General features: G+C 57.9%; 1 protein-coding gene across 3 annotated transcripts; it reads right to left on the bottom strand.

The window, feature by feature from the left end:
- Positions 1-11,829: 11,829 nt before the first annotated feature.
- Positions 11,830-59,087, bottom strand: CELF3 (CUGBP Elav-like family member 3). Of its 3 annotated transcripts, none has more exons than XM_074939097.1 (14): positions 58,896-59,087; positions 58,473-58,795; positions 46,508-46,590; positions 27,649-27,697; positions 26,690-26,815; positions 25,815-25,894; positions 23,810-23,953; positions 23,191-23,341; positions 22,863-23,012; positions 22,694-22,759; positions 22,223-22,324; positions 21,238-21,381; positions 20,531-20,666; positions 11,830-12,040 (listed from the first exon to the last, which is right to left on the bottom strand). In XM_074939097.1, the coding sequence occupies exons 2-13, from the start codon at positions 58,615-58,617 to the stop codon at positions 20,539-20,541; spliced, it is 1,368 nt and encodes a 455-aa protein (XP_074795198.1). In that variant the 5' UTR covers positions 58,618-58,795; positions 58,896-59,087; the 3' UTR covers positions 11,830-12,040; positions 20,531-20,538. The 3 variants fall into 3 exon arrangements, with proteins under 3 accessions (XP_074795198.1, XP_074795195.1, XP_074795196.1); XM_074939094.1 differs by having other exon boundaries at positions 26,690-26,818; positions 58,896-59,085; XM_074939095.1 differs by lacking the exon at positions 11,830-12,040 and adding an exon at positions 18,390-18,468 and having other exon boundaries at positions 26,690-26,818; positions 58,896-59,085.
- Positions 59,088-61,550: the final 2,463 nt, after the last annotated feature.

Below are 61,550 nucleotides of genomic sequence, written 5' to 3'. Positions count from 1 at the left end.
TTTCCCCCCCACCCTGAGGGAGACCTCTCCCGCTGCCCAATCAGAACACTGAACAGCTGTTGTTGTTGGACCCTGCCGTTACCTTTCCAGGCGGCTCTATCAACCTCTGATGGCAGGAAGGCATTTTCGTCCTGCACAGACGGCCAGATCGCCACGGCGCTAGGGATCGTGTGCCCCTCTGCCAGTTCAGTAGTGGGCGGATGGGCTGTCTTGCTGGAGTGTGAATTCTCCAGCACAGGAGCCCTTCAGAGCTCTTGGAGAAGTCCCCTTCGGTGCATGAGGCAGGCAACTTCTTCTGGTGGTTAGAGCAGGGCACTGGGAGTCAGGAGACCCGTGTTCTATTTCTGATTCTGCCACTGACTTTCTGAGTGACCTCAGGCTAGTCACTTCCCCGCTCCGTGCCTCAGTTTCCCCACCAGTAGAATGAGGTGTTCGTACCCCTCTGTGTGAAGCACTTTATGACCCTTGACTGGGAGGCACTATCCAAGTGCGCAGCATTAGCCTCTCCCAATAAATGACCCAAAGGACTGAATAAGCTACTGGCAATGTCTCCCTTGTGTATGTAGAGATGAGATTGTCTCAGAGCCCCAGTCTCATCAGCAATACCTTTCCTTCTGTTCTCATCAGAACAGATGGAACGATCTCAGCAGCAGTGTTAAGAGCCCCTCCCCGGTCTCTGTTCATTGGGCTCGGCTACTCACATGGCTCAAGTCAGAGGAGTTCAACGGGTTTGTATGTCACAGGAATAAGCGCTGCTTTTGGGAGCCTCTGGAGGATTCCATGTTCCAGCAGAGATCTGTGTTAGGGGGGAGGCTTGGACCCAGAGAGCTGTGCATGCACAGCCGGCTTTGCTTTGCTGACACTTCTCTGCACGCCGCCAAGTACCTGGCTAAGGCTGAGGAGAGAACCCGAAAAGGCTGTTTGAGGGATGCTAAGCTAGGCTATTCCTCTGGACCAGCAGGAGTGGACGGTGGAGGTCAGACTTGCTCTGCGGTGTTATGTGAGGAATGCAGATTCTGTGCAACTTGTATTCTCCTAGTATTAGCTCCCTTGGCATCCAGTGTGGCTGTGAGCATGTCTAGATATTTTCCTGCTGGGAAGGAAATAAAGGAGCCCCAGAGATCTGGAGCCACATTTGGGCCTGAAGGACCAATTATTGGGGTTATTGGGTGAAATGTGCTAGCTGTGTTGTTGGACAGGAGCTGGTTTCCATGGGCAGGAGGGGGCAGTTTTCACTACACGGGTTCCCCAAAAGGGGAGCCCCCCCAATGCTTAACTCTTTCATTCCCCAAACACCTCCCCTGCCTGTAATTTATTCAGGATCCAAGTCTCCCTTCCCTCAGTGTTGGGGTGCACCTTGAGAAGGTTTAACTTGCCTCTGCTTATTCCCTAAAATCCAGGGGTTGGGAGAGGGGAGATCCTCATATTTCTTATGACCCTTTTCACACAGGCAGTAACTCTGTAATCAGCCATTGTGTTGCCAGGTTTCTCTCAGTCCACTGGATTTAGGGAAGGATTTGTGCCAATACTCTTGATTTTCCATAGCTAAAGAAGCTGGAAATCTCTTTGCAGCAGTAAGTTCTGCCGCAGGACCCATGTAAAAAACAAAAATGGAGCGAGAGCCATAAACATGAAATTTCACTGCTGACTGAAGTAGGTCGACTTAAGAACTAGTAACCTCCTCCAGTTGACTTCTGTGCTGTGACATTTAACCATTGTTAGGTATGTTGCTCATTCTATCTGTTTAGAGAACTAGAAAGCAAGCACCTTTGTTCACGTCAGAGTGCTGGATTTGGGGGCCTGAGGGGGAAGAACTGAAATTTCCATTCCCATAGGACTGGTCCTGAAATGTTGGGTTTTTTTGTATGTGTGTTTAAATTTTGAAAGAAACGGGTAATCTCTGTCAATTTTTCTTCCTTTTTTTTTTTTTTAAATCCTTGGCTGATATAATTTGTCCTACTTTTGGTGCCATCAGAAATAAACAATGAGGCTGTCTGTCTATCTTAACGCAGGTCACTTTTTAAAAAGACCTCCAGTGCATAAATGCAGCACCAGCCCTTCCATTTCCAGGCTCTTTACTTTTCAGATTTTTTAAAAAAATCAATTGATAGGCTTTGGCAGCTCTGATGTCAGATCTATAAGCCCGAGCACAAGTTAAATAGGTCAGGTTGCACTTGGTATAATAACTGCTTTCCTCAAATGCTCTCTGAATTAAATAGGTAGAAGATGCAGCTGATAAGGAAGCCTTAATTAGACAAGAAATAAACTTCTCAGCCCCCCTTCCTCCTCTGATCCTGATGGTTTGCAGTAATGGCCAGAGCAAGGTAATTGCTTCTTTGCTGTCTTGCAGATTTTTCTTTTTTGCTCTGTTTTCTGCACATTTATACAGACCAGATGAGGGAGAGAATATATTTTATTGGACCAGCTTCTGTTGGTTTCGAGCTTGCACAGAGCTCTACTTCAGGGCTGGGAAGCTAACTCAAAGCCAGATGTATGGGCTCTTAACCTGATTTGAGTGGCTTAGATGGCCAAGTGCTCTCTGGGAAAATTATATTTTTATCTGTGCAAAAGCTTTTCACCCCCTGCAAACCAAAGTTCGTGAGTGATGCATTTGTAAAAACCAAGTGGTTTACAGATTATAATACACGCACGCACGCCTCTGGTTTGGAGGTGAAATGTATTATTAAAGCTGATGGCAGCCTAGCTCATGGAAACAGTTCTATTTTTCTAAACAAATTTGTATAAAGCCTCCACAGCCCTCGCACTTACCGAGCGAGCCTGGATATTTGGGGGAGCAGCAGGTGGTACGTTTCGCACCCAAGCAGGGTATCCAAGATGTAGTTTCAGAGTAACAGCCGTGTTAGTCTGTATTCGCAAAAAGAAAAGGAGGATTTGTGGCACCTTAGAGACTAACCAATTTATTTGAGCATAAGCTTTCGTGAGCTACAGCTTCATCTGATGAAGTGAGCTGTAGCTCACGAAAGCTTATGCTCAAATAAATTGGTTAGTCTCTAAGGTGCCACAAGTACTCCTTTTCTTTTTTCAAGATGTAGTTGTCCTTCAGCGTGAGGCTCTTCTGCTTCCAGCTAGCCCATCAGATTGCACTAAACCAGTTCAGCAGCCAGGTCGTTTGGACACAATACAGCAGCTTCCCATTAGCAGGAAGGCCCCTTGCTTGCTCCTGACACATCCTTCTCCCTTCTGGTCTGCAGCACCAGGCCGTCTCCTCTTGTTCATCCCTTGTGCGCCCCCCCGCTGACAGGTAGAGAGGCGGAAACTCTCTGGAACCTTACTGCTCCCAGCCTTTGGAGAGTCCCCACACCCCAGCCGAGTCTGCATGCGAGAGACGCTATCCTATCCCCTTTCTAGAGGAAACTGTATTGAAATGCAGGTTTATAGAAGATGTTACCACAGCTTCAGAATTCAGCTTAGCAAGCACCCAGCTGCCGTGTCCGCTTTATCCCTTGACCGTCTCCAGCCACCATCCGTCTCTTCCTGGTTTAGATTCCAGCTGCTCCAGCTTAGAAGTTCCCTGACCTGTTACCTTGCACCTCTTAGCCAGTCGTAACAAAGCAACTGCCCTATAGCCAAGGCTACAGACCATTGTGTATGTATAAATAGGCTGTTACATTGAGCTTTCGGGGGGAGGGAATCCGCATCTCAGTGCCCCCAATAGATCCCTTCCTCGGCATTTTATACCTTTCCCTGGCCATCCCTCTTCCACCCCAACCCTGGGTTGAAGCGTGTTATACAAAGGTTCGTCCGTGGAAGGAAAGCAACAGATATAACAGCAATAATACATCAGTCAGAGCTTTTGATGTAAGGTGGGGGGGAGTTCCCCCTCCTGGGGGGATGGGAGGGGGATTGAACGGATGCCTGCTACTAAATTTACAGAAATTTTGTATCGTTCCCCCCCCCCCGCTTTTTTTTTTTTTTTTTTGAGCCAGTAAAATAACCCAGGTTTCAATCCCGGGCACGCTCGTTTTAATTTATTTGAGAGAACTCTAATTGTATTTTCACGGCAGTATCTTGTATTTTTTATTTTTGTGATTCAGAAATGTGAAGAAGAAAACAAAACAAAAAACCGATTGCTAACAGTGTTTCATTCCTTGTTCTATAGAGCTAATCACTCTAAAATTGTTTGGTAAAGTCACTTAGTGTAATTAATTGTAACATATTCTTTTAAATAAATTGATTTATTGATGAAACTACTAGTTAAACCTCTCCTGCCCCCTTTGTCTGTCTTGTGGGGGAGGGGCTATGAGGGGGGAGGGGCTGGGCAGGCCTGGGGAAGTGGCTGGGCTGGGGGGATCCTTGCCCATCTGTGGCACTTGCTCTGATCTGGTCCAAGGTGCCTGTGGGGCAGCGAGCAGAGAAACAGCCTCAAGGGCCTGTACAACTGCCCCATCTGCCATGGGCCTAGATCCTGCTGGCTGGGGGACTGGAGGCCCCACTGCGCCCCCCCCCCCCCAGTCAAGCCCCATCTCCCTATGGTCCGTGCCGTTCTCACACCTGCCCCTGGCGAGGACAGGGCCCCCATTTTGCCCCCTGGCCCTGCCCCATTTCCCCAGTGAAGACAAGGCCCCGCCTTCCAGTCTCAACCCCTCCCCCTTCCCAAGCTCCGCCCCATCTTCCCAGTGAAGACAGACCCGCCCTTCAGTCTCAAACCCCGCCTCCCTTGAGCTCCACCCCGTGGGAGGTTCTTGGGATGCTCTTGTGGCGTGCCTGGCTCCTGTGCATGAAGAAGCCGGGGGAGATGGTGAGCAGACCCCGCTCCCCCTCCCCCAGCTGCCAGTGGCCACCTGGGCTTCGCTGGCCTGGAGGAACCACTCCCCACCGGCCGCCAGAGCACAAGGCCCATCGTGGCGTGACACCTAGAGGAGCCTGAGGGCAATGGAGGGGGATGGCGCCTCCCCCAACGGGACAGCAATCTAGGGTGCTGGGGGACGCCACTTGACTGCTGCCACCTCTGCACCGTGGCCAGGCCTCCTTCGGAGTAGGGAGCAAGGTGTGTCTGGCCTTCCTGGGAGTGGGGGTGTTGCCAGCAGCCAACCCTTATGGCCGGGGCGTGGCAGAGGAGCTGGGACAGGAGTGGCACTCAGCTTTGGACACGGCTTGTTAGACCAATGACGACGCCTGCAGGATTTCAATAAAACCTGAACAGTGCAGGACTGTACCTGGGGTGAATGTCCCCTCCTCCTCCCCCACAAGAAGCGCCTGCTACCCTGGGAGGCCCAACCAGCTCTGGCTCCCACTCGCACAGCTCTGCTGATGCCCCTCAGTGCCAGCCAGCAGCCCCCAGATCCCTCTTGCGTAAGTGCTAAAGAAACAGTCTCTTCTCCTCTGCCCACAGCAGGTGCCGTGGGACGCAGCCAGGGCTCTGTAGAGGGAAGCCCAAGCTCTCAAATCTCCATAGGGTGGTTTTGCAGGGTTAGGGCTACCCAGGCGTGTGTATGTGCAAGGGCGGTGGCTAGCCTCACACAGAGGTGACCAGGAGACGGAGGGAGCGGAGCAGGTCCCGAGGAAGAGGCCGGTTCTGCTGAGGTCCGAGCCCTCTGCCCTGTGTGTCCGTTACAGGCTACGTCCATGAGTTCCTGCCGCCTCCGAGACCATCACAGCAATCAAACCGGGCCCAGCACCTGGAGCAGATGGTATTCCTGCCAAGGTCTATAAGTAGGCTGGCCACCACACTGCAGGGCACCTCTGCATTCTCTGGGAGCAAGAGTGAGGTTTTACATGCCATCATTGTCAACCTATAAACGTGAGGGTGATTGGGCAAACCATGGCCTTTCCTTCCTCTCTGTCGCTGGGAAAACCCTTGCACAGTCATGTTGACTAGCCTTAACACCGATCCTTCCTGAGTCTGTGGATTCTGGGCTGGATGAGGCACTACGGACGTGACCCTCACGGGCCCGCCAGCTGCAGGAAAAGTGGCGGAAGCAAAACCGTGATCTTTGTATGTTTTTTCAACTTAGCTGATGCTCTAGTCTGAGTAGGTTGTGAGGGGCTCTGGGAATGTTTGTTATCTTTGGATGCCCTGCGAAGTTTATTTCTGTCATTTGGTCCTTCCATGGTGGGATGACATTGGACCCCTTCCCGGTCACCAGTGGCACCAAACATGGTTGTACGCTGGCTTGTACATGCTTTTTGCATCCTTTTTTTGGGCTATGCTTAAGGATACGTTTCATGAGATGATTGACAGAGGAGTCCAGAGCCAGTTCCGCACTGCGGGGGCGTTTTTCACCCTGCAACGCTGCCGTGCTCGCCTGAAAGTGGCAGATTCACCCATCAAGGAGTTTTCTTTGCTCACGGCTGTGCACTGTTTGTGCGCTCAGTTGACGTCTGGTTTATAGGTGAACACTTTACGCAGGCAGTCCATCGCTTTGGTTTTACAATCAGCCTAAAGAAACCTGAAGTATCCACCTGTGCTGGGGGCTACGTGCGTCTCGCTGATTATTAAAATCAACAACGTTCTCACAGACCTGCCTTGGCCGCATCTGGGGCGCTGTCGCACCAAAATAGACACTGAGCACACTGTCTGCTGGGCCGTCGTGCTCACGCAAGGCTGCTCGTTGGCGGTGCGAGATGGACAGCGTAGGGTCACCACCCGAGGACACTGGATCAGTCCCACGTGTGCCATCTCTGCAGGGTCGAATGGTGGGACAAGATTCCTAATAGCACAGTCCTCAGGCGCTGGTGGATGGCTGGCATTCAAAACACGCTCGGAAAAGCTCAGCTGTCTCATCCTGAGCATCTCGTTCATCCGGCCGCTTCGAGGCACCTCCAGGCCGTATTTTGTGAGCGGCGGAAACGGGGCACCTGTTCTCGTGGCGGCTGGTACAAGCGTGTCAGGCTCACGCCAGCAACAGCCCCCACAGCGGCAGCAGGTTTGCCATGTCTCCGTTAACGTCACCGCAAGGCGCATTAACACCAGGCGTGCCCGGCGCAAAGCAAGGATCCGACGGCCTGCAGTGGTCGTGGATGGTCCGGGCTGTGCCCCATGTAACCGTGTGCGCCGGTCGTGGACCTGATCCCCTGTCGTGTTTGCTGGCCCCTCCTCCATCACCAAGCGACCTGAGACCCCACCAGCATCCACGCTTGCGGGCAAGACTTGGGAGAGTGGCGCAAACTTTGCCCTGCGCTGCCATCTAGTGGAGTCCCTTGGTACCTTGCTCAGTCACCCTTGGCACCGAGGTGACGTTTGGAAGGCGCATCCTCGTGTATTGCGGGTGGGCAACATCTGGGGGCGTACGTGCTGTGCGAAGGCATCTCGTTTAACGCCTGCGCGTCATATGGCGACTCCGTCTTGGGCACAGCCAGGGGCCCCCACAGCCTGCTCAGGAAGTGCCCAGGTTGTTGTCGGAAATGTCAGTGTGCTCCTAGGGGGCGCTGTGCTGCTGGAGATGCCCTGCCCCTGGGGGGGGGGGGGGCGCTATACTGCTGGGGGGGTGCCGTGGTGCTCTGGGGCACTGTGCTGCAGGAGATGCCCTGCCACTAGGGCGGCATTGTCTTTCTGATGAGACATAACCCTGATCTAGATCTCAGGGCGCTTTGCACAGAAGTCAGGAGTGAAGCCAGCTGTCCTGGGCCAAATCTCAGCTCTGCCAATTAATTTCGGGCTCATCAGATGCTCCCTCCGAAGACTGCCGCCTTCGCTTCCTGGCCTCAGTGGTTGCATGCCAACCATCAACACACACTTTGTCCCTCCCGCCCCACCCCGCCACGGCCCGAGCACGCGCAGCATTTGAAAGGGCCCGTGGTTCCTTTGTGAGCAAACAGCTGCCAGGGGAGTGGGCTCCCCGGGTGTTTTCAGAGCCGTCACCCCTCCGCGCCCCCAGCTGCTGCTCTCTCTGCGGTTGCTGGTGTGGGGCGGGAGGGGCCCTTCATCAATCCTGACTCAAAGGCAGCAGTAGCCTGGCACTGCCTGCATCATGCACTTCCAAAGCCTGCCTGCCCCCCAGGCAACCCCATGCACCTGTCTCTGGGTGGGAGCAGCTAGTAGTGACGCCATGCACTCTGCAGGGCTGGAGCTGAAGTGTGGGAGCAAGGGGTCTCCAGGTGGTGCTGTGACGCACAGCCTTGCGAGTTCTTTGTGAGCAAGTGTTTAGTCTCAGGAGAAATGCTGCATCACCATTAGTTTTGTTAGGATAGCGCTTTTTGGGGAGCTGTTGCAAGCAGCAGGGGGTGGTGTCGCTTTCTGCCTGAGACTCTGTGCCTAGAGCCAGTGTGAGGATGTGAGGCAGCAGGGAGGGGGGAGTGTTGACCTGGGAATGTGCCCTGGGGATGGGAGACCTGAGAGCCTGTCACCTGAGCGGGGAGGGGGAGGTGACACCTCTGCCCAGGAATGTGCTCAGAGGCAGGAGAAGGGAGCCTGCTGGGGGGGTTTAGTTTCAGTTTGGGGCTGGGGGGTGGAACGCAGGGAACCCCAAGGCTGGGGTCTAAGCTCCCTGCTCCCCCAGAAGGACTTGACTGAGGGGTCCTGGTTGTACCCACAACCCCTGTTTTGGACTGTGTTCCTGTTGTCCAATAAACCTTCTGTTTTACTGGCTGGCTGAGGGTCTCAGTGAATCCCAGGAAGAGGGGTGCAGGGCCTGGACTCCCCCACACTCTGTGACAGCCAGTTCTTGGGCAGCATTGCTCCTTGGGGGTGGGATACTGGTACTTCAGTTGAGGTTCCCGAAGCCTGTATGCTCTTTTATTGTTCTGGTGACTTTCTAGACATGGGGGAGTTGGGATATGCAGCTGGGAGCCTTGAGCTGATCAGTGCTGTGGGCAGATGGTCTTGTATTATTGGAAGGTGGGTTTGGTTTAACAGAGTGGGTGTTTCAATGAAGTGGGCGTGGTCTGGTGGGCAGCGCAGTTTCCTGTGCCACCTTTGTCTATTTAGATTGTGAGCTCTTTGAGGCAGGGATTGTCTCTTTCTTACTCTGTGTCTGTGCAGCACCTGGCACAACGGGGCCCTCATCTCAATTATTTTGTGTCTGCTGCCCTGGCAGGACGGGGCCCTGATACTCTGTGTCTGGGAAGTGCCGGGCACGGTGGGGCCACAATCTTGGTTACTCACTGTCTGGGCAGTGCCCAGTGCGACAGAGCCCCGATCTCGGTTATTCTGTCTGGGCAGCGCCCTGCATGATGGGGCCCAGATCTCGGTTACTCTGTGTGTGGGCAGCGCCCCGCATGACGGGGCCCCCATCTCGGTTACTCTGTGTCGGGGCAGTGCCCGGCACAATGGAGTGCCAAGCTCAAGTTGCCCTATGTCCGTTACTCTGGAATCTTGGTGGGAGCTCTCGGCTGCATCTGGTTTTTGTTTTGTTTTTTAAAGCTACTAATAATATTAAAAACCCAGCCACGAAGCCCTTTCTTTGATTTTACTTTTATTTAGACAGAAAAAAAATTAAATTATTTAAAGTAAATGGCAATAAATAACAAATAAGTTAAGCGTCGATATCGTCTGAAACATAGACTTCAACTTTTCTTTTCTTTTTCCCCACTAAAAGTTGTATTTTTCCCCCTCTAAATAAAAGTACCAGGTAATAAACCCCCTCCCTCTCACCCCCCCTCCAAATAAAAAGAAAAAAAATAAAGAAAAACCATTAAAATTCTCTAAAATTGGAGAGGAGAAAATGGCAGCAACTTGAATCCTTTTGGATCACAGCTAATCTCAACGAAATTATTTACAATTACTGGATTAGCAGGAGACTGTAAACATAGTTTTTCTTCTTCTTCTTCTCTTTCCTGTGGTATAGGTTGATTTCAGAGCGCAGTAGAGATGAGAGGTTGGTCAGCATGTAGAGTATCATGATATTTTACAATTGCCAGATGGGGAGGGCCTCAAAACAAAATGGCTGGAGAGGAGAACTAAGGCCAGGAGAAGCATAATTTCTGACCGGGAGCTGTGAGAGAAGGGGAGCAGCCACCCTGCAATCTCTTGCTGCAGTAACTTTACAGCTGGGCCTGCTTTGGGGAGCAGCCTGACCCAGTGGCTTGGAGGCTGGACTAGGAGTCAGAACACTTGGGTTCTGGTCTTGTCTCTGCCCCTGACTGTGAGCAAGTCATGGCCCCACTCTGTGCCTCAGTTTCCCCTCCCACTCTTTAATAAAGTCTTCCAGGAAGGGACTGTTGCTCACTGTGTCTGGGCAGTGCCTAGCACAATGGGGCCCTGATCTCAGTTACTCTGTCTCTGGGCAGTGCCTGGCACGACGGGGCCCTGATCTTGGTTACTCTGTCTCTGGGCAGCGCCCGGCACAATGGGCCCTGATCTCAGTCGGAGGCGCCAGAGGCTGTGACAGCAGAAGTATCAATTTTGAGCGTGCCGTTGCTCCTAAGCATAAACCATCGCAGGCTCAGGACTGCCTCCCAGGGCAGCCAGCTCGGTTTCAAGTGCAGGGCTGGATTTTTCAGAGGGCTGCTGTGTGGAACAAGGGAAACGGGAAATGAGCCCAGGACAGAGGGGGAGGAGATGCCGCGGCAGGTCAGGGGGCAGCCAGCAACCGTTTGGGGGCTCTTGGGGCTGCATCCTTAGTCAGAACTCTTGCTCCAGATGGCGCACAGAGAGTTTCTTAGCCTTCTGCCACCCAAAGGACATTGTGGCTCTCAATGGGGTGCGGCGGGAGGTGGAATTGGCTTCTCTGGCTCTTCCTGCCCGGGCCAGGATTTGAAAACAGCAAATTTTTAACTATAAAGGAGGAGAAAATCCACATGGCGGAACAACTGGATGGAAACGAAGCAGTGGCTATGGCCTGGAAATCCACGAAGGGGGCTATGTCTGGGCCGTGGTCTTAGGGAGCTGATTGTGTGGGGGGCGGGGGGCTTAGAGTGTCTGAAACTTCCTTCCTTGATTGGCAGGGGCAGGGGAGTGGAGGTGGGACATCAGCCCTATGGAGGCTCGGGGTGGGTGTCCCGGTTTCGCTATGTGCTAGCTCCCAGGTGCCTGCTCGGTGTAGGAGCTGCTGCCCATCCCTTCCTTCCCCTAGCTATGCCAGCCCCAGCGCCTGTGGCTTGCCCCTTGATGCCACGTTGAGGGATAGAGGTGGGGAATACACGGTCCTTTCCTTCCCCCCGCCTCCGGGCCTCAGCCAGTCCAGTGCCACATGCCTCAGCCATGGCGCCCGTCCCATGTCTCCTCCGCGGTGCCAGGTGGTAACAAGCCGCAGAGGCAATAAGAGAGCCCGGGTGGGCTTGGGGTGAGGCTCCGGGATGCAGGGGAAGACCAGCTTTAATCACCCCTCCCCCCACCAGCATTCCCACCACCGGCTGGGCACGGTCCCCCCAGGCTCCTGGGTTGACCAGAATGGTGGTGGAGGATCCCATCTGCTTGAAGTGGGAGGAACCGGGGCCCCTGGCTGTAATGGAGGAAAATGACATACCGGTGCCCCTCATGGGCAGCCCCCCACCCCTGGACTCAGAGGCACCCAGCTCTGGCCTGCGGTGCCCTCTGTTGGCTCTGCTCCCCCCTCCCCCCCCCGCCCAGCCTGTGACTGCAGCTTCCCCTCGGGTACTCAGAGCCGGTTTTGGTCCTGTTTGGTGAGAAGAAAGCTCAAAGGATGGACCCCCGCCCCTCCTTCTAGCTGGGCACAGGGACAGGGCCCTTCTCTTTCCCTCCCACCTCCAGGGCAGGATCAAGCCCTCCAGCTGATTCCCTAGGGCTGCGCCCTGTCAGTCCCCCCACCACCACCACCACCTGGGCTATGGTGGTAGGAATTCATGGCTACCGCTGGGGCGGATCAGTGCTGGGGGGGGAGGGGGCTCCTTTCCCCCCTCCCTCCACTGTTGACAGGGCAGGGCCGAGATCACAGGTGAAATGCCGCCCCCCCCCCCCCCCCGACAAGCTGCAGGCTGCTGGTGGGGCTAGGCGCAGCCCAGGGCCGATGGGTGGAGTCAGGCGCATTCGGTTCTGCCGATCGAGTTCATCCTCCCAGCTGGCGGATCAGGCGCTCGGGATCGGTGATGCTGGCTAGGGATGAGCTGCAATGGGTGGGGGCGGGGGGGATGGGCCTGGTGGGGGCAATCCAGGGGCTCCCTCCTCCATTGAGCTCCAGACCTGGGGGTGTGGGGGGGGGTGGGAAGGAGGGAGGGGTGAGAAGAGAGAGAGGGAGAGTTAAAGGCACCCCAAGCCATGCTCCTCCAGCCCAGACCGTGGGGGTCAGGTCGCAGGCTGGGACATGCACAGAAGGGCACCAGCCGGTTCGATTCCTCCCACGCTCCAGAGGTGGCGCAATTTAGACATGGGGTGGGGTTGCCTGTCACCCCACTGCAAAGGGTGGGCTGGGACTTTGGGGGTGGGGGTGGAATGAAGGGAGGAAAGGGTGGTGGGTCGGAGGGGGATGATGGCTGGGTTACCAGGTGCTGTCGGTTGGGTGCGAGTGGCACCCTGAAGCGGTGGAGGGGAACCAAAGGTTGGGGTAGCAGGGGGCTGTGAGTTGGCACCGAGGGGCATCAGCAGAGCTGTGGGGGGAGGAGAGCCGAGGCCTGGGAGAGCAGGGGGCTGGGGGTCGGGAGTGAGGGGCATCAGCAGGGCTGTGTGCAGGGGCCGTGGTTGCAACTATTTGAATATTCCAGTTGAAATCCAGGGATTGTCCTCTCCTCCCGGCCCCAAGGCCGCTGACAGGGGACCGTCCCCCCGAGGGGCGGGCGGAGTGCGGCACCAGCCAGCTAGGGCCCGTCACCAAGTTGCTTGCCGGGTGCAGCGCAAAGGGGTTCAGCTCTGCCTGGGCTCCCATGGGCCTCACCAGCCGCTCGCTCCGTGGGACCAGGGGCCTGGGCAGAGCCAGGGAATGCTGGGCCCTGCCCTGCTGCTACGCGGCCAATCGTGCAGCACCTCGCACAATGGGGCCCCGAGTCCTTGGGCCCCCCGCAACCCAAATAACCCCTCCCCTCCATCCCCCTGACACTGCACTGAGCTGCTTCCGCCGCCCGCCCAGGTTAGCCCCCAGAGGGGACACCCCTGCAGGAGCAACCGGTGTCACCGGGGTCATTCCCTCTGGGGGCACTGGCTGGCTGGTGGATCCTCCCAACAGAGCTAAGACATCTGACCCCGACCCCGCACCCCATAAAGCCCAGTGCCCAAAGGGGGTGTGTGTGTGTGGCACGTCCCTTCGCTGACAGCAGATTCCCCAGCACAGTCACAGCACAAGATGTGGCCTCTGAGCTCAGCCGGGGGGCTGTGTCAGTCGGGGGCTCTGGGGCCTGCACCCGCTGCGGCCGTGGGGAGGCCTTGCCCAGCCCACAGCGACTCCATGGGCTGGAGCTAAACCCAGCCCCGCCCGCCCGCACTCACCATGGCCTGCCAAGGGCCACACAACAACGTCCACCCCAATTGTAACCCCCTTGGCTGGTTGAATTCCCAGACACGGGCCCCCCCTCCCCCCAGCACTGCACCTGCAGTGGATGCTCCCTGGGCACCTCTGGTTGCCAAGTAACAGCCAATCAGGACTCTCCTTTAGCCAGGCTGCCAAAGGGGGTGCGGGGTGGGGAGGGGTGCTGGACTCATGCCAGGGATGGGAGGGCAAAGGGGGGGATGTTTGTGTGTGTACGGGGGTGATGTTGGGGTCAGCTATAGTAGAGAAACTCTGGGAAGGGGGGGGAAATTAGCACCGGGTGGGGGGGAGGGTGCGGGCCGGAGCTGCCAATGCCAAGCTGGTGGGGGCCACCACCTCCTGCCTGCCCCTTGTCCATGCAGCCGGCACTAGCAGCTGTGTGTGTGGGGGGGTGTGTGTGTCAGGTGTGTGTGTGAAGTTGGCCTGAGCCTGCAGTGTATGGGGGGGAGGATCGTGTCCAGTCACAGCTGTGTTGGGAGTGGGGTAGGCACCCCTGGGTTGGTGAAACCCAATTCTGGCACTGATCTTACACGTGCCCCTAGGGCTTACAGACCCTCCCAGTCCTAGGAGGTGCTGGTAAAAGGGGGGGGTGCAGCCCACCCTGGGCAATGGGGGCTGAGTGGGGCATCTCTCCCCAGGTCTGTTTGAGGGTACAGCCTCCTCCCCCCACCCAAGCTATTCTCTCAGGGAGATCCAAGCCTGCAGTGCTGCAGGGCATCTGCTGGACTCGTGGCCACCCTGTTCTCGGGGGTGTGTGTGTCTTGGGGGGTTGGTTCCAGAAAGGCCAAGGCCTGGCCCAGCAAGACACCTATGGGTGTGACCCTGTTGCCCTCCCAGGAGGCTGGGCACAAATGTGCTGCCAGGCTCTGACCAGACCCTCCCCTGCCCCATGCCCATCTCTGGCAGACGGGGGGACGCTGGAGCCCTGAGGGATGGTTCATTAGAAGGATGGTGAGGAGCCACTATACAGACCCCTTCCTGACCCAGGGCTCGAACCCAGGCGTCTTGATGCCCAGCCCCTCCCCCAATCACTACAAAGCCTCCTGTATGCGGCTCACTGCATGACACGGCTCATGTTTCCCTTTTCACTCTGATGTTACTTGGACCTGAGAATTTCCCCCCGCCCCACCTCCTCCTCTAAACTTTGTGCAGTGGTTCTGTGCAGTTGTTAACCAGCCCGTGTCCCACTCCAGAGGCAGCTGCATTTTTCTCGTGTGCAGGGAGGGGTGCGCGCTATATAAACAGCTGCCATGCCCTGCCCCAGCATGGCTGCATTGTAGCAATGATGGCCTGATCCCCTCCATAAACAGCGGCCATGCCCTGCCCAAGGGGTGGCTGCATTCTAACAGTGGGTGCATGAGCTCCATATAAACAGCTGCTGTGCCCAACCACAGAGGACATGCCCCACTCTCCTCTGCCTATTCCCTGCACAGCAACTAGAGGCCTGGGAGACAGGAAAAGGGGGTTGGGGAGGGTTTCCTACTGTGGCCTGGGTAGCCCCTGCGCCGTGCTGCTGCGTTGGGAATCCTGGTGGCAAAGAGAGAGGTGGAAGGGACCCCCCCCCACCCTGGGCCTGCAAAGAGGTACTTTAACCCCCCCAACACACACACACAACGCGCAGAAAGGAGCCCGACCCCAGGTCAGCTAAAGCCAAGAAACAAACCAAATGAGCAGCAAACGTGACACAAGCAATGACCCAGTGACCAACAAAAAAATGTTCTAAGAGATGGGGTGAGGGGTGGGGGGGGGGGGACAATCAGACCAGAAAAATAACAGAGGAGGGACTGAACTAGTGACTAGGAAAAGAGGACTTCTACACTGGTTTGGGTTTTGCAGCTGGTGAGGGGAAGAGGGTTTTTTTTTTTGGACCGGGGGATTTCACCCGAACAAAAACTACTGTCCACTGAGACCACCATCAAGAAAAAAGACCTCACAGCACAGCCAACCACCGCTACGGCACAGGGACATCATGCACCCGCTAGCTCCGCTCACATGACGTGTGTCCAAACACCACGAGCCACAGGGGACAAGGAGTCTCGCGAGCGAGATCAAGATACATCACTTCGGTCGGTCCAGCGGATGCCACTTACAAGGGGGCGGAGCTACGGCTCTTGTGACAGCGAGGGATGGCTAGCGACAGAAGCATCTCAAGATATGATTGGTAACCCTGCCGGGGTGGGGGGGTTAAAGCAGCAAAGAAAGAAAACGGGATTTGGGATTTGTTTTTGTTTTAAATAAGAAAAGGGAAAAGGTCAAGTCAGCTCTGTATGTAAATCACCTTGTTTCTTACACAGTAAAAGAGACAAAATATGGTTTTTTTGGACAATTTCCCCCCCACCCCCACCCCAAACCCCTGCACCAGGGATGTCACCGCTGGGAACTGATGTGTTTTGATCTGTTGTGTGTCTGGGAATGTGCAAAGCCCCCGCACTGATTGGGGGAGGCCAGTGCTGGGACCCCATCAAAGGCCTGGCTTGCCAGAGGGCTCAGCGCTTTGATGGGGTCTCTCATTTGGCTATGCAGTCTCACTGGCTGCTTTGCCAGACGTTGGCCCTGGGGGGGGGGGGGTCTATTCCTGGTTCCACTGAGCTGTCGGCTGACCCAGGACAAGCCACTTCTCTGGGCCATTTCCCCTTTGCCTAGACAGAGCTCTTTGGGGTGGGGCGGGGGGCTGCCCCTCCCTCTGGCTGTGCAGTGCCTGGCATGCACTGGTCTACAGCCTCAGCCTGGTGCTGCAATACAGAAAATAGCGTTATCATGGAGCTGGGTGTTTGGGGTCTGTCCCAGTGTGGGGGGGTGGTGGTGAGGGGGGATGTTCCCTGGGAAGGGAGCTCAGAGAGGGGCTGACGCCTTCTAACCCTAAGTGGGGGGGGCGTTGCCTAGCCCCACAGTCACTTGATGGTCCAGGCTCACTGGCCTCCCAATTGCCTCTCCCCTGCTAATCCTCTTGCCTCCTTTTAACCTGACCCTCAGCTGGCACCAGGCCTGATGGACAGCGTGCGAGTGATGGGGGCCAGGTACTGTGGGGGCGGGGGCAGGTGGGTAGCAGACGCTTGGGGGAGGGAGCCTGTGAGCCTCAGCTCCATGCCCCAGCCCCATTCATGCCCGAGCCTCCTTTTGTCCCAACAAAGGAGGAAAAACAAGATGAAGAAAAAAAGAGAACGAGAAAATAAACGGATGGGAAAGAAAGACACGGCTGATGGGAAACGGGCACCCTCATGCCACATGCAGTGGGCGTGCCTCATGCCAGCTGGCTGGCTTGTTACCGCACCGGGGCGGGGGGGGGCGCATGGCTCTTGGGGAGGGTGCAGAGCTCCGGTGACAGCTCGTCCATGCCCCGGGCACTGTGCCCTGTGACCAGGTTTCTCCAGCAGCTCTGGCGGGTGGAGAGAGAGACACAGAATAGGGGCGTCAGGAACCCTGCTGAGAACGGCCCTGGGTGAAATGGATAGGATGCTGGGGGGATGGGGCGTGGGCCCTGCGGGATCTCGGGCTGGGGTGAGGGACTGGGACCAGGGTGGGGGAGGCCTCCATGCTAGGCCTGCTGTCCGGTAGCAGGGTGCTGGGACCAAGCTATTGTCCAGTGGCACGGAGCCCCAGAGCCGGGACCTGTGTGCACATTGGTGGCCTGATCTCACCCCACGGTAGCAGGATTAGGTCCCCCCTTCACGCCCCAGGGGCGGCTTTCTGCCCCATGCTGGCATATGGCCAGAGCAGCCGGGCTCCAAATCTGGCTCCCGGGCCCGGAGCCTGCCGGCAAGAGCAGGCAAATGAGGCCTTTGCAGGGGCTGAGCTGAATCTGGTGCTAACCGACGAGGGGTGACTGAGAGATGGAGTCAGCAGGGGCTGTTTTGTACCCCTGCCCCCGCAGCTCTGCCAGTGCCCCTCATTCCTGATCCGCAGCCCCCTGCTATCCTAGCCCTGGGCTCCCCCTCGTGGCTTTCCTCTCCTCACCAAAGTGTGCCAGACAAATGCCTGTAATCCAACCCGCCCCGTTCTCTCCAGCAAGCAGCTCTGTCCCAGTGCCCACGTTTCCCCCTGCACACCCTGAGGCTGGCGTTTCCACACACGAGGGCCCAGGCCAAGGCCCAGGCATGATGCCAGAGGACGCTGCGGGTTCTCTCACCCTCAGGCCATTCAGCCAGGGGGGGGCCGAGCCTGGCTTGTGTTTGTAAATTTCAGCCTCAAAGGTCCCCCCTGCTACCCTCAAGACTCATCACCCCGCAAAGCAAACCCCATTGGCTTGGTGAGCCGGGCACTTCCAGCTCCCCATTTCCTGTGTGAGTCCCTTCGGGGGCAGGCACCCAGCCACTAGGGTCCCCTGGTCCCGGTCTGTTCAGCCTAGATTTCCCCTGCCTCCGCTGACTGTGGCCCAGCGGTGCAGAGAGCGTGCAGCAACTGTGGCATTCTCTAGGCACCGAGAAACAAAGGATGGGCTTGCAGAGAATGGCCTGAGCTGGGACCCAGAAGACCTGGGCTCAAATCCCTCCTCTGCCACAGATTTCCTGTGTGACCTGGACACTTGTGACTTTTGTTGTTCTATGCCTCAGTTGCTCATCTGTACAATGGGGTCAATAATCCTGCCTCTCCCCTAACTCTTCATTTGTTTAGAGCATAAGCAACTTGGGGCAGGACCTGCCTCTCACTGTCTGTGCAGCACCTGGCATGATGGGGCCCTGCTCTCAGTCGGGGTCTCTGCAGAGCCTGGCACAACGGGGCCCCAATCTTGGCTGGGATCTAAAAGCTAATGCAATGCGGATTACCGTAAATCCTTAAAGAAATGGAGCCTGTCACTGCAACGCAGTTTAGCCCCTCCCCTGGTGGTGTCCCTCTGTCTCTTTTATGTGCAAAAAAGAAACTACGTTCAATGACAAAGACTCCACGAAACAAATGACCAAGCAAAAACAAAACCAAAAAAACCAAACCAAAAATCAAACCAATGCAGAACGAGAAAAGACCCCGTGAGCCACGCACGGAGAACAGTTATCAGAACAAAAGCAGGATACGTTCACGTGCCACGACACACACAGACACGCACAGAACCCCCCCCCCGCCCCACGCTACGCCGCGCTGGGGGTCTTCACCTGGCTGAGACAGGGCTCTGCGCAGCACAGCCGGAAAGAACTGCTAGCAGGAGGTTATGTTCTTCTTTCTTAAAATACAGGGTGAAATTCTGTTATACAGATCTCTAAGATAGTGGGGGTGAGGTGCGTGGGTGGGGTCAGGCTACATGCGTGTTAGCTATGGAGATATAGTGCATTATTTGTGCGGGAGAGTGGAGGGGCAGTATTATCACTGTTATTTTAATGCTTGAGCTGGTGGGAATTTGGCGTGGTGTGGCTTTTCTTTCCACCCTGTATAAAAGCCTTCAGGGTCATTTACTGCCCTGGTGATTCAGACTGTGGGCTCTTTGGAGCGGGCCAGTGGCTCATTCTGTGTCTGTGCAGCGCCTGGCGCACTGGGGCCTTGATCTCAGCTGCTAAATAATAATCCTGTGTGCGTGTGCACAGACTCTGGGTGCCTTTCTGCCCTCTGCGAGGGGGGTGGGGGGCAGAGCTGGCGCGGCTCCGATAGGCTTGGTTATTTGAACGGCTCGATGACCAGGCCAGGGAGCGGCTGGTTGCGGGTCTCCTGCTTTCTCGCTGGAACGGGAAACGGCGCAGCAATTTTGCAAGCCAAATGTACATTTTGTCCAAATTTCACGTGTTGCCACATGGCCCACGTGCCCTGATTCCACGCAGCGCTGGTTAGACAACTTGTGTGTGTGTGTGTGTCTGACTGTCCATGTGTGGGGCGTAGGGGGTGTGTGTGTGTGTGTATAAGCATGTGTGTGTACATGTATGTGCTCATGTGTGTAGAGCTGTATGTCTGCATGTGCGTGGGCCCAAGGGCATGTATAGATGTGTGTGCAGTGTATGTGCGCGTGTGTATTTCTGTGTCCGTGTGTAATATGTGCGTGCCCTTGAACATGTGCACGTGTCTCCATGTGTGTGTGTATGCACATGTACCTGTGTGCCCATGTATGTGTGTGCATCTGTGTACCCATGTGCCTGTTCTGTTCATTCCCTCTGGGGCACCTGGCATTGGCCATGGTTGGGAGACAGGCTATGGGGCTCGATGGACCCTTGGTCTGACCCAGTGCAGCCGTTCTTATGTGTGTGCATGCATGTATATATGTGTGTGCCCATGAGCGTGTGCCCATATGCATATGTGTGCGTGCCCGTGGATATGTGTGTGTACGTATGTATCTGTGGGGACCTGTGTGTGTATTTGTGTGCCCACATGCATATGTGTGTGTTTCCACATATGTATATGTGTGTCCCCATGTGCATGTGTAAATGTGTGTGCTCGTGTGTGTGCATGTCTATGTGTGCCTGTGTGCATGTGGATGTGTGCGCCCGTGTGTGTGTGGATGTGTGTGTGCCCATGTGTGTCTCTGTATGTGCCTGTGTGTGTCTGCGTGTGCCCATGTGTGTATCTGCATGTGCCCGTGCATGTATCTGTGTGTGCCAATGTGCATGTGTATATCTGTGTGTGCTCGTGCATGTGTGTATCTGTGTGTGCCCAAGCATGTGTCGATGCGTGTGCCTGTGTGAATTTGTGTGCACCCGTTTGGGTGTGTATCTGTGTGCGCCCATGTGCATCTGTTTGCGCCCGTGCATGTTTGTAACTGTGTGTGTGTGTGTGTGTGTGTATCTGTGTGTGCCCGTGTGTGTATCTATGTGCACCCGTGTGTGTTTGTACCTGTGTGTGCCCATGTGCATGTGTATCTGTGTGTGCCCGTGTGTGTTTGTATCTGTGTGTGTGTGTGTGTGTGTGTGTGCCTCTATGCGTGTGTGTGTGTATGTTTGTGCCTGTGTAGCAGGGGAATCACAAAAATGCCATTGAGATTTTACCCTTTTTAAAAATCAAACTCTGAAATTCCTGCTACGATTTTCCGGGGCCCTCGGCTCAGTCCTGCCTTGGGCTGGGGGCTGTTGCCCTCTTGTGGCCAAAAGGCCCCAGGGCTGTACACCCTGAGAGTGGAGACTCCCAGCCTGGGGCCCTGGGGGAGGTGTTACCCCAAGGGGCTCTGTCCGGCGGGAGGTAACACAGCCAGGGCCTCACCCCCGCACTCCCGTTATGCTGCAGTTCAGCAGCCCAGACTGCTGTGCCCCCCCCGCCCCCGGGCTGTGTTTTGGGGGGTCCCTGTGCACGGGGGGCAGGGCACCCACCTGAGGCCTTAGTACGGCCGGTTGGCGTCTTTTGGTCGCTTGAGCTGCACTTTCAGGCGCTTCATGCCGATCTGGAAGCCGTTCATGGCCTGGATGGCAGCCTGGGCGCTGGCGGGATTGTCAAAACTTACGAACCCTAGGGAGGGGGTGGGCGCCGGGGGGGGGTAGAGAGGCAGGGGGAGGGGAGGGGGGCAGAGAGAGGCAGAGAATGCTGAGTGGCCCTGGGAGACCCAACTAGCCCTTTGTCCACAGCTAGGGCAGTGCCCCCTTGGCCACTAAGCCACTGGCTCGGGGTGGGCAGCTCTGCACCCGGACTCTCAGCTTGGCACCAGGGCTGCGGTATGCCCAGCTGCCCCGTCCTGGGGGGCCGGGGAGCCCGGGATCTGCTCCCCGAAGCTCAGGTCTGGGGGCATCGATCAGTGGCAGGTAGAGGGTGCCTGACGCAGGGTTTGCTCCCTCATGTCAGCCGCTGTGGGTGACAGGAGATGGGGCTAGGAGAGCCCTGGTCTGGGCAGATCCGCTAGGGAAGCCACTCAGCATCAGGCTCAGCGTCAGCCCCTGTCTACACTAGGGGTTGCAACAATCCTTTGCCTGGGAGGTCGGCCCCTTGCCCCGGTGCCCATTGGCTGCTCCTGCTGCTCAGCGGGCCGGCCACTGGCCCACAATGCAGCAGGAAGGGGCTGGGAGACCCCATTGGCTGGCCTTACCGAAGCATTTGCTCTGATTGGTTGCCCGATCCACGAAAACTTTGGCAGAGATGACGTTCCCAAAGGGCAGGAACATCTGCAGGATCTCGGAGTCAGTGAACTCCTGGGGCAGGTGGTAGATGAAGATGTTACAGCCCTCGGGGCCTGCGGGGAGGAGGCGGGTGAGAGCGGGCAGCTGCTCAGGACACTCCATGCCCTGGGTTCCCTTAGATGCCCCCATGCTGGGCCCCCGTTCTAGATCCCACGCACACCGGACCCCAGTTCTAGATCCCTCATGCTGGGCCCCCTGTTCTAGATCCCACACGCTGGACCCCCTAGAGCCTTCTGCTCTGGACCTCCCATCCTGGACTCCTCTATACCCTTCACTCTGGATACCGCAGTCTGGACCCCCCCCCATTCCAGACTGTTCCAGATCCCTCGCTCTGGACTCCCTGTTCTAGACAACTCTATATCCTCTAACTGGACCCCCCACACCCTTGACTCCTCTAGAGCCCACTGCTCAGGACCCCTTTAGACCCAACAGTCTGGACCCCCATTCTGAACCCCTCATTCTGGCCTCCCCAGTGTGGACCCCTCTCGGTCCCCCTGCTCTGGACCCTGTGTTCTACACCACTCTAGATCCTCTCATTCTGGCCATCGTTCTGGATCCCTGTTGATCCCCCATGCTCTGGACTCCCTCTGTGAAGTGTTGGGGTCCTCAGGGAAGATGTGGAGGTCCTGAGGTGCACAGTGAGGCAGGTCCTTGGTGACCCCAGGCCACATCTGCCCTCTCCCTATTGAGCGGCATTGGGGCAGGGCTCCTGGCAATAAGGGATGTCAGGGGCCCAGGGGCAGAGCTGGGGGTGGTTTCAGGGGGACAGGGCCTGGGGAGTGGCACCTAGTGGGTGCTGGGGGGGACATGGTTGGAGGGAGCGGTGCCTAGGGGATGTTGGGGGGCAGTGACAGGGGGAAATTGGAGGGGGCAGTGGCTCCGGGCCCCACTTACCTTCCCGTTGCTGCTGCTGCTGGGGGGGCGGCTGCTGCGTGAGGATGGCTGGCTGCTGGGGGAAGGCCGGGCTCACCAGCCCGTAGGCAGCAGGGTAGGTGGCTGGGGCAGAGGCAAAGGAGGGCGTGAGCGACCCCTCGGCCTGGGCCTACGCGCCCCCAAGGGAAGGATCTGGGCCCAGACCTGAGGCCCCCTCCCCCCATCGCTGGCCCTTCCCCCACTGCTCCCCACTCCCCCTGTCCCCCCAGGTCCCTCCACCCGTAGGGAGCCCCCTCCTTACAGCCTCAGTCCCCCTGGCTGCCCCCCACCCCCACAGCCCTGGGGGGTGAGGCCGTTACTGCCACGCCCTGGTGCTGCTCAGACATGGCGCCAGCGCCCGGGACGTCCCGCCATGCTGCTGCCTCCACCCCCCCCAGCCCCCTCCCCGGCTCGGGGCCCCTTCCAGCCCCCCCCCCAGCCCCAGCGCCACACCTGTGTAGTGCTGCATCCCGGCGTAGGCCTGCTGCAGGGGGTCCACGGGGGCGGCTGGGCTCTGAGCTGCGAGGGGAGACGAGAGGGGGAGGGGGTTACCCAGGGAGCCCCCTGGCTGAGCCGGGGTGGGGGTGGAGGGGAGCAGGCGGGGCAGGGGCGGGGCGCAAACCTGGGTACGGGTGGACCCCGTTGGTGTAGAGGGCCTCGGAGGCCGGCTGCCCCGTGGTCTGCGTGGGGACCGGGCTGTAGCCGTTGACACTGAGCGTGGCCGGGATGGCGGACACGGGGGTGGCGGCGATGGCGGGCGGCGTGCTGGTACCTGCGGGCGAGAGACGCGGTGGACGAGCGGGACGGGTTCGGGGCTCTCCCCCCACCCGTGAGGAGATCCCGGCTTGCCCACCTCCTCCCCCCTCTGCAGCCTGCCGCCCCGGGGGGGAGGGCTTTGCCCACCCCGCAGGCTCCCCGGCGTGGCCCCTCCTGGCCCGCGCCCGCCCTACCTGAGGAGGGGGTGAGGGGCGTGAGGGGCGTGGCGATGAGGCCGTTGGGGTTGATGGTGGCCATCTGCTGCATCTGGACGGCCGCCATGGTGGCCATGGGGTTGAGGTAGGCGGAGTGAGCAGCGACCAGGGCTGCCTGCTGCTGCATTAGCTGCGGGGGGAGAGAAAGAGACGGGGGGAGGGGGGGAGAGTCAGGGGGTATCCGCTGGGCTGCTGGGGGGATGGGGGTAGGCCTGTCTGCAAGGGCACAAGGACCCGGGGGGGGAGGGGGGAGGAAATGATGTGCCCTGCTGTCCTGGCCCCCACAGCTCTGCCGCTGCCCCTCAATCCCAACCCGCAGCCCCAGCTAGCCCAGCCCTGGGCTCCCCCCATCCCCCAGCTCTGCCGGTGCCCCTCAATCCCGACCCACAGCCCCCTGCTGTCCCCGCCCTGGGCTCCCCCCATCCCCCAGCTCTGCCGGTGCCCCTCAATCCCGACCCGCAGCCCCCTGCTATCCCCGCCCTGGGCTTCCTCCCTCCTCCGTCTCTGCCGGTGCCCCTCAATCCCGACCCGCAGCCTGGGCTCGCCCCCCATGCCCCTGCTGAGAGCCCAGCGTCCACATTGGTAAGGAGCCCCTTACTGCTTGGGTGTAGGCGCTGTAGGCCCCGAACTGCAGGGCAATGGGGCTGAACATGCCCAGCTGGCTGGCCACCTGCTGCATCCGGCGCAGGCCCCGCTCCTTCTCCGTGTCGGCGAATTTCACCACCAGGCTGGAGGAGGCGCCCTGGGAGTAGAACCCCCCGCAGGGGGGCTAGTGAGACAAGCAGAGCACGGTGACCCCCCCGCCCCACCCCGTCTGGCCCCTGCCCCCGCACTGCCTCAGCCAGCTGGGGTGACACCAGGCCCCAGCCCCTCCTGCAGCCTCCGTGCCTGGCAGCCTCCTGGGGAGCGTGTGTCCCCTCCTGTGTCAAGTACCTGCTCCAACCCCCTCTGCCCATGCCCGGGATGATTTCAACCTTCCTCAGGACGTAGGGCCTAGTGGATAGAGCACCGGCCTAAGCTTCCAGGCAGCAGGGTCTCTTCCCGTCTCTGCTGCTTGACGAGCTTGGGCAAGTCGCGGCCCTGCTCCATGCCTCGGTTTCCCCACCTGTCGAATGGGGCGAATGATCCCAACCTCGTTTGCAAAAAGGGCTTTGGGATCTACGCATGAGCAGGACTTGGGATCAGAGCGACTTGATCTGCCCGTCCTGCCAACGTTTTCGAGACTCTGAACAATGTTCCCCGCCCCGACTCGGGGTGAAAAGTTGAAAAGCTGGAACGTTTTCCTGAAGCGCCTAAGAAATGTTCCTTTCGGGGCAGCCTGGACATTTGGTTTCTTCGATCGATGGGTTTCCAGCTCACTCTGACACGTTCACGCCGCAAACTCCAAAGTTGCCTCGACCCGGAAAATGGGCGTTTTTTCGCCACAGGAACGTGGAAGAGGGACGTTCGGATGCTTCCCAACCGTCGTTTACCCACGTCGAGAAATTGTTCCCAGTCCAGATGTTCCCACGGCAATGGAATTGCCCTGTCGGCGTTTTTCAACTAAAAAAACGTTTTCTCGGAACATTCCCGACTGACTCTCGAGGCTGCAGTGGCGAGCTCGGTCCATCAGGGGGCAGAAGAGCCTCAGGCAGCATCCTTGCCCCCTGCCCTGGCGCTGAGCTGGGTCCCTTCCATGTGGCAAGTCTGGGGGGGGCTGAGATTTGGAGCTGCCCACATGAGAGGGTGCGAGAGGCAGAGGGGGCTGGAGATCCTTGGACAGGCAGACAGGGTCGTGCTGCCCCACCGGACCCATGCCTGGGTGCTCGCTGACTGCCCGATTGAGGCTGCAGGGCGGATCAGAGGCCTGGAGGCACGAAGGCCCTGTGGGGTCCACGCAGCCCGTGCCCCTCGGAGTCCCCAAAGGATGGGGGTGTTGGAGCAGGAAAGGCCTGGGGGGTGTCTAATATTCCCAGCCTGGGCGGACAGACTTGCGCTAGCCAGGCTTCAGCTCAGCTGGCACGCTGGGGCGGCGATTCAGGCTCTGGAGCTCCCCCCGGCCCCCCGGCTCTGAGCTTGGGCGCCGGGAGCCTGCGTCTCTGCCAGAGCCGCGACCTCCACCTGGCTGGCAGTGCGCTGGCTCGGGCCACGCTGGCGTGAGTCCGTCCACCCAGGCAGGCTGGCTCCCAGGTGCAGGGTAGATGGGCCCTGTGCGTTCCCAGGATGCTGCCCAGGAGCCCGGCCCTGTCCCCTCGGACAGACAGACAGACCCGGCATTGTTCTCCGACACATGGTGGGGGAAGGGCTCAGAGGAGCCTGGATCCAACCCTGCAGTGTCTCAGTGGGCAGGGGGACCACGAGTGCCCAGGGAGGCCCAGGTGGGTCGATGAGTGCCCAGGGGAGGGGAGGGTCCAGCCGGGTCAGTGAGTGCCCAGGGGGTCCAGCCGGGTGAGTGAGTGCCTGGGGGGCTGGGGGGCAGCCAGGTTGGTGAGTGCCCAGCATCTGCCCTGGGAGATGAGGGGTCTGGGAGCCGGGTCTAATGCCGAGCTCCCACTGAGGGCCATGCCAGGAATCGCCCCCTCTCAGCCTGCCCCCCACCCCCCCCGATTGCCAGTGTGCCTTACGGGCAATGTCCGGCTGCCGTGCAGCGTATTGATGGCGGCCTGAGCCTCGGCGTGGGCCTGGAACTTCACGAAGGCGCAGCCTGCGGGGAGAGAGAGTCAGTGCCGTCGGGGGTGGGGGGGGGAGGCAGGGCCTGAGTGTACACAGATACCCCGAGTGCACCCCCCAAACGCACACAGACACCCCAAGTGCACCCCTCTGAGTGCACACAGACACCCCGAATGCACCCCCCCGAACGCACACAGACACCCCGAGTGCACCCCTCCGAGTGCACACAGACACCCCGAATGCACCCCCCTGAACGCACGCAGACACCCTGAGTGCCCCCCCCGACTGCACACGGATACCCCGAATGCACCCCCAGGAACGCACACAGACACCCCAAGTGCAACCCCTGAGCGCACACAGACACCCCGAGTGCACACACGCTCACAGCCCTGCCCCCCTCCCCCCCCGAGCCAGGCACCCCTGTACAAATGTGCTCTCCCCTGTCTCCACCCATGAAGCACACAGCCACGCCCGCCCTCCCCCCAGCGCTGGCAGGGCCCCTCTTAGCCCTGCATGTTTGGCCCTGTCCAGCCCCCTTTGCCCCTGGAGCAGGGCCCAGCTGTGCAGCAGGCAGGGGTGACAGGCGAGCAGCCAGGGAGCGTCACCCGGGACAGCTGCAGGGCCTGGGGTGGGAGGGGGGGATAACATGGGAGAAACGAGCAGGAGCACTCAGGGCACCTGGTGGCCAAACTGCCTCTTCCCTGCAGCACAGCACCCCCTACTGTGCCCCCCACCCTGCTCCTGCAGCACAGCGCCCCCTACTGTGCCCCCACCCCGCTCCCTGTTATGGGGGCAGGGCCAGCTGCAGGGGCCCGGCAGTGGCACCTACCTTTGCTGGTGCCGTCTGGCCCCCGCAGCACTGTGCACTCATCAATGTTCCCAAAGGGCTCGAACATTTTCCTGACGTCCTCGTCGGTCTGCTGCTTGCCCAGCATCCCCACAAACAGCTTCCGGTCTTCTGGCAGGGAAGAGGCAGTGCTCAGTGGGGAGGGGGCCCATTCGCCCCCCACCCTGCCCTGCCCAGGAGCACAGGGAGCCTGGGGCGGGGGTGTTGGTCACAGAGCACGGTGCTGAGGGCCAGATGCCTCCTCTCACCCCATCCACTCGGCCCAGGCTGGGATCACGGACTGCAGGAGCCAACCACTAGGTTGATGATGGGCAGGCCCCGGGGGTCCTGGATGGGGGCGGGTATGTCTATAGTGGGCACTGGAGAACATCTCAGCTATGCTTGGCTGGATCTTTCTACCCCTTGGGCCGAGGCTGCCGATCCATCCACCTGTCCTTAGCTCTTTCCCTCCAGACCCTGCTCTGTCTGTCTGTCCCTATCCTTAGATGCTAGAATGCTAATCTGTCTGTCTTTCTGTCTCCCTAGATCCTGGCTGATCTATCTATGTATGTATCCATCCCCTCCATATCTATCTATCTATCTATCTATCTATCTATCTATCTCCATACACCCCCTCTATCTATCTATCTAGCCAGCCCCCTGGTATCTGCAGGGAGCACTGTTTGCCCTGCCCAGTATTAATCTGATGTCACAAGAGACCAGGGTGGGGAAAGCCCCAGTCAGGAATCCCAGGAATGTGAAGGGGGGACTATTGGAAGACACCCCCCCCCATCTGATCCTAGCTTTGCTCCCCAGAGACTGGGAGGCCCGGGGTCAATGCTGGAAGTGTGTGTGGGGGTCCTGTCGGGGCAGGGAATTACCCCTTTGTTCTGGTGGGGGTTTAACCAGGGGTAGCTGGGGTTCCAGGGCAGCCCTGCCCCCTCCCCACGCCCGGTGGGTACCTCCTCTGCTTTCGCTGTCTGCTGGCTTCACCTGGATCGGCCGGTTCATCTACAAGGGGGAGAGAAAGAAGAAACATTGAGGACGCGTGCAGGCAGCCCCTGGCGCTCAGAGAGCAGGGCACCCCCGCCGGAGATGGAACCATCCAGCAGCCAGACCCCACCCACCCCCCAACAACGAGGCATGATCCCTTCGTAGGGAGAGAGAGAGCCTTATCCCATCATACAGAGGGGAAACTGAGGCACAGGGTGTGTCTGTGACTTGCCCATAGTCACCAGGCAAGTCAGAGCCCAGATTAGAACCCAGGAGTCCTGACTCCTAGTCCCATCAGCTATAACCATTAGATAACACACCCCTCCCACAGCCAGGAATGGGAACCCAGGAGTCCTGGGTCCCCTTTATTTAGTGTGGATTTGATCCAGTGCAAGGTGCACAGGTGACACCCGGGAGAGCCAGGCCTGCGCAGCACAGGGCCAGTTTCCCTACCTATTGCCACAGCCCTGCCCAGGAGGGTCCCACCCTGGGCCCCAAGGACAGCTCGGTTTGTAGCCAGCTCAGGAGTGACCTCTCTGCGGTGCTGCCAGCCAAGCGCCTGTCCCTGGCTACTCACCAAACAGCCAGGGTTGGAACTGAACTGGGGGCAATGGCCCCGTGTCCCATTTCCCGAAGCACCCAGTCTCCTGCCCTGGGGCTGGATCAGAGCCGGAGCCCCCTGGAGGGGAAAGGCCCCATGTCCCATTCCCAGCCCCCTGGAGCCAGCCAGTCCCTGCAACCTGGGGCCAGATCTATCCTGGTCACCTAGTGGGGAAAGGCTCCGGAGCTGGCCTGGCCTGGCTGGACACAAGCTGGTGGGGGAAGGAGCCAGCAGAAACCACTGACACCCCCAAATCCAGTGTCAAAAACCCTCCTCCCCGGCTCCCTGCAGGAACACTGGCTCCACCCTGCGCCCTGCAGCCCCGTGACCCCTAGAGCCGCGCTGGGGCTTTGGGTCCAGCGCTGACTGGGAGGGGGGAACGCCTCCTGCCGAGCCCTCCACCATGCTCCCTCCTGGAGCAAAGCCAGCCGGTAAGGGGAGGGTTAATGCAGAGCCATGAGATTAACTCAGCAGGTTGCTGGGACAGTTCTGTAAAAGCATCTGTAATCATATTAAAGGAAAGCAGCAGCTTGGAGGGGAGGCAGCCCCCCCGCCCTTCCAACTGCATGGCAATACCGTAACCTCCCCCCCGCAGCAGCTAGGGTGACTAGATAGCAAGTGTGAAAAATCAGGACACCTTTTTCCGGGGTGCTGGTGGTGGTAGAGTTGCATATATAAGACACAGCCCTTACTATCGCGATGCCTGGTCACCCCCAAGAGCACCGCCCGGAGCAAGGGGATCTGGGAAGAGAGACACCCCACAGGCAGAAGCCGGGGAGCAACTGCGCCAGCAAAACCCCAGGGGTGACCATCATCTCCAGACGCTGGGAAGTTTGGGGGTCCCGGTCCTGATCCTGAGCAGGTCGATCCTGAAAGTGGGTGGGCGCCATGACCAGGCAGGGGAGCAGCCAAAGGCATGGGAAGGGAAGAATGGAACCCAGACATCCTGGCTCTCAGTCCAGCAGCCCGTGCCCTGGCCAGCCCCTTTCTCCCCACGCTCCTGGCAGTTCGGGCCTCCATGGAGGTGACTGGTGATCACCTTTGAGAGAGAGATTTAGGCCCAATTCACAATACGCCAGGAGCTGGGGGGCTTCAAAACGAGGCCACATTGAAACCGTAGGGGTGTGAGTCTGTTCAGACAGGTGTCAATCAGGGCTAGCCCCTTGGTCTGGGCCGGTCACCATGGCAGCCGAGCGCCTCACCATCTTTCCTGTATTGACCCTCCCAGCACCCCTGAGAGGCAGGCCAGGGCTCTTATCCCCAGTGCACAGATGGGGAAACTGAGGTGCCAGTAGTTCGCTGCCTCACCCGATGGACTTTTGAGGATCTGGCCCAAGGTCACACAGGGAGTGCATGGGACAGCAGGGATCTGAACACAGGGCTCACAATAGCTCTAACCACTGGGCCATTTTTCCTCCCATCCATCCTTCCCTAAGGCATTGGGCCGGATCCCCAGTGGCCTCCACTGACTTCAATGCAGCTACACCAGCTGACAGTGGCCCCAGCCCCCCATTTACCTGGACCCACGTGCAGTCCCAGCGCTGCCCCGCTGACTGACCACAGGGCTGGTGTGAGCAGGAACACAACTTATCCGGAAGATCAATAAGAAAAAGGCTCCGGATTTGCCTACTAGCCACAGGACCCGAGGGCACCTGTGCTTATCGATCCCGCGCTCCCAGCCTGGTGTCACGGAGTGTGGGGGAGTCCAGGCCCTGCACCCCTCTTCCTGGGATTCACTGAGACTCTCAGCCAGCCAGTAAAACAGAAGGTTTATTGGACAACAGGAACACAGTCCAAAACAGAGCTTGTGGGTACACCCAGGACCCCTCAGTGAAGTCCTTCTGGGGGAGCAGGGAGCTTAGACCCCAGCCCTGGGGTTCCCTGTGTTCCTCCACCCAGCCCCAAACTGAAACTAAACCCACCCAGCAGGTTCCCTGCTGCAGCCTCCATCCACATTCCTGGGCAGAGGTGTCACCTCCCCCTCCCCCTCCTGGCTCAGGTGACAGGCTCTCAGGTCTCCCGTCCCCAGGGCACATTCCCAGGTCAACACTCCCCCCTCCCTGCTGCGTCACATCGTCACATCTCTCCCCCCTTCGAGACTGAACTGAGCGGGGTCACTGTGACCAGTGACCTGGGGAAGTTCGGGGCCCCCTCTCCGGGACAGCGCATCCGCTATCAGGTTGGCACTTCCCTTCACGTGGACCACGTCCATGTCGTAATCCTGCAGGAGCAGGCTCCACCTCAGGAGCTTGGCGTTGGCTCCTTTCATCTGGTGCAGCCAGGTCAGGGGAGAGTGGTCGGTGTACACGGTGAAGTGTCGCCCGAAGAGATAGGGCTCTAGTTTCTTGAGGGCCCACACCATGGCCAGGCACTCCTTCTCGATGGCCGCGTAGTGTTGCTCCCGGGGTATCAACTTCTTGCTCAGGTACACGATGGGGTGTCTCTCCCCCTTTTCATCCTCCTGCATTAACACCGCCCCCAGTCCCGTGTCGGAGGCGTCGGTGAACACCACAAAGGGCTTGTCAAAGTCTGGGTTTGCTAGAACTGGGCCACTGACCAGAGCCTCCTTCCGCTGGGCCAGGAAGCACTTATCAAAGCTCCTTGAGGTCTTGGGTCCCCCCTCACTCACCGCAGCCGGGGCCCCACTGCTCCTCAGCCTGGCCAGCTCCAGTTCATGCTGCCTTTGTTTCTCCTTCTCCTGCTGCTCATGTTGACGTTCCCTCGCCTTCTCCTGACGCTCCCTCTCCTTCTCCTCCTGCTCATGTTGACGTTGTTTCTCCTTCTCCTCCTACTCATGTTGACGTTGTTTCTCCTTCTCCTCCTGCTCATGTTGACGTTGTTTCTCCTCATGTTGACGTTGTTTTTCATGATCCTCCAGCTCCCTCATTTTCCTCTCCCTCTCCCATTCCAGCCGCATCCGCTCCAGGGATGGGGAGCTCCGCTGGGAGGATCCCCTGCTGGCTGCTGGGGTCAGGGGGCCCTCGGTATTCGCTGGGCTTCCCACAACCCCTCCCCCAGGCATAGGTAGGAAGGGTCTCGGGGTGTCCTGGGCAGCAGTCTGACCCCTCCCAGCCTGGTCAGGCCCCAGGGCCCACGCTGCGTCCGCCGGGCGGCTTCCTTCAGGGACAGGGATCGGGTCATCCAAGCGATCCCTCTCCTCCAGCTGGGCAATCAGCTGTTCCTTGGTGGACCTCCCGACGCGCAGCCCCCTCTGCCTGCACAGCTCCACCAGGTCGCTCTTAAGGCGTTTAGCGTACATCTCCCGGCTGGCCACTCGCAGGCCGGGCAGCTGTCCACGGTTTCCAGGAAAAGCCCCTAGTGTGCCAGTCCTTCTTGAGGTCACCATCTCTTTGCCAGGGTCGAGCTGCAGACTCCTCCGCCCCTGGGACCGCTCGCTGCAATCCCCCGGGGGACCCTGTTACTGCAAAAGTCCTTCTCTCTGGTCACACACTCCCAGGGGTTAACCGCCCCCTGAAACCGTCTCTCTCTGAATCTTCAGCACGCCTGGTCCCCGTCAATCCCCCTTCGTTTTACTGTTCCCCAGTCACTTACTGCAGGAAGCGCCGTTCACGGGGTGCAGTAGATCCCACCGCTGCCACCAGTTGTCACGGAGTGTGGGGGAGTCCAGGCCCTGCACCCCTCTTCCTGGGATTCACTGAGACTCTCAGCCAGCCAGTAAAACAGAAGGTTTATTGGACAACAGGAACACAGTCCAAAACAGAGCTTGTGGGTACACCCAGGACCCCTCAGTGAAGTCCTTCTGGGGGAGCAGGGAGCTTAGACCCCAGCCCTGGGGTTCCCTGTGTTCCTCCACCCAGCCCCAAACTGAAACTAAACCCACCCAGCAGGTTCCCTGCTGCAGCCTCCATCCACATTCCTGGGCAGAGGTGTCACCTCCCCCTCCCCCTCCTGGCTCAGGTGACAGGCTCTCAGGTCTCCCGTCCCCAGGGCACATTCCCAGGTCAACACTCCCCCCTCCCTGCTGCGTCACATCGTCACACCTGGTCACAGGCATGGGCAGGCAGAGGCATTGCCAGGATGCCAGCGTGGCTATTTGGCCCCATGCTGGGGCTGGGGGCTGGGGACTGAAGGCCGCGGGGGCGATGCCAGACGCTGCAGTATCCCGGTGCCCTGTGATGCAACTGGCATGTCTGGCAGGGCATTGCCCACCCACTCTGCCTGTCTTTGCACCTTGTGTCTCTCCGGGGAGGACATACATGGTGGGCGGGGATGGGGGGGCACGGATCCCACCCAATCAGTGTAATTAAAGCCCTGCTCATTGCCCAATGGATCAATTATTACTAAGATACTGAGCTCTATTGATCAGGCAGAGATGGCGCAGGGTGTGTATGTGACACCCCAGCAGGGCTGCACCCCCTTCCCTTCATCCTGCTTGGTCGGCCTCCCCAGCAAAAGGGCTGAATCTAGCTTCAAAGCAAATGCTGTCTCACCAGCCGGCCCAGTGCAGGCTAGACATGGGCTGTCTGGCAACCTCACCCCCCAGCCCTTTTCAGATCAGCCGGGCTATTTATCTGCCTGCTGGCTCTAACTGTCTGTGGGATCCACCTCTCCCTGTCATATCTGTCCATCTCGTCATCCATCCATCTCCCCACCTATCCATCCACCTGTCCTTCCAGCCAATCCATAACTGTCCATCCAGCCGCTAATCTGATCTCTCCAGCCATCCATCTCAAAGGCACATATCTCCCTGCGAAGTGTCTAGCCAGAGATCCCGGCCCCCTGCCCAGACACGTCTCACAAGCGGCCTGTCACTCACTGCTGTTTTAGGAGCAGGTAAACCCCTCGGACGCACCCCCCTGCCCGCCTGGCAAGAGAAAACACACCCCAGTTCCCCAGCGCTGCATCTTCCTCCACGTCCTCCTGCCTTGCTTTGTTGCCAGGTTATCTCTGGTTGCCACAGCAACCGGTGCAGCATGGGGACCGCTTTTTCCTCTCGTGGTAAAAAAAACAACAGGGCCTGGCAACATCCCAAGGAGCTGGGCCTTTTCAGAGCGGCGTGGCGCCCTGAGCCAGGCATGCAGGTTGGCAACTGGGCACATAGGCCAGAAGACGGGCCCAGCCCACAGAGGGGCAGCGTCCCTGAGTTTTCAGCCCCATTTAGTGCATCGGGAATGTGGTCCTGGCAAGACAGACCAAGAGATCAAAGGTCTCGGCTTATGCCTAACCAGGGTGAGGTTCCTAGGCCTCCCTCCGACCCCAGCCTTGCTCCACCTTGAGGGGGCAAGAGGGCAGCTTGGTGACCCTCGAAGCTCTCTGGGCATGTCTTTCTTTATTCGAATATGCATGACGGTAGCATCCAGATGCCCCAGCTGAGCACAGCACCTCCCCCAAAGAGCTTGCAGCCTGAATAGACAAGGGGAAACTGAGGCACAGAGTGGGGCTGGGACTTGCGCACAGTCACCCAGCAGAGGTGGGAATAGCAGCCAGCTCTCTGAAGTGCCAGGGACATGCCCTAACCACTAGGCCACACCACACCACACCACACTCCCTCCTGAAACTGGGGTGAAGGGGAACCAGACAGAGACAGGCCCACAACGCCCATTTCACCAGGGCTGGCACCACTGCCCTGGGCTGGATTTGAACCGGCACCCTAGAGGGCAAAGGCTCCTATTGACAGAGTCCCGCTCTGTGTTTGGCCCCTGTGCTGGGGCCCGGGGGCCCAGCTATTAACCCCCACAGCAACTGGCGGCGCCAGCAGGGGAGACGTGGGAGCTGGCGGGGCGCACTGGGGAGGGGGTGACCCCACTGTATGCAGGGAGCACGCGTGGCTGGCAGAAGTGGGGGGTGGGGGGGGGGGACAAAGGGCCATGGACTCATCACCTGGGAAAGGGGAGACAGCCCAAGAGAACAGCACCAGGGACTGCAACACAGCTGCTGCTCCTCGGGAGAAATGGATGTGTCTGCTGCTCTCCCCCAGGCAGGGTTTGGCTCCTCTGGGGTGGAGCAGCTGTTTATACAGAGAGCACAGGGCCTAGCGTTGAGATGCAGCCACCTCTGAGGTGGGGGGGGCGGCTGTTTATACAGGGAGCCCTTACCCATGATAACACCCTTGTGGCTGGGATGTGGCCACCCCACCATGCCAACCACCAGCCCCAGTGAAGCACTGCAGGGTTATGCTCTATGGCGCATGGGGAGCCCCATAGAGACTTGAGCTTGCCAGGCCTCAAGCAGCCAGCCAAAATCCCCACTCCTGCTGCTCACAGAGACTGACTACCGGTAGGGCATTGGAGATGGATGTCTCTGGAGGTGAGGGCTGGGGGGAGACGTGGGCTGGTGCTATCCAGCCGGCCTTGTCCCCCAGCGCTGGGGCCGCTGATGGCTTTGGCAGGACGTGGAGATCCACCACCAGAACACCGCCGGCAGGGGCTGGTGCTGCCCCCCAGGGAGCTGCTCTCAGCGCCTGGGTCGGATTGTGGCTGTACATCCGGGCAAACCAGCTAGGTTGCAGGCCCTGAGCCCCATTGCACGGCAGGGAATCGCGCCCCATCCTGGCAGCTCAGACACGCTGCTTTTTGCACCCCCCCGCCAAAACCAAAGCATTTGGAGCTCTGCACGAGCAAATCTCTGCAGGCCGGCATTGTGGGGCGCAGCTAAAGGGGGCAGGGCAGTGGGGCGGGGAGGGGGGCACGTGATCCTCCATAGCAGGTGTTCTTGGCACGAATCAGCTGATTAGCCGGGGGGCTTTACAATGAGCCGGGAACTCGGGAGCTGACAAGGAAGGAGCATTAATTGCACCTTGATACCCCTGCTCAAGCGTCTCACGTCACCGGGAAGGCTCAAGGCCCGGGCTGGGGTTTTGGGGAGCCCCCCCCCACCCCACGAGCCGCATCGCTTTCTGCGTCCATGACAAAGTCGTTGCAACCTCACCTCGCGGGGCCGTCACGCCAGGGGGAGAAAAAACCAGCAGATGCCTGGTAACCATGGCAACCGGAGAATATGAACCATGGCAACCGCCCACTCAGCCCCAATTTACCCACTGCGTTACCTAGTAACCACGCTGACATCACCATTTATCTTTACAAACAATGCCAGGGTGGGGGGACGATTTGAGCAAAGGGGAAGAAAAACAAAGATTGGGGTGTGTGTGTAAAATCTCCAAAATCTTCAAGTGGGAGGTTGGGGGTGGGGGGAAGTCCCAAGGGGAAAAGGCAGAAATACGCGCCCTCCCCCCCCCGCCAGCAACCCCGCTAAATAGCCATCCCCTGTCAGCTGCTTATACAGGCCTCCCTCACCTGGCACTGAGATGTGGCCATGTCTGGGGTGGGGCGCAGGGGCTGCTTATAAATGTACCAGGTACCCTTCATCTGACAGCCACATGCAGCCATGTAGTAATTCTGGGTTCCCTTGCCCAGCACTGAGATGCGGCAAGCTCTGGGGTGGGGCAGCTGTTTCTATAGGGATGGCTCACCCAGCTCTGCTGGATGTCTCTGGGGTGGGGCACAAGGGCTAGGTGCCCTTTGCCTGGCACCGAGATGCGGCTGGCTCTAGGTTGGGGGGCGTGGCCTATAATTAACACAGCAACACCCTGCCATGTACCACCCCGGTGGCTGGCGCTGGGCCCAGCCACCCCAGAGGGTCACCCGGCTGGCGCTTTGTGCCCCTGCTCAGGACCCTAGGGTTGTCCGGGCAGCTGGAGCCGGAGCCCTCCTGTACCACAGAGACCATCAGCATCTGTGAGCTGGCCGTGCCGTGTAACAGGTTGGTGCATCCCAGGCCCAGCCCGTGCCAGCTCTGCCTGGCCCAGCATGCCAGGTGCCTCCTCCAGGACCACTCTGAGTCCCTTCCAGTGCCCCCACTGTGGCAGCCGGCTCCTGCACCGGGGCAGCGCCCTCCAGTTCGGGCGTCGTGCTGGGGGTGGGGGCTCACCCAGTGCTTCATTAGTAATGAAAGAGGCGCTGGGGCTCAGCCCTGACAAGCCCTGCTGCCTGTTTGCCAGTCTCAGGTGTCCCCCTCTGGATGCTGGCGCCAGGGGGGAGCCCCTCTGTCCTTGGGGAGCAGCCCTGAGGGCACAGGAGACGCCAGGCAGCTGGAATCAGCCGCACAGCGAAAAGGAGCGTGGCCCGGGCATGCCTCTCTCCTGCCCCTCCGGACCCTGCCAGCGCCTGGGGATTATGCAGCGATTACCCATGTCCCCACGGGTGACCACCTGGGGTGGGGCGGGGGGGGGGGCTGCTGGCTACACTGCCTAGCCTGGGCTTCAGACAGCTTCTAAGTGAGGGGTGGGGGCGACACACTGCTCCTGGCCTGGGGGACTCCCAGCCACGGGCCAGTGGGCTCCTCAGGGTTAATTTAGTCTAGAGAGAATGAAAACAGGGCTGGGCTTAGCTCCTCCCCTTTGTTTGCAGGAGACACTTGGGGGAGGAAGGGGACCCCCCACCCCCGTCCCACGAGGGGCACCCCAGCAGAGTTGCTTTGCTGCTCGGTACCATCCCTTCTCTCCTCCCAGCCTACCCGCCCCAGGGGCTGGAAACGGGAGCCAGGCTCCCAGGGCCGCAGGGGCTGGCGGGAGCTGGGTGGTGGCGTCCCCCTGACGGAGGGCCCAGGTTCAAATCCTGGCATAGGCAGAGGGAGGCGGCTGGCCGAGGCCTGGTGCGGTTTGTGGCCAGGCTGCCTGTGTGACCGACCTGGGGTTTGAGAGCGACTCTGGCTGGGCCAGGCAGCAGCTCAGGTTAGCCAGCCGGAGCGGTTCCCTCTGCTCTTAGCAGCTAGCTCAGGGGAGAGCCAGCCCAGCTGGGCCGTGGTCTCCGCTCACGCGCCAAGCCACGGCTCTCTGATCAGATCCCACCCGGCCAAGCCACTGAGATCCGGGACTGAGCCAGTGTCCTAACAGATCAACGACAGCTGGTGCAAAATGGTGGCCCTGCCACTGGCTGCAGCAGAGTGTCCCCCGTTGCTGGGCCCCGGCGTGGCCAGCATCTGGGAGCCGTGGGACGAGGGAGACGCTGGGAGATGCTAAAGGAGAGACAGCTGGGCCTAGTGGGGAGGGCACTGGGCTACAAGCAGGATGCCTGGGTTCAATTCCAGGACTGACACTGACCACAGGCAAATCATTTCTCCTCTTTGGGCTTCAGTCTCCCCTCCCACCTGTGTCTATTCAGCCAGAGAGCTCCGGGTCTGGGCAGTACCTAGTGCAACGAGGCCCTGATCTCGGTCACTCCGTGTCCGGGCAGTGCCCGGCACGACGGGGCCTTCTGATCTTGGTTACCGTTTGTGACACCTGATGATAAACCCCTGAACAGAGACATGCAATCGGGTAATTGTTGCTGTCAAGACCATCCCCTCTGTAACTGGGGCAACTGGTTGAGGGGCAGTGGCCATGGTAATAAATACCATCCTAGGATGGAGCGCTTGGCACAAGAGACTCAGAGCCGGCGGCTGGGTTCGAGGGAGGGCTGGGCAGTTTCATGGGAGTTAGCTACAAACTCTCCAGCTCTCCTGCGTGGAGACGTGACCTCACCACTGCTGGGGCCAGGCAGAAATGTGCTTCCCTTCAGCCCCCAACCTCATGCAGAACTGGCAAGCTGGCCAAGTGCATTGTGGGACCGCGGGGGCATGGGCCACTGCCTGGGAATCCAGATTTGAGAGCCTGATGCCCTCAGCCGGGAGGGGAAAATTCCCTGTTCCCTTATTAACCAGAAAGGAGAGCACAATTATTGTACTGAGCAAGAACTCTCTAGCGAGCTAATGGCTGTTAGAAATGAAAACCCGTCAGGTGCTACATACCCCGAAGAGGGGAAATAAATTAGGGACTGGCCCTTTGGGGGATACAGCTTTCAGCCCATCCCACCCAAGCCCCCAGAAGGATTGCACGGCTCCATACCAGATCCCCGCCCCAGCCCGAGGCACCATGTGCTCCTCTCTGTTCTGTCATGGGCCCGGGAGCCCTCTGCAGGGAGGGGATGTTTGGGTTTGCACAGTGGTCTCTTAAACAATCAGGAGGAACCAGACTCGTGGCCCAGAGGCAGAAGATTCTGAGCTGCCTTGCACAAAAACAGAGACCCCAGGAGGCCCCAGTCACTGGGTGACCCCAGGAGCTGCCACCCAGCCTCTGAGTGAGGGTGGAGCCGGGTGGCTTGGCCTCCTCGCGGGGGTGGTTTTTGGCTGGCGCAGGTCGGGCTGAGGACGTGCCAGCGACTTGATCCCCCTGCCCCCCAGATCAGAAGGCAGCTGCTCTAATCCCACCCCTCCAAATCCCACCTGCCCCTCCCGCCTCGCCTGGGATTTACCACGCATAAATCCTGGGATTATCCAATCAAATTGAAAGCTTCTTAGGTCCCGGCGTGCAGTGCGAGCCCCGTGCCGGATGGCAGCAGTAACACCGTCTGGCTGGTGGGGTTCAGGGACCTGATCCAGGGCAGGGGACGAGGGAGGGGCGAGTGGGAGAGCAGCCAGCAGAGCTATAGTAAAGCATCCCAAGATAAAGTGATCCCGGGGGCTGGGGGGTGGGAAGGATCCCAGCAGATCCCAATAGATCACCCTGGAACCTCAGCCCCAGTGAAGCTGAACCCAGCCCCCAGGCCACCCTTTGTCCGGAGGCGTGGTTCAGGGCTCGGGGTGAATTGTGGTGGGAATGAGAAGTGGTTAGTGCTGGCCGGGGACAGGCATCTGGGGCAGAAGAGCTGTGCAAACTTCCCCTGCCCCAGCTCTGCCACTGCCCCTCAATCCCCACCCACAGCCCCCTCCTATCCCAGCCCTTCCCCCGCAGCTCTGCCGGTGCCCCAAATCCTGTCCCGCAGCCCCTGCTATCCCAGCCCTGGGCTTCCCACCACACAGCTCTGACAGTGCCCCTCAATCCTGACCCGCAGTGCCCTGCTATCCCAGCCCTGCCCCCCCACCTCTGACGGTGCCCCTCAATCCTGACCCGCAGCCCCTGCTATCTCAGCCCTGGGCTCCCCGTCCACACAGCTCTGACAGTGCCCCTCAATCCTGACTTGCACCAGGGCAGGGAGGGGGCATGCGCTGGTTACTGGAATTGGCCGTCGGGAAAACCCCGGGGCAGCTGCCAGGCCGCACACCACCAGCCAGTGCGCTAGTGGAAACGGATCTGGGAATGAGCCCACGCGGCCCTAGTCTCCATCCCACAGCCAGGGCAGGGGTCAGCCGGGGCGAGGCAGGAATGGGTTTCGTTTAAGGTCCAAGGTCCCATTGCTCCCCGCTATTACAAGCCAGCCACGCTGGGAGCTTCCCCCTGCCCTAGATCCCACAGAGCTGTGCTGGGAAGGAGACTCTGAGTCGGCGGGAGCTGGCTGTGGGGGAGGGGGGTACAGGGGTTGCATGGGGAGAGGATGTGAGGGGTGGAGGCTAGGGGGGGCATGTTAGGGAGTGGGAGGGCATCTGGGGTGCAGGATATTTCATGGCTTGGGGCTCACAGAAGCTGCTGGGGTCAGAGGTCAGCAGGGTCAGGCTGTTGGGGAGGGGGTCAGAGCTGCCCCCTCTCCCTGGCCCTATTTCCTCCTAACAAGGGGGTCAGCTGCTGTCCCCCACCCCCGCAAGCTCGGCTGTGGGGGAGGGGAGCAGAGCCCCCTGTTCCCCATTAGAGTGAAGGAGCCCAGAGCCAGTGATCATGGGGGCTACGGATCCCTGTATGTGTCCTAGAGCAGGGGGCTGGGAGCCAGGACTCCTGGGTTCTCTGCCCAGCTCTGGGAGGGAAGTGAGGACTACTGGCTATCGCAGGGGGGCTGGGAGCCAGGACTCCTGGGTTCTATTCCCAGCTCTCAGGGGGGAGTGGGATCCAGTGCTTAGAGCAGTGGAAGATGGGAGTCAGGACTCCTGGGTTCGGTTCCCACTCCTGGGAGGGGAACATGCTCAGATGAGACCGCCGTGTACCTCCGCCCGGGCACAGGGCCCCGCGAGGCCACCAGCCCTCCCCCCTCGGCAGCTGCTCAGGAAGCAGACCTGGCCCCAGACACACGCACAGACTGGCTGGCGTCGCTGCTCCCAGATGTTGCGGGCGAGTCCCCCCCCGGATAGGCCCTCGGCTTTGTTAGCTCAGCCGCCCCCTGTCCCCGGCGCACCTGCCCCGCAGACCATGTTTACCTGGCAACGAGTCATTATCTGCCTGCTGGTTACCTAGCTACCGGGCTCCTGGTGTCCGTGCCCCGCCAGGAACAGAAGGGGCTATTTATAACCCAGCCGGGCACCCGCGGCCTCCCCAAACAAAAGGGAACCTGCCAGTGCTGGGTCCCTTCAACCACCGCTCCCATACGCTGCGGTGACGGGCACATTTGCTACCCACAGATCAGCTGAGCCAGGGCTATGCCTAGCAGGTGGCACTAGGATATGGCTGTTTCTATGCCCCATTCAACACTCAGTCTCTCAGGCAGGGATGCCAACCAGGGGACCAGTCAGTGCTCAGGTGGGCACAGGAGATGTAGACCCCCCCAGCTAGGATGTGGGCAGAGACCCAGCAAACTCGAGTGGAAAGACTCAGCTGGACCTGAGGCCCTGGACCAGCTCGGCCCCGGAAGTTTCCACCCGCTTGCACGCACGTGCAAACGCACACGGATCCCCTGCTCGCACGCACGAACACACGCGCCTCCCCTGGCACATGCCGGCAAATGCGCCCGCCTCTCCTGCCCTGCCACAAATGCACACGCGTGCACGCGCCCTCCCTCACGGACGCACACGCGCCCTGCATGGGCCAGCACATGCCTCTGCTCGTACGCAGGCGCAAAGGCACGCAGCATCCCTTTGCACACGTGTGCCGCACACGCGACCCGGCACCTGCATCCCCCCACCCCCCACGCATACAGGCGCAAATGGTCACACGTGTACCCCTGCATGCGTGTGCATCCTTACATGGGCACAGCTTGCTTGCACATGGAGTGGTTATAGACACCTCCCTGCAAGGACTGAAAATTCAAGCCTCTCCTCTCCCAGCCAGCACACAGCCTCTCACCCACTGACACCCGGACCCTGGACCACCTGCCCTGGGAGAGGGGGCGGCGCCAGGCACCCTGACCTGCCCGGGCAACAGCTGCCGGGCCAAGTGGGAAGCTCCTTTAAATCAACCCAAGAGACAGCGAGCGAGACAGGAACAATAAAGCTGGAGTGCTGGGAAAAGGGACAGGATGGAGAAGGGGTGGGGGAAAGAAGCAGGAGCGGGTGTGTGTGGGGGAAACAGCAGAGACAGACACACACACACACACACAACACAGCGTTTACTAGGGAAAAGTCTGGATGTCACACTGGGATCCTGTGGGTGAGAGGGCAGGGGGAGGGACTGGGAGGCAGGACTCCTGGGTTCTATTTCTAGCTCTGGGAGGGGAGGGGAGGGGAGTCTAGTGGCTAGAGTAGTGAGGGGGTTGGGAGCCAGGACGCCAGGGTTCTATTTCTAGCTCTGGGAGGGGAGTGAGGTCTAGTGGGTAGAGCAGGAGATGGGGCACCTGGAAGTCAGGACTCCTGGTTTCTGTCCCCAGCTCTGGGAGGGGTGTAGAGTCCACTGGGTAAAGCAGGGGGGCTGGGAGGCAGGACTCCCAGGTTCTGGCCCCAGCTCTGGAAGTCGAGTGAGGTTGAGGAATTGCAGATGCAGGGAATGGGAGCCAGGACTCCTGGATTCTGCTCCTATTTCTGACAGGGAATGGCATCTAATGGTTAGAGTGGGAAGTTGGGAGTCAGGACTCCTGGGTTCTCTTAGCAGCCATGGGAAGGGAGAAGTGTCTAATGGTTAGAGCAGGGTGTGTTGGGAGGGGCGGGGGTGGGTCCAAATCTGTTCCATGGCTCTAAGCACAGTATGCAGATGCCACCTTGATCCCTAACATTGTCCTGGATTCCTCCCAACTTGGTATTTCACCCGCCCCTCCCCCCGCACCCCACCAGGGTCTCAGACTCCCTCCCCTCCCCCACAATAAGCTGTTCCTGCCAATGAGGTTTGTGACCCAGAGCGGGGTTAGTGACCCAGAAGCATGGTGGGGCATGGAGCCTAGAACTTGGGGTCTAGAGACAAGCAGTGACTCCAGGGTCTGTCTTGCCGCTGGGGTCGTCATTCACACCTGTGCAAAGCAGGTGTCCCCTTCCTCCCAATGTGCTGGGCGGGGGCATTTGTGATGGGTACTACTTTACTCCCTCTTTGCACACTCAAAATGATGGCACAAGAGAGCGAGGCGGGGGGTGCAGTGCAGAGCCAGGATGGCAGTGTTTGGGGGGGCATTAAAAACCCACCATATCTCTCCCTCCCCCAGGGACCCTACGTTGTGGGGGCTGCTCCCTGGGGACCCCCCCACCCCAGGCAACGGTGGGCATCACGCCCTGCAGCGGGAGAGCTGACACAGCTGCACCAAGAGGGGCACCCTGTGATGGTCACCGTCTCAGCTGAAATGTCCGGGCCTGAGCGAGCTCTAAGAGCAGGCTACGTAGCTGGGGTGGTAACAACTCCCATCGCCTGTGGGTCAGGCCAGCGGGGACCCAACCATGACACACAGTCTCCCCTGGGTTCCATACCCACACCTGCTAGCAATGCTATGCACTAAACCCCCCCCCCCCACGTTCACTGAGACACACCCAGAGCCCCAGGCTAACAGACACACCCTGAGAAGCCAACCCCTGCCAGACACAGAAAACACAGACATGCACACACACCAGGAGCCGCCATAAGAGGTAGGCAAAAGACACACAGACGCACACATGCTAAAAACACGCACGCGCTCGCATGCCACGTGCCCTGATTCCCTGTCGCCCTGCACCAGGCCCGGGCACTTACCCCAAATGGGTGTAACACGTGGCATTTCATGCCTACTTTGCACAGGTGCTAACGCACGGGACAGGGTAGTGTTGACTTAAAGTGTAAAAAGAAAAGGAGTACTTGTGGCACCTTAGAGACTAACCAATTTATTTGAGCAAAGCTCATGCTCAAATAAATTGGTTAGTCTCTAAGGTGCCACAAGTCCTCCTTTTCTTTTTGCGAATACAGACTAACACGGCTGTTACTCTGAAACCTGACTTAAAGTGTGTTATAAACGTGGGCTTCTACACACAGACACACATGCATGAGATCACGCCGGCACACGGCTAAAAGCTACAGAGAACCGTGTCCACACCTGACACACACAATCCCACACTCGTGCTAAACACACACACACACACACACACACGCAGAGGGAAACACACACCCAAAGGCTACGCTCCCAGCTCCATGGCTACACACTCCAAACCCAATCAGACACAGGCGCACGCAGCAATCCACCGGCACATAAAGGGCCGGGGAAGAAAAGCAGGTGGCGAAAGGGGGTGGAAAAAGCAGAATAAAGGGAATCTCCGGAGACAAAGCCCCCACTCTGCAGCATCTGCTCCCAACATTCAGAAGGGAGGAGGCGAGAAACAAAATATCTGGCCCCCTCCCTCCCCAGGCAAAATGCACTTGGATGCTGTGTTTGTGCTTCGGGGGGGACGATGGAAAGCTAGTGGAGGGGGGTAGGACAAGCAGGAGATGTCGCCCTTTCTTTCGAGCGTGGCACAGTGGGGTGGGAAGATGTGGAGGGAGCAAATCCGCCCCCAGTGGAGCTGGTGTCTTGGTGGGAGATGCCCGCGAGGGTTGCTATGGGGATGCCAAGCAGCCTCTCTCCTCCCAGCCTGGTGCCGTGGTTCCATCAGGCCTGTTTTCCCACCCAGAGGTATGGAGGGGCTTTATTATATGCCCTTGTTGTTCTCCAAGGGACAGGAGACCTTCCCTGGCAGCGCCCTGCCCTCCCGCCCTGGGCAGCCCGGCCACTTCCTCAGCCAGCTCCTGCTTCCCTGCCAGTCCCCCCTGCAGGGCGTTGCTCCCGGGCAGGGCTGGGGTCCCTGGCTCGCTGCTCCCCACTCACCGAAGGGAGGAAATCTCAAGTCACGATCTGTGTGGAAACCGCCCCGCTCCTGGACATAGGGAGCCAGATTGGGGGGTCAGGCCTCCAGGGCAGAGGGAGACCTTCGGCCTTTGTGGCTTTCCATCAATAAACCAAGGCAACGCGGCATGCTCAGCTGAGGTCCTGGGCCCAGCTCTAGACAGGCCAAGCCCCTTCCCCATCGCGGGGTCCAAAGTAAGTTGAGGCTCTGCTCACCGCCTGCCTGGGGCTGGGGAGGGTCCCATACAGCTCCCTGGCTGCCCCAGGGGATGGCAGGGTGGGCATCACACCCAGGAGAGGATCGAAAGCCCTGGGGCAAAATAGGTCTCAGTTCTGTCTCTGCCAGGCCCCCACCCCTGGCATACTGTGGGGCAGGGCAGGGCAGGGCTGTTCCTCCCATTGTGCACAAGGGAGTGGTGGCCCAGAGAGGCCCAGATCCTCGTTGGTGTTTAGGACCAAACTGCCAACCAGAGGCCCTAACAAAAGGACAGCGTCTGGACCACAATGGCTTAAAGCCCCTGGGACCGCATCTGGGGCTGGCCAGCAGGATCAGTGGCAGATGCGGGGCAGTGGTGGGGAGTTAGGTGCCTCAAGACCTTTGAGGATCGGGGCCCTGGGGACTTGCACCATGCAGCCTGGGATTCAGGCCCCGCGGCCCCTGAGGTGTCTGACTCTGTGGCTATCGGGGTCACCCTGGGCCAGACACCCGGACTGGGAGACACCAGGCTAAAGATCTCTCCTGCAAGGACTCGCCAGAGCCCCCAAGAGCTCAGCCCTGCCAAGGACCCCCGAGCATTGGACCCCTGCTCAGCCAGCAGGCCCCAGGGCAGGGAGCGGGGAGAGAGCGCCGCTCGGCAGTGGTTTTCCCGTGGGAGGGAGCATGAGACCAGGCCAAAAAATGGAAATCCTGAGCAGTGCGGGGCACCTTCCTCTACCACTGATTCCCCTGAGGGGGCCTTCGTGGATCAGCCAGGTCCCCGGTGTCTTTACCTCCCACCCGCTCCCCAGACACCCCGGGGAAACATCAAGCCCTGCTCGCGTTTGGCAGGGAAGACACGACAGGTATTGCTACAGGACAAGGGGGCGTGGTGCTCCCATTTGACAGCCGTCCTATTAAAGTGATTGAGATCCGCCAATCCCGCCAGCCGGCTTCACGGCGCACATGTGTGCGTGGTCCGCCAGCAGCAGAGTTCCCATTAGTCAGGATCTTGACGCATTTCCAGATGCGCCTGGCCCGGGCGCGTCAGCTTGCCAGGGCCCTGGCGCACCAAGCTCGCGGAGGGCAGGGGGAAGCTGCGGGCAGCTTCTTGCTAATTCTCTGCACCGCTAGGTGCCCAAGCAAAGGGCCATGTCTCCGCATGAGCCCCCAGCCCCTGTTCAGGCCTGGGGGTGGCCCCCCACTAAGCCGCTCCCCCTACAGGGAAGCAGGATAGTCTTAGCGCTGGAAGAGGAGTGTGATATAGCTAGGCAGGGAAGCGGGAGTCCAGGACTCCTGGGTTCTATACTTGGCCTTGGGAGTATGGCCTTGGGGGAGTTTGCTTTCACTGGTAGGTGTCACTGGTTCAAAGCCCTGCTCTGCACAGACTAGCTGGTGGTGCTGTCAGCGGTTTGGTGGCCCCTGAGTGAAATGAGTTTGTTGGGCCTCAGCACTGGGCTCTGTTCTCTAGAAACGGGGGTCCCTGGAGTGCAGGGGTGCGGCACACAAGTGGGACTACTTCTGTGCCTGGGACCACACACAGGACTTTGCTCTCTTCAGCTGCCAACCCGGCACCAGAAATGCTCCAAAGCCAATTCAAACTGACTGGCAGAGCCCCAGGGCACAGACGCCCACCTGGCACCATGACAGCACCCACCGGCTGGCACCCTGAAACCCCCAGCCGGCAAGAGAGCCGGCCCCAAACTGCCTTTCCATTAAGTTTCAGGAGCTGGGAGCGAGTCACCTTGGGCAGAGGGCAGTACAGGGGAGAGGAGGTGTCACGATCAGAACTCCGACAACGCTGGCAGGCGACCAATGCCCGTGGACGGGAGGGTGTATCTGTCACCCCCCACTCTCCTCCCGTGGTCCCTTCCCTCCACCCCCCTCACCTGAGCCAGGCAGAGCTGGTGGCCCCATGGGAAATCACCCCCTCCCCTCTCCCCACGCCAGTGACAGGGCCCAAACCGCCAACCCAGACTCCAGTCAAACCCGTATCTCGCCGAGGAGATTTTATGGAGCCGGCCATCTGGTTATCACAAATGCTAATGAACGGGGGGGGGGCATGACACACCGGCACTGGGGGTTGGCACTGACGTTTGGGCAGCTGTAGTCAGAGATAACGGAGAGTCTCCCCTGCCCAAGTCCCGCCCCCTCCGCCCCCTGCCCCCCCCCATCACCCTGCAAGGACTCACCCCTGGGAGCGTCTTCTGCTCGTGCAGGGCGCTCTGCGCCTTGAGGGCTGATTCTCGAGCACAGTAGGTCAGGAACGCGCATCCTGCAGGAGAGAGAAAGCAGAGGGGAAGGGTCACGGGTGCCTCGGCTCCCTGCCCCCCGACGCGGCAGATCCCCCCCCGAATCCTCCCCCACTTGAAAGGGCTCCTGGGACAAAGGGACAGTAGCAACGGGGCTGCCGGGCTCCGCCCTCAGGCCCACGGGCCAAAGGGGGAACCGTGAACCCAGCTTCCCAGGCTCGGGGATGGGGGGCTAGGACTGAGCCAAGCCCTAATGGGACAGCAAGGTTGGCAAGGCCCATACCAGCCCCGTGTGTCCCCTTTTGGATTGGCTCAGTACAATGCATCTGCCCGGGGGCGCGGGGAGGGGGGTGGATTTTCCCAGCAGGGTTTGGAAGGGAAAGGGGAAGGAAAGGGGATAAGCCACTCAGCTGGCATCTGGGAGATCTAGGCTCAGTTCCCAGCTCTGCCTCTGACTCCTGCATGCCCCTGGGCAAGTCTCTTTGGGCCAGATCCACAGAGGGAATTAGTGCCTAACTCCCATTGGAGTCCACGGGAGTTAAGTGCCTAATTCCCTTTGAGGATCTGGGCCTTCATCTCTCTGAGCCTCAGTGCGCACAAAGGGGATAATACTCGCTCTTGTCTGTTTCGATTGCGAGCTCTCTGGGCCAGGGCGGCCTCCCACTCTGTTTGTACAGCCCCCGGCGCCATGGGGCCTGGACTCGCTTGGGCTGCTACTTGCAATGCAGATGATACCAGCCCGAGAGCTACAGAGCAAGGCACTGACAGAGGAAGAAACTGAAAGGGACAAGCGGAAAAGTCAGAGCGAGGTCAGGGGGCCCATCAGAGCGCAGTAAGCGACGGACGTGGATACCAGAGAGTCTGGGGAACCCCAGTCAGGAACCCTCCTCTGCCCCATGGAGCTTACATAGCACATTTTCAGTCACCCCCTTCTGCTGTCCATTCTTATTCTTATTCCACAACAGAGAACATCCTGATTTTTGCTCTCCACCCTACTGCAGCTGCTATCGCATTAGCGGATGCTCCCCTTCAAAGGCCCAGCTCCTGGATTCAAATGACTAGAGGAGAATCTCAGCTTCCATTTAAAACAAAAATCCCTGTAAGTTTCAGAGTAGCAGCCATGTTAGTCTGTATTCGCAAAAAGAAAAGGAGTACTTGTGGCACCTTAGAGACTAACCAATTTATTTGAGCATGAGCTTTCGTGAGCTACAGCATCCGATGAAGTGAGCTGTAGCTCACGAAAGCTCATGCTCAAATAAATTGGTTAGTCTCTAAGGTGCCACAAGTACTCCTTTTCTTTTTGTAAGTTTCTAACTCTCCTGGTTACAGCGGGTAGCTTGAAAATGTGAACCGGGGGCACCTGAAGAACCAGGAGACAAAGAACATAAGAACGGCCATATTGGGTCAGACCTACGATCCATCGAGCCCAGTATCCTGCCTTCCGCCAGGGGCCAATGCCAGGTGCCCCAGAGGGAATGAACAGAACAAGGAATCATCAAGTGACCCATCCCCTGTCGTCCATTCCCAGCTCCTGGCAAACAGAGGCAAGGGTCACCATCCCTGTCCATCCCGGCTAATAGCCATTAAAGGACTTTGAAGCCCTCCTCCATGATTTTATCTGTTTTTTTTTTTAACCCTGTTACGGTCTTGGCCTTCACAACATCCTCTGGCAAGGAGTTCCACAGGTTGTCTGTGCGTTGTGCGAAGAAATACTTCCTTTTCTTTGTTTTAAACCTGCTGCCTGTTAATTTCATTGGGTGACCCCTCGTTCTTGTGTTATGAGAAGGAGTAAATAACAGTTCCCTATTCACTTTCTCCACACCAGTCATGATTTTATAGACCTCCATCATATCCCCTCTTAGTCATCACTTTTCCAAGATGAAAAGTCCCAGTCTTATTAATCTCTCCTCAAATGGCAGATGCTCCATATCCCTAATAATTTTTGTTGCCCTTTTCTGAACCTTCACCAATGCATCCTTTTTGAGATGGGGCGACCATATCTGCACGCAGTATTCAAGATGTGGGCATACCAGGGATTTATAGGCAATATGATATTTTCTGTCTTATTATCTATCCCTTTCCTAATGATTCCCAACTTTCTGTTCACTTTTTGGCTGCCGCTGCACATTGAGTGGATGTTTTCAGAGATCTATCCACAGTGACTCCAAGATCTCTTTCTTGAGTGGTAACAGCTAATTCAGACCCCATCATTTTATATGGTTGGGATTCTGTTTTCCAATGTGCATTACTTTGCATTTATCAACACTGAATTTCACCTGCCATTTTGTTGCCCAGTCACCCAGTTTTGTGAGGTCCCTTTGTAACTCTTCCCAGTCTGCCAGGGACTTAACTGTCTTGAGTAGTTTTGTATCATCTGCAACCAAGCCCCCACATTTATCATTTTCCAAACAAATCTCCTGACTTTTAAGCCAATCTCTTGCGTTTTGCTGGCTCGGGGTTGCGATACCGCTGCTGACCACAGTGCCCAGATCCCCAAAGACATTTAGGTGCCTCACGCCCATGGATGAGGTGGGCCGAGGTTGGGGAAAGCGAGCTGTGAATGTTTGGATAGTGGAGTTGACGGTAAGATGCTGGTCCAGGACTCAAAGCATCTGGCCTCACTTCCGAGATCTGCCACAGACTTCCGGAGTGACCTGGGTCAAGTCACACCAGGCCAGATTTGATGGCGACGGGACGACCAACTGAGGCCAGTTTTCTGAGAGCTCGGCTCACTTGAAGGGCTACGGTTGCCCGAAGTGCTCAGAATCCAGCAGCTCCTAACTTGGCAACGGTGATGATTGGTTCTTTGCATCGCCACAGCGTCTAGTAGCCCCGGTTCTGGGCCGTGACCCCCTGGCACTAGGCGCTGGACAAAACACAGAAAAGGAGCTAACACCTGCCCTGCAGGGCTCAGGCCGCTCAGCTGTTTTGAAAAGCTGTCCCCGGTTGTGGGTGCTGAGCCCCGCTGAAAACTTGGCCATTTCTCTCTCTGGGCTCCCTGCCAGGAGCACGCCCGGGGGCTCAGATACTGCGGGCCGGGGGGCACTGAATGATTGTGCCAGGCTCCATCAGCGTAGTCTGTGGGCACCTCACAATCTTTACCGTATTTATCCTTACAGCCCCGTGCCCCTGGTGAGCCAGGGCAGGGCTCTTATCCCCATTGTACAGGTGGGGAAACTGAGGCACAGCGAGGCCAAGTAACTTGCCCAAGCTCACCCAGGGAGTCTGCAGCAGAGCGGAGAGGCCAGCCTAGGGGGTCACCCCGACCGCTGGCCCAACAGTCTCTATAATTACCCTGGCTACTCTGCCCCTACCAGAGCTGTGGGCCATTCTACTTGTCAATGGAAAACAAGTCGAATGCTATCAACAAACTTGGCCCCCTCCAGTCCCACAGCGTCAGAGTCACGAGGCCTTGCAGCCCCCACAGGAGATAAGCAGAGACAGCTTCATGGTTGATTTAACCCCCAGTGGAACCAAAAGCCCAAGGCGGCCTCAGAGGCTGAGCCCATGATTTGGGCAGACACCTTGGGCGTCGTCGGTCTCCTGCCATTGACCAGGGCTTCAGTGGAAAGCAGCAGACGCCAGAGTTCAGGAGCAAATTCTACGCTGAGTGGCAACGGCTGTGAATCCAGGGTCCCCCCACTGGCATAAGGGGCCATGCCGTTGACGCCAGGGGAGTCGCTCTGGATTTACACCAGAACTGAGATCCGAGTCTGACGCAGGTGCCACGGATTCCAGTGACTTCCCTCCGGGTGGATCAGAAGCGCACTGGAATCACTCCCGATTTAACTGAGAGCGGGGTCGGGGCCTGGCAAATTGGGGCTGGGGAGATTAAAATAGGATCAGCCCAAGGGCCTCCCCAACCCAGATCGCAGCCCCACCCCCAACAGCCCTCCCTCTCCAGTGCAGCCTCCCCCTGCAGCAACCACTCCAGCGATCCTACCCGGCCCTTTGTCCTAGCACCTCCAAGCAGGATATTAATGTCTGTGCCCGCCTGGCCGTCTACCTGATTCTCACAGGGAGTGGTGCAGTTGGGACTGGGGAGCGGGAGGTGGGGGAAATCTGGGATGGATGTTCTCAAACCCACCTTGCAGACATGAGGGTAATCCGGCACCTGTGCACACCTCCCCCTTGCTGACGTGGGGGGGTGGGGGTCGCAAGCCCCAGACCCTCCTGGTAATCCCTGTGCTAGCCCCTTCTTCCTGTTGATATCCTAGTGCTCTGTACGCCTGCACCCTCCCAAGACCCCTGAAGTGCTGACCTTTTTCACAAGGGAGGGGAAACTGAGGCACAGAGCTGGGACATGACTTGCCCCGAGGTAACGAAGAGTTTGTTTACACAGCAAAGAAAACCAAAGTGAGTCAGTGGAAGGGCTGGAAACAGTACCCTGGCCTCCCCTGCTCTAACCACTAGACCCCACTTCCCTTCCAGAGCTGGGACAGTGGAACCCCAGAGATCTGACTCCCAGGCCCTCTGCTCTAACCACTCATCTGCATTGCCTTCAGAGGAGCACGACTCCCACCAAGGAGAGACGCAGCAGGAATCCCCAGCAGGCAGAGCAACGAAATCCCCCTCTCAATGGAGAACAGGGTGTCCTGCATTATATCCAACTCTGATAAACCCTCTCAGCTCCTGGGGAGACGGGGAAGACGGTGTGTCCAGGGCAGAGGGGAGCTTCCAGGCCCGTGGTGTGCTGGGTAGAGACCTGGCTGGTTCTGGGAATAGGGTGGCAGATCCAGGGCACATCCCCTGTCAGTTACCATCTGCAGGCCAAGCTGGGCGGGGGGGGGGGGGAGAGACGGGCAGGGAGGACAGAGGAAGTGCTGAAAGCTGTCAGAACTAGATGGCTTGCATGCAATGAGTTCCTGAGGAGATCAGGCATCTGCAGCACAAACCCCCCTCTGCAGCTGGCACTCTCTGGCCCCGGGCTGGCAGCCCCAGCAGTGGAGGCAAGGATAGAACGGGCTAACCCCACCTCAGCCCCCCAAATGTCCCCTCCGCTGGACTTAGCGGCACATCGGCAGGGAAAAGCTTGCCCTGGCACTGCCCTGGTGTAGACAAGGCTCAGTGTCAGGGCCTATCCCACTGGTACCACGCAGTGCGCCAGCCCAGACAGCTGTGCATTCTGCAGAGCATTCGGCAAGCAGCAGTCCCGCCCTGGGGCTGCGAGCCCCTAAGGAAAGGGCCTGCCCCTTTTACTGTCTGTACCTACAGCTCCTAGCATAGGGGAATCTTGACTGAGGCCCCTAGGCGGGACTGCAATAGACACAAAGAACAGCAACAGGTGGGCTAATGGGCCTTGGCATCCCTGACTACGGGTTCAGCTCACTCGACAATAACTAACACACCCACACCCCTCCCCCCTTGCTCTTCGGGCTCAGTGCAACAGACCTAATAAACACAAATGTCTGTCAGAAGATCCTCTCCACCCCGCCTTGATCCACTTAACATTTTCCACTGGCAATAAAAAAAAAAGAAAGCTAAAAATATCTACCCCGCCCAGCGAGCACGAATCGCCACAAAGGCACAGCAAAGGAGGAGGCCAGGCGTTGCTTAACAAACCCCAGGTTTTCAGCTCTCTCGGGCAAACCACAGAGTCTGAGATTTTAAGGCAGGGGCCGTTATGAGCTTCCCCGGCCAAAGAGCCCCCAGCATCTCTGGGATCAAGCCCATAGCATCTGGTCGAGCGAGGGCTTGGCTTTTAAATAGCCAGCCAGTCTTGAGTTAAAAGCCTTCCAGGGAGGGAGAAGCCACCTCATCCCAAGGCGAGCTGTCCCAGTGGCTAATCACCCTGCCTGTGCACCTTATTTCTAGGCTGCTGTCTGGCTTCACTTGCCAGCCACTCCCGTTGGGGTTGCCTCTCGCCGCTAGATCGAAGAGTCGCCGACTCTAAAAATCACCCAGGCCCAGATCACACCTCCCCCTTCACCTTCTCCTGGATAACCCAGTAGCCTGAGCTTCTCCAGTTTCTCCCGCTGGTGGGGGCTCCAGACCCTGGGTTATTCCTGCAGCTTGGGTCTGAACCCTCCCCAAAGACACGACAGGCCTGGGCGGGCTTGGCCAGGCAGGCAGGACACCTAAATCAGGGCCGGTTTCCCCAGGGGGCTCGGCAGGTGGCTGTTCCCACCGCTATGCTGCATATTGCTCTTGTGACCCGCCGCTTAGATGCCCGAATGGGAGCCAAGCTCTTCTGAAACTCGGAGGGAGCGGGTCGCTCGGAAATCCGGCCCTTTGACCCGGGAGTGCCAGCCACTTGGGGACCGTGAATTAATTTGCCCAAGCGTTTGGTATTCGCCTCATCCTCATGTGACAGAAGGGGAAACCAAGGCACAGAAAGGGCACTGAATTGCCCAAAGTCACGCTGGGCAAAAGCAGCAGAGCTGGGAAGAAAACCCAGGAGCCCTGATTCCCAGGCCCCTGCTCTAGACATCCCCCCAGACCCAAGAATAGAACCCAGGAGTCCTGATTCCCAGTCTTCTGCTGTAACCACTAGACCCCACTCCCTCTTTTTATAAGAGCCACCTCCCTTCTTTCTTTTCACTCCCCCCGTCAGTTCATTCTCTCGCTGAACCAGCTGCTAGCGAGCTCAGAGCAAGTGACGAGCGTGCGGGCCACAGCGTGGGAGCGTGTGCCAGGCGCGTGTGTGTCAGCACTGGCGTGAGCAGCCTCAACACAAGCCGTCTGTAGCGCTCGGGCAGGGCCTGGGGAGGCCGGCTCTGTAAAATATTCATGAGAAAAATACGCTCTTTTTCTTCGTAGCTAGAGTCCGGAGACTAATCGTCGCTCCCTGCCAGCGAGAGCGCTGTGGAGGGCAGCGAGGTGGAAAAGCGGTTTTGCTCCAGCCGGCCCTCCCGGAGGCGCCCCATTGCCAGCCCCATTGCCAGCAGCCAGAGGTCTGCCAGCCCCTCTGCCTCTCGCAGCCGCTCCTGATGGAAGCCGGGCACACTGTGGGGTCCTCAGCTGGGGTGGCGACAACACTGCCTCCTTATTGCCTTGGACCAGCTGGGGAGCTGACCCTGCCCATGAACCACCCTCACCTGCTCCGGGGTGGATCCGGGGTGCGCATGTGTTGCTCCAATCCCCTACTTGTGTGGCCCAGCTGTAGCCATCTGATCCCCCGTCTCCCCTCCCCTGAGCCCTTCCCAGCCTGCCCTGGATCTAGTCTTACACCCGCCCCCTTATTAAGAAGCCATACCCCCCTTGTATGGATGGGGAAACCGAGGCACAGGGTGAGTACGGGCCGGATCCTAATCCCCCGACTCATGCCTGCATCCCAAGTCACCCCTCTGAGACCGGTGGGTGGCTCCCAGAGGAAGGATTGACTCAGCTTGGGGCAGGGTGCAGCAGCCCGCTCCATGGCCAAGGAGGCAGAGCCAGATAATTTCAGCCAGACCTCCTGCATCCTAGCCCCGCTGCCTTAGCCCCAAGGCCATTCTCCCTCCCTCCCTCCTCCCCCGACCTGGGGACTGCTGCCCTGCAGAGCCCTCCTCCTGCACCAGCTAGCCCAGGGGGGTGCCTCAGCCCAGGGAGCACAGAAGTCTTCCCCTGCCATGCTAACAACCCACTAGAAACCTCCTCGGGAAAGGGCAAGTTGCCTAGGGGTCACCACGAGTGGGCCAAACCCAGAGGCCGCCAGCACCAGAAGGGCCACACCTCTGCTGCTGGAGCAGAAAGAAGCTCCCTAGCGGGTAGCGATAGTAAACTCTTATCCTCTGCGGGAACGCGTGGAACACCCGCTGAGCCATTTACACCCGGATCCCAGCCGGGCCAGGCTGTACCGCCACCAATTCCAGAGTTGGGTTCCAGGGTCTGCCAGCCCCTCTGCCCCCCTGGGGTCAGCGTGCACAGAGCTAAGAGAAATCCACCCCTGGGCACCAGACCCGGCCCAAGACCTGGGCCCTGGTCGAGCCAGGGGCTTGGGCAGGCCCAGCGGTGAGCGCACAGTGCCATGGAGCCACCAGCTCTGTGATTGGGCCCCGTGGCTGGGGGTGTCCTGCCCTGGGGAAGGTCATTAAGGGGTTGCACGGGGGAAGGGGCAGTGGCCTCCTCCCAGGCTGCTGGTCAGCATTGCCCCTCGTGGAGACAGAACTCTGTGGGGGGGCCTGTCCTGCCCTGGCCAGTTGGCACAGAGCCCGCGCCACTTTTCTACATCGGAGCCCCCAGAGGTGTGGGCCTGGGAGAGCTTGCCCCGCGGCATGGCTCTGAGCCAGGGGGAAAGGACCAGGCTCCTGGTTTGACAAGTGGGACCAAGCAGAGGGTAAAACCTTCTCTACTCAGGCTTGATTGCTCAGGGGAAGGGGGCATTGCACCTCGTTATCCCGCAGTAACGACCCCAGACTCCAGCCTGGCCCTGTACAGGACTCTGTGAGCCCCAGCACATGACAGTATCTTCAGCAAGGGGCTGCCCAGGGCAGATCTGCCAGGGCCTAGCCAAGGAGGGTCCCTTCTGCCTTAGCTCCCAAGGTACCTTCCTCCCAGAAGCAATGGCAGCTGAATCCCTGCTCTGGTAGAGGCCAAGAGCATGAAGCCGGGTTTATCCTATGCTCCACCCGGGGCCCAATCCAGCATGGGTGCTGAGCACTCTCAGCTCTTCCTGAACTCAGGGTGTTCAGCATGGCACAGGATTGAACCCTCAGTGCCCAGCTCAGTGTGTCAGGGGCCGGGCAGGTACTGAGCCCTTTGGCAAAGCTGGTGCCAGCAGTGGGTACAACTGGAAATCTGCCCTGTAATCCATCCAATCGTGTCCAAGCCAAAACCCACTGAAGTCAATGGGAGTATAATGATGCTGAGGACATCACAGGCCTGAGACCTACGCATGCATTTGGGTCAAGCCCTTAACGATGACATCTTATAGCCACTCAATCTGCAGCTCTTTGTTTGACCAGCCCCCCCGTCCTCTGAAGAGATGAGCATTTATTGGGGTTAAAACCATTCACTGTTTTTTTTTTAAAGTCCCCTTTTGAGAAACTGAGTTTCCCCCACTCGGGTTTTTGGCCCTAAATCCAGAGCAGGAGCGGTACCAAAAAACTGCCGTTAAAAAAGAATAATCAAACGCATTTACGGTTCAGCCTCAAAACGGCTTCAGCTTGGGGCCGCCCCGATCATTCAGATTCCACTGCTGCTGGAAAGCCGGATTTCTCTCTTCCCTTCCCCTGCCCTTGCAACATACGTGGACAACAAAACCCCAGCCCAGCCCAGCAGCTGGGGTTAGAGCAAAGCTTCCTAATCGCTGGGACTATAATTATTTGAATCCTGCAAACTCTTGGTTAGTAGGTGTCATGCTGGCTAGCCCCTGGGCTTCCATGGCACTGCTTGTATCCGGAAGTGCTACACCTGGTTAGGCTCCCGGACTGGGCCTTAGCTGATGTAAACTCTGTGGGGGCATGGACTTTGCCTTCATCCCAAAGCACCTAGCGCTGTCATTGCTACAGAAATAAAGAAGGATCTAGTCCAGTGGCTCTCAACCTTTGCAGATGACTGTATCCCTTTCCGGAGTCTGATTTGTCTCGCATACCCCCAAGTCTCACCTCACTTAAAAGCGACTTGCTTAGAAAACCAGACATAAAAATACAGGCGTGTCCCAGCCCCACTATTACTGAACAATTGCTGACTTTCTCATTTTTACCATAGAATTATAAAATAAAGCAACTGGAAGATAAATACGGTACTTACATTTCAGCGTAGAGAATACAGAGCAGTATAAACAAGTCACTGTCTGTATGAAATGTTAGTTGGTACTGACTTGGCTGGTGCTTTTTATGTCACCTGTTGTAAAACTAGGCAAATATCTAGATGAGTTGATGTCCCCCGTGGAAGACCTCTGAGTACCCCGGGTTGAGAACCCCTAATCTAGTCCATAGGGGTTCCTCTGGATGCTGGTTATTGGAGTCAGAAACTCTTCATATTCGCATTGGCTCCCTCTCCTCCCAAAGATGCTCCATTTTGATTCCCTGAATTTGTCAGCTTTGCCAACCTCAGCGGTGTATCTCAGCCCCCCAGACCCGAGTTTCTCTTGCGCTGGCGAGCCAGGGAAAACAACCAACGCCAAGTTTGTGTCACACTAGCCCGGTTCCACCCTGCTACATCTTCCCCCGCTGGGACTGCCTGGAAATGGAAGCTTCTTTCACACCTTTAATAATTTAAACATCTTTGTTATGTAAGGAGGTTTGGTTGGTTTTTAAAGCACAAAACTCTTGTCCTGGAGCATTCTCTGTTTTGCGACTTGCATATAAATCATTTGCATTTGTATTTGATAAAATAATTAGTCGCGCCTAAGGGGACTCGCTTGGTTTAGTGAAAATCCGAGCGATTGTTTATCTGTGGTTTTTTTGTAACGTTCAAACCTTCCTGCCTTCCAGTCCTATAACCACTCTCACTCTCGGGGTTAGAACCGAAGTTTTAAACCCATAGAGAAATAAGAAGACCCAAGAGCTGGCTCTGAAGTCAGAGCCTGGTTGTTATTGTTGATGTTTTCCACATGTACCAGCTGTAAAAATATGCTAAGGGCCAGATTCTCAGCTGAGATGAATGGGCATAGCATTTACTGAAGTCAGTGGGGCTACTCTGATTTACACCAGTGCTGGATCTTTCTCTCCTCAGTTTACAGAAATATCAGCCAATGTACCTGATTTATAAAGGGGTAAAATAAAACCCGTTTTCCTACACTTTGATCTCCTCTCTTTTTCACACATTATACAGTGACTAACCTTTGCCAGCCAGCCTCCATCCCTAGGGCTGAATCCCTCAATCCAACTCAAAATACCCTCCAAGAAAGCCAGGTTTCCACAATTGCTTTAATTCTGGGCTTGTAAAAATGGAATGTTATCAAATTCTAGAAAATGATCTTATGCGAATCGCCTCCTTAGCTAATCCTGCCCTGCCTTCTCTTTTGTTTTCAGGAATATTCCCAGAGCAGGATTTTTCACCCATGCCATTTGGAACTTTCTTTTGAATTAAGAAATTGGCCAGAGCCCTTGTTTAATTTGCCCCTGGATCTATTTCACACGCTGATCTGCAGCCCCCCCCCCATTCTGCTTTTTAAAGACCGCTTGCTCCCTCCCTAATACAGAGCAGTGTGTTTAAAAAAGAAGACAAGAAATGAACCAGCAGAGACAAATTTAGCTCTGACCTAGAGGCCTCAGGCTGAAGACAGGCCTCCTTTAGCAGAAGCGAAGGATATGCCATTTGGCAAGATCACGAGAAGCGGGTTGGGGGGTGGGGGGGACGACAGACCGTCTGTTTATACAGGAGGAAAGGAATCATGAGGGAAGAGTCAAAGCCCAGCCTGGGTATTTGGGATCAGAACCTCGCAAGTTTTACCTGTGCTTCCCCTGGCCCAGAGTTACACAAGTGGCGAATATTCCCTGGGTTTGGGACTCAGATGGTAACTCAATCCCTGTGCTAAATGGAGACTCAAAGGTGTCCAGGGGCAGAAGGAAATGGGGTCACAACCCCCCCCCACCCACACAGGGCCTGACCCTCTCCAGTGCAAAACTACCCCACTGGAGTCAGGGTGGGGTGGAGGAGAACTGTCCCTTCCCCCGCTCCAACCCCACTCCCTAAACCAATTGCACATACAAACCCCCGGCCTCTATCCATGACGCCTCTCATCTGATTGTACCTCCTGCCATCTGCTACCATCTCACTCTCGCTGCAAACAGCTCATTGTTGCGTGGCCTCCCCCCTCTCTAAGCCCTGACATTTTAATATGCATGGCCATTTCGCATGGCCCCGACTTTCTCTGCCCTCCTGGCCACAGCTGATCTGATCTCCCCCGACATCCCCAAGTCTCCTTTTTCCTCAGGCTGCTCTTGCTTTGTCATTTCATAGTCAGTTTTCTCTCTCCTCCCCCCCCCCCCCCCGCCATCCCATTATTGTTCTAGCAGCCCGGGCCTGGCTCACTTACCTTTGTGCATGCCCGTGTATTTGTCCTTAATCACTGTCAACTCGTAGATCTTCCCAAATTGCTCAAAGATGGGCTTGAGATCCTTCTCCTCCAAATTCCGTGGGATCTGCCCGATGAAAAGTTTAATGGCATCGGGTTCCTTCATTGGTCCAAAGGGGCGAATCTGGGGGGCGAGCTTCGAATCGCCTACCCAGCCCCAGCGGAGGAAGCGAGAACACAATCCCAGCCTTAACTACGGTCCCAACACTGCCCAGCGGCGAACCAAACAAAGGGAGCAGAGGCTGATTGGTGGCTCTGGATGCTTGAACCAGGATCCTCCAAATCTGTAAAAAAAAAAAAAAAAAGTGGGTTTTTTGGGGGGTGTGGTGGTGGGGGAGGGGGATTCCTCCCTGTTGCCTTCTTGCTGTCTCTGATTTTTTTTACCTTTAAAAAATAAAAAATCCGGATTTTTTTTTTTTGGTGCAAAAAACACAAATTAAATCATCATCGGTAAAAAAGAAAAAGAAAAAGAAAAAAAAATCAACTCTGAAGAATCTTGCAATTCCGCCTCCTTGGACCCGAGCTCTTAGCAATGTCACAGCCCTGGCGCGAATACTTTTGATCTATTAATTACAGAGCTTGCAAAGCAGTTAATTAGTTTATTGATTAACTTTCCTTGAAGAGGCTGAGACCAGTGTAAATTCTTGGGGGGGTGGGGGGGGTGGGGTTTTTTTTTCCTTAAAAAAAAATATAAATAAATAAATAAATAAATTATCGATTCATTTCTTCCTTCTCCTTTTCCCCCCCCCTCCCACCCCTTTTCCAAGCTGGATTTCAGCTGCTTTTGCTGGATTTCTCCCTTTAATGGATCTTGAGCTCTGATTCAAATCTCTTCTTTACCAACAGAACCCTCCTCTCCAGACCGCCCTCCTTCCCTGACAAATAATGATGTCAGATTTAGGGACTGGGAGCAAACTCCCAGCCCCGGGAGAGACGCAGGCAGGCAGGCAGGGAGGTTCAGTGCCACAGAAAACGACAGACTCAGGCCAACCGATGCAAATAAATACAGGCCCGGACAGAAAAACAGAGACCCCAGCTTGTTACCAGCACTGCTTGTGCTGTTCTTCTAAGGGCCGCTTCCTGAGAAGCCAGTGTAGATGGTCCATATAGGGAAATATTGCACCATATGAGATCAGATCATACAACACAGAACACCCCCACAGATACTCTAGTTTGAGTTTATTAGGTGTGCACACGTACATGCATGTGCATATACGGGCCACGGCTTTCACAAGTGATGAGTGGTTTTGGGTGCTGCAATACTGAGGCTGCCCAAGTGGAGACCCCCTGAAAGGGTCCGGACATGCAGGGGCTTCAATCTCTTTTAGGAGCCTGAAGCGTAAGCCAGTAATAGAGGCCCCCATAATCATGGGTCTCTTTTGAAAATCTTGGCTTCTCTATCTATTCCTAGATCAGGGGTGGGCAAATCTTTTGGCCCAAGGGCCACATCTGGGTATGGAAATAGTATGGTGGGCCACGAATGCTCCGAAGATTGGGGTTGGGGTGCAGGAGGGGGTGAGAGCTCTGGCTGGGGATGCCGGCTCTGGGGTGGGGCCAGAAATGGGGAGTTCAGGGAGCGGGAGGAATCTCCAGGCTGGGGTGGGGGGTTGGGGCGTGGGAGGGGGTCAGGAGTGCAAGCTCTAGGTGGCGCTTACCTCAAGCAGCTCCTGGAAGCAGTGGCATGTCCCCCCTCCAGCTCCTATGCGGAGGTGCAGCCAGGCGGCCCTGTGCACTGCCCCATCTGCAGGCGCCACCCCTGCAGCTCCCATTTGCCACAGTTCCCAGCCAATGGGAGCTGCAGAGGTGGTGTTTGGGGCGGAAGCAGCACGTGGAGCCCCCTGGCTACCCCTAAATGTAGGAGCTGGAGGGGGGACATGCTGTTGTTTCTGGGAGCCTCGGCATGGGTGCCCAGCGTGGCCTCCGACCCCACTCCCTGGCTGGAGCACGGGAGCAGGGCAAGCCCCAGACCCCGCTCCCCAGCAGGAGCTTGAGGGCCGGATTAAACTGGCTGGAGGGCCGGATGTGGCCTGCGGGCTGTAGTTTGCCCACCTCTGCCCGACATCATACAGCCAGAAGGGGCCATTGGGGTCATCTAGTCTCACCTCCTGCATCGCTCAGGCCAGAGAACTGCCCTGAATAAATTCCTGTTTGAAATAGAGCAGGTCTTTTAGAAAAAAGATCCAATCTCTATTTAAAAATTGCCAGGAGAATCCACCAGCCCCCTTGGTAAATTGTTCGAAGGGTTAATTAAACATGTGCATGTTATTTCTAGTCTGAATTGGTCTCGCTTCAACTTCCAGCCATTGGATTTGGTTAGACCTTTGTTGGCTGGACTGAAGAGCCCGTTATTATCAAATTTCTGTCCCCCATGTAGATACTTATAGACTGTGATCAAATAACCCCTTAACTTTCTCTTTGTTAAGCTAAATAGACTGAGCTCCTTGAGTCTGTCATTATAAGGCAGGTTTCACAATCCTTTAATCATTCTCCTGGCTCTTCTCTGACCCCTCTGCAATTTATCAACATCCTTCTTGAATTCTGAACATCAGAACTAGACACTGAATTCCAGCCCTGGTCACACCAGTGCTGTGTGCCTGTGTATTTTGTGTGTGTGTATTTGCATTAATAAATGTAATATAATACAATACAATATACTACACAGGCTTACATCTCTCTAGTCCCTTTTCTTTTTGAACTGCCTCACCATGCTACACACATGGCACTAGGGAAATGCAGCCACCTCTGGGGTGGGGAGCATCAGCAGCTTGCTGAACATCACAGGAAGAGGAGATTTTGGCTAAGTATCCCAGGACCAGCACCTGCTCTTAGGTAGTATGGCGCTGCTGTAACGCAGATAATTAAGGAGAAAAGGAGATGAGACCAACCAAGGAAGGGAGTTGGTATCTGGAAGCCGATGCCTTTTTAGTTTGGGGGATAATCTGCACAAAAATGGCTTGACAAATTACTAGAAATGCCTATTTTATTATTATTTAAACCGTTTACCAAAGCGAACGCCACCTGCTGGGGCTCGTGTGTGTG

The sequence above is a fragment of the Natator depressus genome, chromosome 24 (assembly GCF_965152275.1).
Source record: "Natator depressus isolate rNatDep1 chromosome 24, rNatDep2.hap1, whole genome shotgun sequence".
NCBI classification, from domain to species: domain Eukaryota; kingdom Metazoa; phylum Chordata; order Testudines; family Cheloniidae; genus Natator; species Natator depressus.
Note: the sequence above shows the minus strand (reverse complement) of the source record. Positions and strands in the feature narration are given on the sequence as shown.

Bases quoted from the DNA above. Each gene is read 5' to 3' on its own strand.
- CELF3 (XM_074939094.1), bottom strand. From the start codon at position 58,617: ATGAAGGAACCCGATGCCATTAAACTTTTCATCGGGCAGATCCCACGG. The intron at 26,819-27,648 runs GTACCCACCGGG...CTTCCCTGCCAG, and splicing joins AGACAGCGAAAGCAGAGGAG to AAGACCGGAAGCTGTTTGTG. The intron at 23,342-23,809 runs GTAAGGGGCTCC...CTCCCCCCGCAG, and splicing joins ACAGCGCCTACACCCAAGCA to CTAATGCAGCAGCAGGCAGC.